The sequence below is a fragment of the Budorcas taxicolor genome, chromosome 25, assembly GCF_023091745.1.
Source record: "Budorcas taxicolor isolate Tak-1 chromosome 25, Takin1.1, whole genome shotgun sequence".
In the NCBI taxonomy this organism is placed as follows: Eukaryota; Metazoa; Chordata; class Mammalia; order Artiodactyla; family Bovidae; genus Budorcas; species Budorcas taxicolor.
Window position 1 is genome coordinate 46,367,542 of NC_068934.1, and position 72,089 is coordinate 46,439,630.

Sequence of the window (72,089 nt, forward strand, 5' to 3'; positions counted from 1 at the left end):
TTCTTTTAATTTCTTATGACAAAAATTTCTCACAACACAAATATTTACAACATATACACTGTTTTCAGTTCTTTACACTGAATTTCAAAGACGAACATTTTTATAGGTTACCACAGAACAAAAGCTGTGACTCATGTTTTTATTTCATAAACTATTATAAGTTAAAGTGAATAGTTTTTTTTTTAATATTCCTTGTAGCATTTTACAAGTGCAACAGAAAACTCGAAGACCCAAATTAAGAGAGCTGTAGTTCATTAGATAAATGTTGCTTGTTGTCGTCACATTGTTCACAGCAAATTTTTTGAAAAAATAAGCACCAATCATTCTTGCAAAGAACAATTTTATCTAAAAGGATTGAAAAGTGTTAAATACAAGGTCTTTTAATTTACATGACAAGCAATAAATACGCTGTATCGAAACTCATCCTGCACACTGCTATCCTTGTACATGTAATGTACTAAAAATTAGCTGTCACGCATGTAATTGTACTTTTTTTTTTTTTTAAAGAAACCAATTTGACTCCCACCCGATGGTCTGCTATTTAACCAAGGTCACAAACAGTACACCTGGGCCAGCAAACAGCGTGAAACTGACAAAACTCCAAGGGGGAAACACCTAGCAAATAAATCAAAAAGCCAAAGGTCATTGCTGGTGATATTAGCATATACTAGAAAACCTTAATATGCTGCTGCTATGATTTGTTTTAAATTATTGTTTAGTCATATATTAAAGAGCCAGTTGATGCTTTTAAAGTTAAAAAAAAAGAAACTGTGTAGCCACATTATTGGTTTCAATGTCCTGTGTGGAAAGTTGCTATCACTGTACAATTTTGCTTGAGCCTTTATTTTACAACAGGGCTTTACCTCTAACTCAGAATTGCACATAAGAAGGCTATTTAAAAAGTACAATAAAAATTTGCACAAATCAGACTTTTTTAAGAAGAGTCAGTACGCTGTACACTTTCTACAGTATTATGCTGATAAGTGAAGAGACAATAGAAGTGCTGCCACTAAAACGTCTTCAGTTGAGGAATAATTGACTGGAATTTTTTATTTCTTTAAAGTAGTTATCCCGGGTCACGTTAAGACCAAGAGCTTATTATGCGTTAAGCCTCAAAGACTGATCTTCTCTCCTCCTGGAAGAAATGTCAATATCTATAGAGTCTTTCCCAACTATGAGCCTCAACCGCTTGGCCGGAGGCAGAGGGATAAAATCGTCTTCAAAGTCATCGTCATACTCCTCGTCCTCGTCATCTCCCTCCGAAGAGGAGGAGTCGTCTGTGCTCTCCTCCTCATACTGACTGTAGTCATCCACTTCCATACGTGACTCCAGGAGGGACAGGGGATCACTACAGCACACCCCGTTTTCATGAAGCCCCTCTGTGTACGGCCCCCTACTTTCCTCGTCCCGCTTTAGCTGGATTTTTAATTTTGTGGAACTACTGCCTGATCCTGAGTTAAATCCATTGTTCAGCTTTGCTACATAGAGGTTATTATCATTTTCATGGTCTTTACTCAACTTGATGCTGATTTTTGAAGAATTCATCCCATCGCTCTCTTGGTCATTTGTCTTGCTGCTGCTGTCATGACGTCTGCGAAGAGTCAACTTGGGAATCCCAGAGTTATTTTCCAGGATTAACTGTGCATCATACCTCGTGATCCGCCTCTTTTTTTTACTTTTCGCAGTTCGGAAGCCGTCTTTTGTTTTGAAGCTCTCTGACGTCACCACGGAAGCACTGACAGGCGAAGGGGCCCAGTCGGCGTAGCCCGCAGGCACGCCCTCGCCGCTGTGCTCGCCCGAGTCGGGGTGGGCCCCCGCCACCTCTGGCCCCACGCCGGCCCTGCCTGGGGCCTCGTGCACGGGACTGGCTTCCTCGGTCTTTGCCAGCTGCCGCACCAGCTTCCCCGGCTGTGACTTCTTTTTGGGCGTGCTGCTGTCGCTCTTAGGACACCTGCCTTCCCCTTTCTGTGCAGCTTCGTGGCCCAGCTCTTCGTCCGGCGCCGCGGGAGCGGGCTGCTCGCCGCCATCGGGGCAAGGTTCTGTCAAGTCACTTCTATAGCCATCCAGCGTATTTGGTTCAAGCTTGATGTCGGAGGTCTCCTTCAAGGTCATCCTCGTCCTCATGGACCGCCTGGTTGTGTAGGTGCAGGGGCTGCCCTCCGCGTGCGAAGGGGCACCTCGCTCCGAGTTCTGTCTGTGCTCTCTCGCCGCGTGTCTGGTTAAGCACCCGCTGGCCACCGTGGCCTCCACTGGTCCCTCTGGCTCCTTCTCTTTTTTAATGGGCAAATTTTTGTACAGAACAACTTTAGGCTCTTTCAGTACCAAGTTTCCCATTTCGAGTTTTCTCGAAGCACTCTTCGGCTCCAGCCGTTTGCAATGATTTCTTAATTTTATCTTTGATAGTAAAGGCTTTGCAGGTTTTTTCAGTTTCTTTGGTACCCTGGAATTATTTATAGGAGTTAGCTTAGATGAGGTAGAGTTGGGAGGAGCTGGAATTCTTGACATAGACTGCCTTGTTAATGTTCTGCTCTTGCTGTTCTTTTTTACACCAACTGAAGATTTTCGGTTAGAAGCTGTAAAGTTAAAAGAGAAAATAAGGGTGAAAAACAGTCTTGGTAACCCAGTTATGTTCAACAAAACAATGCCAACACCCAGACGATTCGTTGTGAAGCGTTTCACTTCCACACACAGGTGGTACACAGGCCCCAATTGAGCTTCTGTCTGCTCACAAGCAATTCCTACAGTTTTCCTTTATGTTATCCCTCTAATTTCTGCCTCTAACTTAAGAAGCATCGATTCACGTTCCAGGTAAGTAAACTCAGGGTTAAAGAGTTCTTAGCACAGCAAGGACCTAGAAGGGTTAAAGAGTTCTTAGCACAGCAAGGACCTAGATTTCACTCTAAGCTTGTCAGGACACTAGTCCAAACTGAGGATTTCTTTTCCTGATTTAATATTTTACTACAGAAAATATGTGAAGTATAACCAGTATTTTTTTTTTTTTTTGTTCATAAATTCTTCTTAAACTCATCATTTAAAATGTTTCCAGAATCCATTATTCATTAACTCAAAGCATAGTACTTGACCAGTAATCCGGAACAGCAACACATGACTAAAGGGCTCCAGGAGACAAATTCCATCACAATGTCTTCAACTGAGAAAGAGATCCTAAAAACCACATGTAGAATGCCAGGCTGGATGAATCCCAGGCTGGAATCAAAAGACTGCCAGGAGAAATATCAACAACCGCAGATACACAGATGATACCACTCTAATAGCAGAAAGAGGGACTATAGAGCCTCTTGATGAGGGTGAACAGGAGAGTGAAAACACTGACTTAAGACTCAACATTCAAAAAACTAAGAACACGGCATCCGGTCCTATCACTTCACGGCAAATAGAAGGGAAAAAAAGTGGACACAGTGCCAGATTTTCTTTTCTTGGGCTCCAGAAACACTGTGGACGGCAGCTGCAGCCGTGAAATCAAAAGACTTGCTCCTTGGAAGGAAAGCTATGACAAACCTAGACAGCATATTAAAAAGCAGAGACACCGCTTTGCTGACAAAGGTTCGTATAGTCAAAGCTATGGTTTTTCCAGTGGTCATGTACTGATGTGAGAGTTGGGACTGTAAAGAAGAGTGAGTCCTGAAGGATTGGTGCTTTTGAACTGCGGTGTTGGAGAAGACTCTTGAGAGTCCCTTGGACAGCAAGGAGATCAAATTGGTCAATCCTAAAGGAAATCAACCTGGAACATTCACTGGAAGGACTGGTGCTGAAGCTGAAGCTCCAATACTTTGGCCACCTGATGCAAAGAGCTGACTCGCTGGGAAAGATTGAAAGCAAGAGAAGGGGATGACTGAGGATGATGGCTAGATAGTACCATTGACTCAGTGGACATGAAGATGAGCAAATCATGGAGGACAGAGGAGCCTGGTGTGCTGTAGTCCACGGGGTCTCAGAGTTGGACACAACTTAGCGACTGAACAAGAACCACATATTGTCACTCCCAGTAGCTATTTACCCCAAATTTCGCGCTATTGAAACTGTTCCCTTCAGGGCTGCGAGCACCTGCAGACTCTGAGGCTGCAAGGTTTAGCTCACCCCATCCCTCCAGTGACTGCCCGCTGCCGACTATTCTGAGAGAAGGAAGAGGGCACAGCTGGAGTCACACTCTGGGGACGGGGGCACCCAAATTCCTTCCTCTGGACAAGGATCCCAAAAGGCTGTAACAATCCCTGTGGGAACATGGGAACTAATGTGACAGCTGACGGGCTTCTCGAAAGGCTTACATGCGACTCAAGGCTGAGTTCCCTCCACGGTGGACCTCTGGCCTTGCCGCTGACTTCCGCCTTCCGTTTTTCTCTCTACTTACACACTGGATCTGTTATAGTGTTTTACAGGAGCCCTTTTCTCCATGACTTCGTCTGCTTCCCATCCCCCACCTGAAGGCCTCTTCCCATCAAGATACCTCTTTAAACCGCTCACTAGGGATGTTGAGGTGACCAAATACTCACCACCTCTTAGGAGAAAACAGAGAATGAAAACCAGTTTACTATGGGTAAGCCAAGTACATTTCCCAACAAGACCATCATTCATTCCATGCTGGGGGTCGCCCAGGGCAACTGCTGTTCCTTCTGCATGGCTGAGCAAGTTAGGTTACCATGAGCTCATTTTTATTGAGAGAGAAGCAAGAATGCCTAACAGAATTCCAAAAGTATCAGACCATCAAGAACAGAAGTCTCTGTACTAAGGAACTGGTTCATAAGTGGCTTTGGGATCTACAAACCAGCAGAATCCCAGGAACAATATCCCCTGACTGAACTAAGAACACACTTCTCCCTGCAGGCTGCCACCAGCGAAGCAATTTACTCTTGGAATAGTAGTAGCAGTAGTTTGGTGCCACTCAACTGGAGAACCATTGTATCATGAACTGGAAATACCCAGAACTTGCCAGAAATTATTTTAAAGTATAAGGATATCCAGGGAATCCTTTTGCTAAAGGCTTTCTTTATGCTTACAAGGCTTCCTACAAGGTGAGTGGAGGTGTGTTTATTGATGGAAACGCACCAGTGTTCTGGTGTTCATCCTTCTCAGTGTGGTTGCTGGGTGGCCTCTCTCCATGGCTCTTCGAGGACCATTCTGTGATCAAGCTTCACGGTTCTTGTTTCAGATCTACAGTCACCCCTCTGCAATGATTGCGTACTTCTTACATCCTTGACAATATTCCCCTGAAGTTTGGATCCATTTATCGCCCTCTCTCTCACAGCCTCCTTGCCATGAAAACCCATGAAGACTTTTCAGCGGGGGCCTTTGCTGTTTCTCTGCAGGAGACACCGCTAGCCACTCTTCTTCCTGAGCGGCTCCTCTCCTTGGCTGTTCACGAGAGCCGTCCCCTGGCTGTCTCTCTGTCCCTGGCAGTCTTCCTCCATCTGCCCTGTGGCCTGCACTCCACAGGCCTCTGCGTCCTAGGCCCCTTCAAAACTCAAGTCTCCCAGGGATAAGCGGCCCCTCCGTCCGGGCTGTCCACACTGACATGCTGGCAGTCCCCATACGGCGTTCTCTAGCCCAAATCCATCCTTAATTACAGATTCACGTCACCAGATGGCCCCTAGACCTTGATCTCTCTCTAAGGTGGTCTCCCAAGCCCCTCGCAAGCCAACATGCCCAAAGGGACCTCGCCACCGAGCCTCACGCTCCTCCTCCTGCTCTCCATCTGGTTCACTGCCAGCACCAGGCAGCCAGCTGCCTGCGCAGCAACGAGGAGGTTACCCCTGATGCCAGCCGCCCCGTCTCCAAGAGTGCACTCCTGCATTGTCGCCGGACCCACCTCCCTCTCCAATCCCAATGCCACCTGCCGTGACTCTGGCACCAGCTCCCGCCTGTCCCTGCCCCTACTGCTTCCCCAGCATTCCACTCCCCACCACACAGCCCAGGGTGATTCTCCTAGGACTTCTGGTCACCTCTGGGCTTGAAACCTTCCCGTAACCTAAGACCTAAGAATAAAGTCCAAAATTCTCAATTCTGGTCACATCCCTTCTATTCCAGCTTTGAGGACTAGACTCAAATCCTACACTGGGCTTCACGTCCTCATCTGGGGCGTTCGATCTGCTCTGAGTACGGTCCATTTGGCCAACTTCTCACCCCCTTTCAAGACTCAGCTCAGCAAACACCTCTCTCAGGAAGCCTTTCATGACTTTCTTGACAGGTTACCCTCCTACGATTCCTCATGGCACCTGAGGTTCTCCACACTCGGCACTTCCTTTTAAGCCCTGGATGAATCTCACTGTGTGGTGATTCTCAATCTGGGCTCTCCCCCTTGCACCCCGCCTTCCAGGAGGCTGTTAGCTGACTGCAGTGAACCACTGACAAAGCCCTTTAGTATGTTTGTGTTCTAAAGAGCACAACAGAGACATAGGCAATGCTACATCTTATTGCAGTGGAGTTCACTTACCTACTTATGTTATATATCGGTGTATTCTCATTTTGTTTGATAAGTATTATCTTATCAAAAGCCCAGCTCAAAGGTGTGCTCAAGTCAAAGGACAGAAATAGCACAGCTGGTAAGACAACTGTGAACAATGGGACTCAGTGCCCAGGGCTCTTCACCGTCCCAGAGGCGCCGCTACCCTCTCTTGCACAGAGAGTGCCAGCAACAGCAGGCTGAAGGAGAGGCGCTAAGAAAAGTCTATCAAGAGACTGAAGATCCTGACACAGCAGAGGCGGGCAGGGCGGTGGCTCCCCTGGCTTCAGCACTAACACACCGTGTGGTACCCTTCCCTTGTCGGGGACAAATCCCAACCGCATTAACCTAGACAGTGATTTGAGGTGGAGACACACACCCTTAGCCATTAGTATATACTAGGTACAGTGCAGGATGGCCAAATTAGTATGATCTGAATCCTAATAAGCATTCTTTGAAGTAAAAGCTATTACCCTAAGTGAAAACCAGGTTCACGTGGACTCACGTGCCAGTCAAGAGTGTCCATCTGGTATGCGGCAGAGATGGGGTTTGAACTGAGGCTTGTGGGTCGACGTTGACCACACTATCACATGGCCTCTAAGGCACACCACAGAGCTATCATGGGGCCAGTGCCAGCTACTAGTAAAGGACCCACGGTATGGCTACCGTGGTGACCTCAGGGTGTCCTCAAAATCATCAGGCAGCTCTGTGTGGGGCTCAAGAATGACAGCCAGAAACAAGCGCAGTGAAACAACGCCAGAGCACCCCAAAGGTTTGGCTGCATCTACGCTCTGCGCTGGAAGAGCCTCAAACACACACGGTGGGACCAAGGGAACAGGAGGCCACGCAGCTTGAGATGTTCACAACATGGGTCTAAGGACTTCAGTTCAAGGAATTTATCAGGCACCACAAGCAGGCTCCACCTCATGGGGCCACCATGGGCATGTCTGCCTGGAACAGGGTATTGGAAAGGATTAGGAAGCAGCCTGTAGGCCGCTTCATCCAGACTCACTAGAGATGTCTGTGGCGGGAGAGAGTGACAAGTGGCGGCCCAGCCCATCTCCAGGATGGGTGCTCCTCAGTCAAGCTGGATGAGATGGTTCCGCTGGGGGGAGTCCTCCGGGACTTGCACTCACATCCTGAGGCAGCACTGTGGGGAGTGGCCTAGCCACTGAGCCACAAGAGCCAAAAACCCCTGGATCTTCTATTAACAGCGTGTAGTTCAGGTCTGTGGACTGATTCTGTGAAAATGGATCTCTTGCCTCCTCTCTGGATGCTAAAGCAAACAGTCAAGTTGTGGTTCTTGAGAAGATTCCAAAACAGGAGCTGCATGGAAGAAAGAAGTAATTTTTTCTTCCAACTAGGCAGAAATGTCTCTGTAAGAAGAACATGTTCAAAGAAAGCAGCTCCTCTCTAGCTGTGAGCTGCTGGATTCTAAGCAAACCGCGGGATGAGACGGGGACCTCCAACCTGTACACTTGAGGTTCGCCCATGCCGCCCAGGAGGAAGGCTGGGCAGCTCTGGCCCTGCACCAGCTGCAGACTCAAAAGGTCCTCCTTTCAACAGGTAGAGGAGCATGGTCAGGACACAAACACCAAAAGAAATACAGCCGAAAAGAACACTTGGAAGAGCCTGAGAAATATTGCTACAAATATACTTAGTGAACAAGGTTCTCAGAGACGGCTGGAGGGAACCTCGAGCTCCTTCAGAGCCCCCGGCCACATCCAGTAACTGTCTCATGGCCCTCACATTTACTTACGCCAATCCTTGAATTACTCAAGACAGCCATTCTGTAGAAGGGTAATCTGAATAAAGGAAGCACCCTAATATGAGCAGTCACAGTAAAGGGCTAGTTCTAGTCTGTAATGCTCAGACTACTGCTCAAAGGATTACCTGCCCCCTCCAGCCTTTAGGAAGTGGAGCTCCTCAGGGTTACTGTGTACTGGTCCGGGTCTGGAGCTAAGGCCTAAAGTCCCTGACAGAAGGGCCTGAGCCTCACGCACTTCTCTATTTCTTTAACAAGAGCAGACTTTGAACACATATTTGGTTTATTAACAAATATTCCTGAGATGGTCACATAATATAACACTCAGCACCTTCCAAAATTTTCTTTCCATTTTGATCTTTTAAACTAAGTGGTGTACTGAGTTCAGTATCCGTATATCAGTAATAGAGTTAATGCATCAGAACACAAAACACCCCCACCAACGTCACAGAGCCATGTGGACAGTGTTGGGGCCATCCCTACTTGCGGATGGCGGCTCGCTCCTAAGTGTTATCATGTAGACAGTTATTAAAAGGGGCTTCAGAAGTCTCCAGTTTCACCAAGGAACCAGACTCAGGAAACAAAATGTTGATTATGCTGCATTTATTATTAAAACCAACAGTCAACAGTGAATGACAAACTAACTGCTCTTTTTGGTTCACTTTGGACACAAAGCCTGAAGAGGAACAGCACTGCCTTCCACACTAGAGGTCAGCCCTGGCTTCCGACTCCAGCAGCAGGCTGATTCGGAAACACATGGCAGTGACATTCTCCATCATGGGAGACACCGTCCCTTCTCTCTGGGACTTTCTGTAGTGGAGAGCACCCAGAGGTGGGCTGAAAACATCAGAAGACAGGAAGAGTCTAAAATAGTCAGACCTCAGAGGGTACTTACTACTCAGAAGTATGTACAGACATTTATAGTGCTAAAATAGGCATATTCTGGGGACTATCAAGTTAAAACTTTTAAATTTTATTCCTATCAGAGATAAGAAAGGGTGAAGAGCCTACTGCTTTAGCGGCCACTAGGGCAAACTGGTGTCACCCAGATGAAGACCAGCAGCGATCAGAATGCTTCCAGGATGTCAAAGCTCCACAAACATGGCGTGTTTTCTTATGCTCATTTGGGATTTCTTCTTTCTTTTCTCTTTATTCTTCATTCTCTTTTTCCAGTTTCCATTAGGTCTTGCCCCCACAAGCCACTGGGATCTTAAAGCTTGTCCCTTTCTCCTTTCCATCTCTCTTCCCACTTTTGGCAGTGGCTACAACTCATCACAGTACAGTGACATTCAAACTGCCACTCTACCACAACTCTGAGTCTGGGGACGGGTGGCTTGGCGAACTGGGTCAGCTCATTCTGAAAACGGCAAGCAGGCAGTAAAAAGGTGGAAGCCTTGAGGCCAGAAGCTACGAACCCCAAGTCCATCACCCCTGCTAACAGACTGGCCAGCGCGGGACACGCAAGTGCCCGTGGGCCGCGGCCCCGTCCTCTCTCTGTCTTCTTGCAGACCTAACACCACCGCTACAGAGAAACTCACACCGGGAAAGCTTTCTGTCAAACATATGACGACCCTGGAACACATGACGAAGAAATTTAATGTCCTGTTACCAAGTATTCACAGAAAGCAGACAATTTAGTACCATCTAAAATCTGGAGGCAGGATACAGACTGCTTTGTGCTTGAATCACTTCTAGAACCTTGCAGTGCTGGTGAAGTGCATGAATCCCAGGGTTGCTCTCAATGTTCAAAAGATCAAAACTACTAAAGCACGCTTTAGAAAGCAAACTCTGCAAAAATACTTAAAAAAATAAAAAATAAAAAAAGATACGCTTATGAAACCTCCCTTACTTACTTGTATTGTTTTTTTCCTGAGTGGTATCTGCATCAGTGTTTGAGCTCACAGATTGACTGTCTGAATTTTTGCTGCTGTCACCTAACTTTTTAAGCCTATTTAAACGTTTATCTGTTTCTCTGAGTCCGTATTTGCTATTGATAACAGGAGCAGGCGCAGGCAGTCCCACTCTGGATTTAAAAGCACCAGTTCCCCGTCTGAAAAAGAAACAGCACAGGTTACACACACAGCATACTCACTGCCGTCAGCCTGGTTGCTGAGAGCACCTGTCCACACCAGGTCGGCAGGTGAGATGAACTGATGAGGCTTAATCACTGCAAGCTGCCAAGTCTAGGACTCTCAAAATAAATATGGAGATAAAATTAATGCCCCAAAGCCCCAGACTTAAAACACTTTGCTATGACTATTGTCAATCACTTGAGAAGGTATTGGACCCTGCAGAATTTCAAGTGTAGGTAAAAATAACCCACCTGTTAATTATATCCTAGCTTTGTTCTGCATAATTTAACACTCCATTACTGAATATTGAGAATGAAGGAATTAAAAGGGAAACTAAAGAATTTCCATAAACTAAGTCATTGCTTAGAAGATAATGTTAGATACAAATAAATTCTGATGGAAATTTTATATTAGGAAGGCTAGGCTATCTTAGTGAAAATCTCATTTCTGGAGTAATGAAAACTGTAAAATTCCTCCTTTAAAGTTACTGGATGAACATCATTAAGTTAACAAAATGTTACTAAGTAAGAGACATTAAAAGACCTGTTTTTATCACTAGCTAAGAATGATTTGTAACCTGCTTTGATTATTCCTATTGTTGTTTAGTCGCTAAGCCATGTCCGACACTTTCGTGACCCCATGGACTGTAGCCCTCCAAGCTCCTCTGTCCATAAGATTCCTCAGGCACGAATACTGGAGTGGGTTGCCATTTCCTTCTCCAGGGGATCTGCCTGGCCCAGGGATCAAACCTACCATCTCCTGCATAGGCAGGTGGATTCTTTACTGCTGAGCTGAAGGGAAGCCCAAGATGGGCCATACTTACTAACAAAACAAATGATCATGGGTGGAATTATCTGGAAATTAATTTTTTAAAGTAAAATGACCATTCATCTGCTTCTCTACTTCCCTCATTTCTTCTTTTTAACTTATGACAGTGATATGTGCTGGCTGCAACTGGTGAGACCATCCCTGGCTCTGCCTCCCCAAAGCGGAAGTTCCCTGAGCTTCCCAGCCATCTCCATGCGCAGAGCCCCGGCACCTGTGTTAACCACCTGCCAGCACCTCATCTGCTGCTCTGCCGCGAGCTACACACCTAGACCCACTGCTGTTTCTCCTCAAGCAAAAAGAAACCCCAAATAGGTAACATTCCCCTCACATTCCTCTCAGCAAGCAGCTTTCCTCCTTTCCTCCCACCCCACCCCTCTTATCGCTGTACTGTGCACCAGCACTTCTGAACTCACCATGTTTTGAAAGCTGTACCTTTTACACAGACTAAACATACCATAATCTGTTTAGGCACTGGTGATGACTGGAACCTGCAGGTGCTCTGGTGTCTGCCTGCCACCAGGAACACTGCCGCTACACTGCTCTTGAAACCAAACCATGCTAACTAGTGCTGCTTCTTCCACAGGACAGATTCTTCCACATGGAATTGACTGCCAGATAAAAGGGTGCTATTATTTTGAACAAATATTGCCAGAATAAGTTCCCAAAAGGTTAAAGCACTTTACAGCCCTACTGACATTGTGTGAGGGCTGGTCTCTCCATATCCTCACCCACAGCACAGAGTATATTTCTCAATGTTACCAATTTGATGGTGAAAATGAATACCTAGCTATTGTTTCACTGATCTCGTTTATAGCTACCATTCTCTGTGTGGCATCCTCTATATCCCTCTTTCCTCCAGTGGAGCCTATCTTTTCTTTATGAGCTCTAGGAGCTTTCTGTCCTTGGGTTATTAACGTGGCCATATGTGTGCTTTTTCCTCCCTTCAAGTTTATCATTTATCTAACTTTTGCTTTTGACCATTCAATGTTCATACTCACCATTTCTTATACTAACTTCTTCCAGAAAATTCCACTACCAAGTTGAGACATATAAGTCTAAAATTCTTCTAATCATTTTACCTAGTTTTTAAATTTAAAATTTTAATCTATTTGGAATTTATCTTGTATATGGTATGAGAAGGGAGGTGAGCCTGGTTTTCTTTCAGACCCATGATGAATTATACCACCACCTTTTATCAAAGAAATCATCATTTCCCTACACATGGTATTAAGATCTCATGCACACTGAGCTCTGCTTCAGGACTCTGTTCATGTCCTCTTATCTATTTGTTCCTATCTGAGCCAGTATCATCAGGTTTTGAACACAATTATTTCACAGTAACTTTTAATACCTATTAAAGCAAACTGCCCCTAGTATACTGCAAAATGTGATCATCAGACATACTTTCACACACTAAAATACTTTGGTCCTTCATATTCTTCAATCCCTCACTAGATTTTATTCTTCAAATTCTCGAGAGTTACATTTGCAGCATTTACTTATGAAAAGTATTACTACTGTGTCAGGATGGTCACTGCCCAGAAGCACACACCCCAGGTATCGTTTGGACACTGCATCCGTGATGTCAGGGCCTTGTCAACACTGCACTCTCCTGTGTTCACCCTTCAGCAGCCAGCACACCACGTGTCCCTTCACAGTACTGCTCTCAGAGCTGGCACTGGGCTGGCCTCGTTTACCCTGCCTGGACAAGGTTTAACACGAGAACCATTCAGTAACTAGACGATAATAACTGAACGAGTTCCTTTGACTGGTCTCATTTTCTTGCCTAATTTCTCGAAAGGCAGAAACAATTTGTTCCTGAGGATTTCAAGAATATTCCCAGACAACCTTTAAATCAAACTCTCCAATAGTCTGATAAAAGCCGTGCCTACTGCTCCATATGAGGCCTTTCCATTTAAAAGTGATTTGCACATTTCTATTTATTCCTTGCACTAACCCCATCAAGTAAGCAGGATCAGCCCACCTGGCCTGTGAGAAACAGTCTCAGGGAGAGCTCAGCTGCCCAAGGAACATGGCGGCACATACGGTCCTGAGCCAGTGAAAGAGCTGCCTCGCGGCTGGTGTGGACTCCTGTGTATGCAGTTACATTTTGTAGGAAGACTCCTAAACATATTCAGCGTATCATTTACTCCATTCATTCATTCACCAAACAGTTATCAAGCACGTAGTTATTACTACGTGTCAGGTACTGTTTTGGATGCTAGCAACATAGCAATAAATGAAAAAGATAAAAATCTTTGCCTTCATGGAACTTACATTCTAATAGGAAAATGACCAGAAACCACAAAATACCTTAACACCTAACACCAGTGTGTGTTTTATATACTTATTGTGAGATAAATTTAATCCTCACAGCAACCCTATGATACCCTAGTGTTATCTCCATTTCACAGATGGTGTAATTAAGGCACAAAAGCAGCTAAGCTGCCCAAGACCACAGAGCTAGTAAACTGTAGAGTCCCAGGATCCCAACGTAGGGCGCTGATGTCAGGCCTCAGGTCGGGCTATGCCATGCTGTCTCTGCACAGTGGTTTAAAGCTTTGTTCGACTATAATTAAACGACTTTGTGGGTTAAAGGGTCTTTTTGTGGACTGGTCTAAGATTTAACCAATGTCTGAACCATTTTTTTTAATTTATAAAAAGATAAACTGTATCCCCCCACCCTCCCAACCCCTCCTGTCCTGCCATCCTTTCAAGTCAAGGGCCCAGGAGCTGGGAGAGAAACTGCAGGGGCTGTGCCATAGCTCCATGCCTCTGCTCTCACGACACGAGGGACCTCTGGCTGCCCAGAAAGGAGAGGGAGCCGAGCTCTGGGGAATCAGCACGTCTCCAAAGGCCGGGAGGCTGGCAGCTGGGTGTTCACAGTGAGAGAAACAGCACTACCCCCATCTGCTCCCGTGTGCGAAAAACACGAAGCTGCGAGAGCGCAGGCTCTGAGTCAGGCTGAGCTGGGTCTCTGCACCTGCAGTGTCCCACTCTACCATCCTCTCCCAGGACAGCCGAGGACTGAGTCCAGGAGAGTAAAGCACCCAGTACCTCACACAGCACGTAAAATGGGTTCAATAAATCTACGTGTGCTCACCTGAAGAATGTGTGTATATATATATACACACACGTATAACTGAATCACTGTGCTGTACAGCTGCAACTAACATGATACTGAGAATCAACTATACTTCAATTAAGAAACTAAAACAATAACAAAAACCAAATCCAGAAGTGCTCCCCGTGTGGCTATGCCAACCCAGACAAGCCTGTGAAGCTGCCTCTGTGAGCTCTACACACACGCTGCCACCAGGAGATGAGCAGTGTGGACAAGGAGTCCTGCTCAGTCAGATCTCGGGGGGTTTCCACAAGGACCCGTCTCGATGCGTCACAAAAGGAAGCAGCAGGACTCAGAAATTGTGAAGAGCACATATATCAAAACACAGGACTTCCAGAAGACACAGCTTGGGGTTTTTAAATGGTGATCAGTGGTGAGTCTCACCTGCCATTTTGGAGCAACCCCACCCTGGAACTGTATGTGTGTGTCTCCCACTCTCTGCTGAAGCATATTTGTATTCTGACTCACTCATAAGGGTAACAGCTGGGAACGATTTTAACATTTCAGAAGGCCAGGCACTGGTGCCCCTAAATAGTTCTGTCCTCTCTGGTTTCGCTCCTGTCTGCTGTCCTGGGTGTGATGCTACAGGACACAGAAGACTATCTCTGCCTCTAAATGATGAGAGGACGGCGCGCACTCATTCTCACAGTCATCAGGCATTAATCGATACTTTACCTTTCACAAGTGTAACACTCGCAGAATTCATTGTTTTCTCCAAAAAACCCATCTCCATAATAACAAGAAATTTCTTCTCCAGGTTCAATATCTCTTAGGGCCTTCACACATGCTGTATCTCGACCAGTTGACACAAACTGAAATAAAATGAACTCATTAAGAAACGCATACCTGAAGCAAAGACAAAATACTTGAGATAAAGTATTTTTTATGCTTACCTTACAGTTAGGTCTGCAATCTGAAAAATGTCCAAAAGATAAAGTCAATTAACTGTAGATAAGATCTGAAACACGAACAATTATAGAAATCTGAAATAAGCTTTCCACATAATTTCCCCAACTTTTGATAGAAGTTTTTGATCTCGAGTTAAACTACAGGAAGACTTATTTTCATAAGTTTGTGCAAAAAGAATTTCCATTTCCAACCCTCCTTTAAAGGAAGACAGATAAGGTTACTCTCAGTTATAGCAGTGCTACCCAACACTAGAGCTAACACCTCGGAAATAGAGCTTACCATGGTTTATAAACGCAGCAGGACCGAGCCAGAGCTGAGCACAGTTTTTCCTTGTGGAATACATGACACTGAAGTCGTTTTCTCCATGTCTAAGCAGCATGTTCTCCTCAATTTCTGAAAGTTCGGCAATACAACCCACCAGTAATTCTATTTTGTCATTTCGTTTCCTATTTAAAATATGTGATGGTAAAAATTACTAGTAATTATAAATAATAAGGCTTCTTTTAATAAAATAAGCCTGTCCAATAAATACCAGGAATTGAGAAGACCTAGCTGTGCGTGTTTTAACTGACTCACGTTGACCGCACCTGGATATCATCTCCTCTTCCCTGGAAGCCCCACAGCCTTGGGCAGCTGCCTGATCCCTACAAGAGACCAGGAGGTCCTGCAGGCATCGTGCTACCTACACCTCTGAAGCCCCTGTGCTCTGCAGGCAGGAAGGACTCAAAAAGCCGCTGCACTGAACTCAGCTTGCTGACCCTGGAGAAGGACACAGATGAGCAGCAGTAAGAGGTCGGGAGCACCCAGAGCTGGGGTACCGCCCTTTGGAGGGCACCAGCCAAGTGCAGTGCGAGCCCGACATGCACCAATCTAGGGGCTGTGGGAAGAAAGGCAAGTGGAACTGGTGAAAGTACTTTCAGTAGCATGTTTTAACCCAATACAACCCAAATGCTAGTTCAGCAGGTCAGCAGTATGAAATACGAATGAGAAACACAATATAAAATCTGACATGTTTATCACAGCTGCAGCACTTCTCAACTCATTAAGACCAGCCACATTTCAAAAGTCCAATAGCCACGCATGACTGGTGGCCACTGTCCTAGATGGTGCAGTCCAGAACCCAAGACCTCAAACCTCACACCCATCTGCCAGGCAGGGAGCCACGAAGAGCCCAGCAGCAGGCTGGGTACCATCCCACGGCAGAGAGACACGCTCACTCATGTACATACACACATTTTTTTCAAGAGGCCAGGAGTGAGGCTCTTTAACGTTCCATTTTCAGGTAACTGACCCTAACATTTTTGCTACAAAAAAATGTCGGGGGTCTTATAAGAGAGAGGCTACAGGTTTCTTCTGGGAGGTAAGGCAGGGAATAGGCATTCTTCTTTCTAATGAAGAAAGATATAACCACATACTCTCTTTCCTGTATGGCTTTCACTCCTCCTACCTGGGGTCAACTTCACTACATTTGTTTGAGCTGGCGCACACATGTATTTTTAGCAGGCAATGTGCTCGTCAGCTTCTACACATGAAATTCCTTGGACCATTAAAACGTCATACGTAGCCTTTCTTACAGGCCTGTGAAAGACTGATTCTGGAAGCTAGGTCATCTAACCCCACACCCCTAACCGTTCAGCAGTCCCTTAGCAGGCATCCGGACTTGTCAAGGGGAAAACACAAAGCCCTTGGCTTAGAAGTAGGACCTGGTTCAACTCAGAACTTCCAGCTTCACCACCGTCCCAAACCCAAGTCACTGGGCTGAGGCGCTGGCTCTGCACTGTCTCCTTTCGGGCAAGCTCGGGTTTTATTCCTTCCCACAGCTTTCTTAGCACAGGAATGGTAATTTGAGACAGAACTTTAAGCAAGATTATTTTATGGGTTTACACTAGTGTAATAGTTACCACTCTTTCGTTGCAACTATCTTGGCTCCATTTTGTTCTGAAGAGTATCTATTACAAGGCAATATTTCAAATCCACTGTCAGTTGCAAACATTCGCAAATAAATAAATACCTAAAATGGAAAAAAAATTTTGATACTTACTTCACACTAAATTATTTACCTTGCTAGACTCTCAGAATTATAAAAGCAAACCACCACCACCAATGAAAAAATTTAAGATTAAGTAACAAATATTGTTATTTTAAAATTTCACATCTTTGTATACTTGGTGACTTGGCTATGTTACTCTAATAAAAGTTCACAGAAGTTTCACTTCTAGACAACAAAGTTTTCTCTATGGATAGTCATAAGTTATCTAATGTATTATTAGACCTTCACATTAATTAGTTTTATGAAAACTGGATTTAAAATTTCAGTGTTCACTAAAATTTACATTTTAGTTTCCTTTAATCTTATCCAAACAGATAAACAGTATTAATTCTTTCAATAAACTCACATGTTCCTTGAATAATTTCTCCTGCATTTTGTTCTTGTTGAGAAAATAGTGCCGTGCCCATTCTCCTGAAGTCAGACATTTGAAGGCTTTCTCCAAGTGCTCATCTTTCTTAAAACGTTCAATTACTTCTTTGAGTTCTTCCTGCCTTCCTTTAATAGGCCGAAATCTGAAAGAAATCAAAACAACAACTTTAGTTATCTTCCATCATCCCTGGGCCACTGTTAGTTAAAAGATTTTGAGAAAAAAGTAACCTAAAAACAACAGCCAGACTTAACAAGAGAACAATAAGTAGTCTGGATAATGAGTACTAAAGTAATACTGATCACCAAGAAATATAACTTCCCTTCCTCAAACTGTACTTTAGTATTTTTATTTCACTGTTATCTCATTAACCAAGAGGTGACCAGGTGACTCAAATGAAAGCTAATGCAGGCTTTTAACTGTCACCTAATTCGGGAGGCACAAAATGAGATCTAGGACAGAGCTCATCTAATCGAGTTGGAAGGACAAGGATTTTTTAAAACATGCAGAAGCAAGCCAGAAGAGTGCAGGGCACTGAGCTTTAGAAGAAGGATGAAGTAAACAAACTTATGCCATAAACAAAAACACCCTCCATTTACAGTTAGAAAAACCCCAAACTAAGCATCCTGACAGGTCCTGAAACACACTTGGATGGATGTTCTACCAGCCACGTCAAAGGAGTCTGTGATAACTGCATTCCAAGAACAAAAAGCGTGCAAGGGTACAACTTGAGAGGTGGTGCTGTTGTGGTGGTGATGGAAGGAAAAACTGCTGGGGTAAAATTTCAGAAGGCATCTACGTAAAATCAGCTATGACGACTTCAGAACACTACATGGCCAGGCACGTCAAACACACGATACAATCATGGCCCAAGTAAAATTTAAGTTTTACTCATTTTAAAGCTATGTTCTCAATAAAATGTGCACTATGATTAAAAGTTCTTGGAGCTTAACTTCAAAATTTCTTCTCATGTTAATGTAGTTTATTTTTCAAAATAAAGCTTTTTAAAAAAATCAACAGCCAACAAAAAAAAGGAATTACAGACTGCTCTTCAAGTAAAATACATTAAGATTCAGTAAGATTTTAAGCCACAATATTTCACCAAGGATTATTTTTAGGTGCTGTGCATACAGGTGCTATGGTGAAAAATATAAGCTAGAAGACATGGCTACTGTTCTATGGAAACTTTTGCTGGGACTGAAAGATATATCCATGCATCAAACAGAAAAGCAAGGATCAATGTGCAAATACACATTAATGTGGTACAAACAACACTGCTGTGGCACTTCCAAGTGTGGAGATTATACCTAAAGCGTGGTTTGGGGCTGACACTGATATGGACAATGAAGAAAGTGGTGAACTGAGATTTCTAAAGAAAAAAACAGACTATCACTAGAGACAGGAAGGAATCAGGAAGAGGAAGGCAAAGGAGAGAAATTCTAAGCAGAGGACCTAAGCAGAAATTCTAAGGCTTGATTCAAAGAGATGACCAGGGCTGAGGGAGTCAGCTGGCGAGCAACAGGACAAGGAATGTTATAGAACAAGGAAGGGGGAAGATGCGAGGAAGAGAATACGTATAGTACAATTTACTGGGCAGGATCTTCAGAGGCCTTCAGGTGGGTGAGCACACTGACACCTCTAGAAACTCATGTGCCCCAGACTCCAGGGTTAGGAAGCTCTCGCGACTCCTAATACAAGGATCCAAAGGAGCTCTGGAGATAGCACATGAACAAACAGTGCCCAATTTTATTTCCCATTTCAATCAGTTAGCACACCAGCCCTCACAGACAGATGAGTGGAAGTCCTCTGGACAATTCAGAATGTCTTTAACTAGACTGTCAAGACTATGGTGTCAGGGATCACTAAAATACAGATTTGCAGAACTGTGATGGTATTCAAACTTCCACACTTACAGTATTAAACTACTCTTGAAGTGCGGCCATCACAAGTGATTTTGTCAACACTGGGTTTCACTAAGAAACCCAAACTAAACCCTTCTGGCTGCAACCCTGCACTATGGGATTATGTGCATATGAAGGACAGATAAGACCACTCAGCAGCTGTTAGCTGAGGCACACCACTCCAGGCAATACCAAATGACGGGGAACAGAAACTCACATTTTGCACAGTAAAGAGAAAAGTAAAAGTTCCCTGTGAGCAATAATACATGATGTTAAGTGATGGGGCCACAGCAATCTTTACATGTTCAATGTAGGACTGACCAATGGTGATACCTGTAAAGTAACTGCATGGCTGCACACATCAGAGTCAGGACTATATTCACCTCAAAATCTTAAGAACATGACAAAAAATAAGTCACAGACCTGGAACAGACACCAGCTACTCCTGCTCTCCACTTTCTGAAACCTTCTATCTAAAGACACCTGATCCTTTTGCTTACTCTTTGCTTGTGATGGAAACCCTGAATACTCATTGGAAGGACTGATGCTGAAGCTGAAACTCCAGCATTTTGGTCATCTGATGAGAACAACTGACCCACTGGAAAAGTCCCTGATGCTGGGAGAGATTGAGGGCAGAAGAGAAGAGGGCATCAGAGGATGAGAAGGCTGGATGGCATCACAATGCAATGGACATGAGCTTGGGCAAACTTCGGGAGATGGTGAGGGACAGGGAGCCCTGGAGTGCTGCAGCCCATGGGGTCACAAAGAGTTGGGCACAACTAAAGAAGAACAACACGACGCCAAACAATTAATATGCTACACACACACACACACACAGCAACCACCTGTTGAGTTACTAACGCTGTACCTTCCACACAACCTGTGACTTTCTTTTCTGCTTTCCTGACTTCTACTGCCTCAAACACAAACAAAACCCCCTAAACTATCCCTTGCTGCCCACTGCACAAGAATCTCTATTTTACTTAAAATGTAATTTACAGTCAAAACTTACTGTCATATCTGGCGTCTATAGGCATATGACAGTAAGTTTCGGCTGTAAATTGGTGGTTCAGACGGTAAAGCGTCTGTCTACAATGCGGGAGACCCGGGTTCGATCCCTGGGTCGGGAAGATCCGCTGGAGAAGGAAATGGCAATCCACTCCAGTACTACTGCCTGGAAAATCCCATGGACAGAGGAGCCTGGCAGGCTACAGTCCACGGGGTCGCAAAGAGTCGGACACGACTGAGCGACGTTCCTGTATAGGCATGAAATGATAGTGATGAAAAGGAGGAAGAAAATGCTACTGGGTGCAGACAGGAAGGGGAATAGACAGCTGTTTTCGATAACCACATAGAACATCAAAATCACCTGGCTGACAGTACAAGTTAAATCCCATTATAATAAAAACTGTGAGGAAATAAAAATTATTTAGTAACAAGGCTGTTACAACTATCAGGTCCAGAGCAAAAGGCATGGGGGATCTTGGAAAAAATTAATTTTCTATTATTGAATAGAAAAATATAAAAAAAAGAAAAGAAAAATATGCTCTGTCCTCTCCTTTATACAGTCATGCTAAATCTCCCATATAAACTGGATAAAGCTATTCTACACCATGGCTCCTAAAGGTAGAAGAAAATTCAGATGATCTAAAAAATTATGTCTGGCTCCACAAATGAGAAAAATAAGGCCCAATGAGGGCCAACTGCTGGAAGGAGGGGCCTGTTACCCAAGCTTTTCTTGGCCCTGCTCTCATCTGAAGCATGGGCGCCCTCTTGCGTGCCTTCACCATGAGAACGGGCTCTGACTTCTAGCTGAGCACCAGCACCAAGCCCCGCCCGAGACGGCACGCCTGCCACCCTGACAGCACAGCCGAAGGAGTGGAAGCAAGCTGTGTATGGGGCGGCAGGTGGGGCAAGGGAGACAGGTCTTTGGCGTTTCCAAATCAACACGCCCCTCCTCCCTCTTAATATGACATGTGCAACTTTCAATAAACCAAACATTTATTTTTCTCTTCCCACACTTCTCTGATCCCATGGCCGGTATAGGAAATTTAAAAATACGGCATTTACAATTATTTACTATTAAAAGGGGCAGGGGAAAAACATATGAATTCACACTCCCACACACCTGTTCCCCACTCTTTCCAGAGACTGACTTCCCAGGTTTTCCTGCTATTTGGTTTTTCTGTTTCCAAACCCAAGAGGCCACTGTGGCAATGAAGAAAAGCTGCAGGTGGGTATTAGCTGCACTACTGCCCTTCCAATGTAAACCAAGAGCTGACTGGAGGGAGGGAAAGAGGAGGGGCACAGAAAAAGGGAGCGAGGGAAGGAGGGAGGGAGAGAGAGAAACATGCTCAAATATTTAAGATAAAAAATAAACCCGTGAGGCAACATCGTGACCACATTCCCCCTCTCAAGAAAGTTTAACTGCAAACTGACAGTCCGAGATGCTGGGGGGCGAGGGGGAGTTCCGCTAGGACAGCTCTTCATTCCTTCTTGACCTGAAAGTAAACAACAACCAGAAACATACCTGGCTGAGTCCTGCAATCAGTGCTCAGCTAATCCCATGGAGTGCCTCCTGACCTTTGGATGAATGATTTCTCTTAAAATTACCCTGTTATGGAGTACAAGTGGTTTTTTAAATGTAGCTAATACTAAAGACCAAATTCTCAAAAGGTTTGCAAAATGTTCTACAAATCTTGTTTAGGCAGACACCTCCAATTACTTAACATAAAAGAACATTCTAATGGCTGAAACAAGTTAGTTTGTATCTTATTACTATTTGTAATGCTCTCTACCTACCTTACAGGGTTGTTGTGAGAAAAACTGTCAGATTTTGAAAAATGCCTTGAGCTCCTCGGAGGAAAGGCGCTATATAAATGCAAAAACAAACAATAAAAAACTATTTTGCATTTGTAATTTCTAAACAGACTTACAATAATAGATGTAGCAGAAATCCATAACATGCTGTGATATCTAACAACTTTAAGAAGCCACAGGTTGGCTCAAAATGATAAAAAAGGCCAGGAAGCTAAAATTCTTTCCTTCCCACAAAACATTTTATCCTTGATTATACTAAGTTAAGAGTTCAAAAACTTTCTTTATGCTTTCCAGTCAAACACTTGATATTAAAGTGACATTTAAAGTGGTTTATAAGTTCACATTCAACAGTGGATACAAATGATAAGACAGTGGATATCAAATATATAAATAATTAAAAAAAATTAGATGGTTAGTGTAGTGGAATTAGGTAAGTGAGGAGTGCACAGGCGGAAAGTCTGTGCCCTGCGAGGACTCTTCCTGTTTCTTCACAATGTGATGTCCCCTCAGTTCCTCAGGATACTGTGAAATCACTGGTCACACGGCCTGAACAATGGGGCATCACTGACAACACCTATTCCTGATTCACGACCTTCATCTCTCCACTAGCTTTTTAAAAATCATTAGAGGTATTACTAACAACTCAATTTTCTAGTTAAAAAGATGAATTTAAATTTTATAACTGACAAAAGTCAACTAAATCAAAACATTTCCTGATAAATTGAAATTACTGTTTTGCTTATGCTGTTTCTAGGCATTCATACCACAAGTCTGGATTGCCTTGTTAGTAAATACAGGGATATGCTAAGGTTAAAATATAACCAATTCATAACATATCCAGTTTGGGAAAATCTCAAATAATTAAACATCTACTGTTTCTGAACAGTATCACTGAAGGTACAACTGAAGTAAGTAGAAGGGAGGAAGAGGGCATAAAACCAGAAAAACTAAAATCAAATCACAGATCAATAAACATGAGAACAAAGCAGCCACTAATTATAAGTAACAGATAGCCTGGAGAGTTAAAATCCAAGTTCCAATCACATCCTCCAGTCACTTCTTTGCACCTCAAAGAAAGAGAAGTCCACAAAACACTAATGATTTCAGAAGTATATGTGATTATTCAAAGAAAACACTGCCAAGTTTCCCTACTGCCTATAACATAACTTTGAAAACCGTGTAAGTGGCATTCTGGCAAATTCTCACTCAGAAGATAAAGAACTAAGTGACAGCTTTATTTTCAAATAGTCCCACTAAGAATGAATGAAGGCCTCTACTGAGGCGGCGGCAGCACACCGTGCTTGACACAGCGGCACTGACCGCTCGCCGCACTGTAAGCGGTGACCCTGTCACTAGGCCAACGGAGTCTAACCGGGGGCAGCAGCATTAGCTACAGCATCAGAGGCTATTTTAGAGCTGTTTGAGTAGAACCAAATGAAGCACTGGAAAATATGAACCTGGGGTACTTGGATACAGTAAGATTTAAAGTTTTAATAATAATATCTGTGTGGTAATCCTAAACTTTACATTTTAGGACTACATGTCTTAAGATGAGTCCCAGAACTACTGATAAGGGAGTCTCTATCCACTTAGCACATGGCGACAAGGCTCAGCAGGCTCGATGGTTTGGGACTTTGCTTCCCAAGTGTAACTGGGAGTTTGTGACAAACGGAGATTCTCAGGCCCCACCTCAAAGCTACTGAATCAGAACCTGCATCTTAATAAGGTTCCCAAGTGACTCATATGTAAGCTGATTATAAGCAGCAGTTGTCCAGGACTTTTACAGAAAACATGAGTTATTTACTGTTACGGAAACCAGTAACAGGTAACTCTTCAGCCTTGGGGACAGTCAAAGCATGAGGGCTTCAGAATACATGGAGTTCTTTCCCAAGCCATTAAGACTTTTGTTGTAATTCTGATGGAAAACTTTGTAAAAGTGGTTTATGTGCTTCCATATTTCAGGATACAAGGCAAAATAAACATAATCTGTTTCTTGATGACTCCAGGCCGTAATTACAGGCCTTTGAGGTAATATTCTGAATGCCACTAGACTACTGGGTCAAACAGTGAGTGTATCACTTTTTCTTCCAGGCCAACCAGTGAGTTAAATACTACTAGGACTCTACTAGCAGGAGAATGAGCCCCGGCCTCTTATGTTCACTGGGAAATAAGTGATACGGACTCAGAATAATGCAAGCCAGATTTTAGTTAGGCACTAGGGCACCCAATTCTGCTGATTTTAGGAAATCTATGTGCCCCTCTGACGGCAGGGAACCAGTTAAATAATCTCAAGTCCATTCCAAATTTCACTTCATTTTAGTAAGTAAAGATACATGATGGCAGGAAATTACATGAAAATATCAAAGGCATGTTTTAACCGGAATTACTTCTTTGGGAATTTAGAATATAATTGATAAATGAATTATCTGGTTTTAATTGTTAACAGGGACAGAATTAAAGAGGAAGAAATGAACACATGACTTTCCTCTAACCACCTGTCCCCAACTAGTTACTGGTGACCATCCACCTGGTGATCCAGTCCCTCCAGGGCCGTCCCTGACATGGCAGCTACACAGCATCACGCTGGTATGACGCAGCCAAGAGTGAGCAAAGGTCCAGAATTTGCTCCACATTCTGAATGAACCCCCACTGTCCTGCTTTTCCACCAGATTTCAAAACCCTCTGGACATTAAGAGGCAACAAAAAGTTGTAAAGGTCTGACTTCAGTGCTTGGCAGCAGTTAATTATGAAATTATCAAAGGGTCTTTTTGGGAGCAAGATGATGTTTAAGACAATTAAAGAAATTTAAAGGGTGACAGATGTAAAGAGTTATGTAGTATTTTATATCTGTGGCATGCGATATTCAATAAAGCAGTTACAGATTTATTGATATTTTTTATCTGCATACTGAATATAAGCACGTCTTTACTTCTAATGACTAGCTGAGTCTCAAAGATAAAACATAATGGTAAAACTCCCTATATATAGTAACAATTATTTAAAAGAAGAAAAGTTTGTAATAAAATCATGAAAAAAACTGATGCCACCTAAGTAGGAAAAAATATCCACATTTTCAAGATTGTACAGGATGCATATAAGCTATTTCTTTCAGCTAAGATAATTCTCATCAACATCTAAAACAGAATATAAAGATATGCCTCCAACTTTATATTTTAATAGAACCATCTCAAGATAAAATAAGAACACAGAATTAAAACACACAGCTCTTGGAAGCTTTTGTTGCTCTTCTTGGCTCACACTTGGAAAATTCTTCTGCAACAAAAACTTTCCTTTAACGTCACTTTAAATTTTGACTTAAAATTAACCATCTATTTTCTCAAGTTCAACGACATCATCTGTTCCACTCAGAATAAAGACTTAAAATTACCTAGTATTCATTTTGTGTGTTTGAAAACCTAAATAGGGATCAAGAACCAAACTGGTTGCTAGGTCATCATTTTCACAGAGTTCCTTGGCAGACATTCCAGAAGATGGTACATATCGACTCTGTCCTTCAAAGCCTGAATTCCCATTACCTGTGAGAAGAAAAGAGAAAAAGTAACTTGCACTGAATACTACTTAGATCTACCTTAAAAACCTTTAGCCTCACTGCCCATTCAAGTTAGTAATTAAGAATTAAAACTGCTACTTCAATCAATTTTACCAATTAAAAACTGAGTACCCTTTGCAAAAATAGAAAAACCAAATGCAGTACATTAACTCAATTATTGAGAACATTTTCGTTAGATAATATTATCAAGTTTCCCAAGAACAGGGTCTAGATAGCTGTGATACCCTGGCTCAGATACCTTACTTGCCCATCCAGGGAAGAGCTGAGACACAGGAGACCGGCAGATGTTCGTCACAGTAGCAAGACAGCATCAAGGGCCACTGCAGACGGGGCTCGGGTCAGAAGGAAACAAGAGGAGCACAAGAGCCCGCTGCAAGAAGTGCCAGAACGGCAGATCTCAAAGGAGCCAGAAAGGAACATCACGGTGTTACACCTTCAGCTTCCTGCTTTCGGGCAGATGTGTGATTATCATCCCCACTATGCAGGAAATTGAGGCCCAGAGGTTAAGAAACTTGCCCATGGTTACAGAGCCAGGTAGCAGAAGAGGGGAGAGAGGTAGAGAGAGACTGAGAGGGCTATTTCTAACTAACCTGCTTGAAACAGATTTTGAAGGAACGGATAAAAATAGAGAAGTGACTGAAAAAGGTAACTAAAGTAAATGGGTTTAACTGTGTAAAAAAAACAATGTAAAGAGAGGAAAGGAAGACTAAACTTGTACGGCTGAAGCTTCCTCAGTGCTGATGTACATGTCACTGAGTTTTCATGGAGCCAGCACATGTAATTACAGAGGATACCAGCAGTGTAACTTTAAGCCTCTCAAAATTAAAAGGTGGAAGCATGAGAGACAAAGCGAGAGGTCTAACCATTTCATTCACTCTTCCAATAAGTAAATAAATAAATAAATACTTACATGTAAGTCCCTGGCAAAGAGTATTTGTTTTCAAGTCAAACTTTTGCATGTAGGTATGTGTACAACTATCAAAGTTGTTACATTTTCTATAACAGCTTTATTAAAATTTAATTCACATACAAGTCACCCATTTACAGTATACAATTCAGAATATGGTTTTACACATATTTACAGAATTGTATAACCATCACTGCAATCAATTCTGGAACATTTTCATCACCCCTAAAAGAAACCCCATACCTACTAGAAGTTACTGTCCATTTTTCCCCTCCCACACAACCTCCGGCAACCACTCATCTACCCTGTTTCTGTGGATTTGCCTAGCTCTGAAAATCTCCCATGGATGGAATCATATGACATGCTGTCTTCTGTGACTGACTTCCACGTTGTACCATGCATCAGTACTTCATTCCTTATTAAGGCCAAAGAATATTTCACTGTATGAATAGACCACATTTTGTTTTTCATTCATCAGCTGATGGAAACACAGGGGCTGTATCCATTTCTGGCTATGATGAATAAGGTTTCCATGAACATTCAAGTAAAGTTTCTGTGAGTACATATGTTTTCCAACTCTCTTAGGTACATATCCAGGGGTGGAAACTGCTGGGTCATGTGGTAACTCTATGCTGAACCTTTTGAGAAACTGCCAGACTGTTTTCCAAGTGGCTGCACCATTTCATGTTCCCAGAAACAGTGTATGAGGACTCTAAATTCACCACATCATCACCAGCACTCGTTACTATTTGTCCTTTTGATTTCAGACATCCTACTGATTGTGAAGGGGTACCCTATGGTTTTGATTTGAATTTCCCTGATGACTAATGATTTTGAGTATCTTTTCAGGTATTGGCTATTTGTATATCTTTGAAGAAATGTCTGTCTATTCAGATCCCTCGCCCATTTAACAATTTAAATTGTCTTTTATTATTTACTTGTAAGAATTCTTTTTAAAATTTATTTGGCTGTGCTGGGTCGCTGTTGCTGTGTGAGCTCTTCTCCAGCTGCAGGGTATGGGCTTCCCAGCGATGGCTTCTCTCGTGGCGCATACGGGCTTCGGTAGTGCCACACATGGGCTCGACGGTTGCAGTTCCTGGGCTCTTGAGCACAGGCTCAGTATTGTGGCACACCACTGTAGCTACCCCACCCCATGCATGTGGAAGCTTCCCAGGCCAGGGATCAAACTGTGTCTCTTACACTGGCAGATGGACTCTTTACCACTGAGCCACCAGGGAAGCCCACAAGAGTTCTTTATTCTGGATACTAGTCCTTTATCAGATATGTGATTTGGAAACATTTTCTCCTGTTCTGTAAGCTGTCTTTCCACGTTCTCGATGGTATTCCTTAAAGTCTGCAACTTCAGTGAAATTCACGTTATCCTTTTTCTTCTGATCCCTGTGCCTTTAGCGTCATATCCAAGAAACCACCGCCTAATCCAAAGTCATGGAAACTTACCCATGTGTTTTCTTCTGGGGGTTTTATAGTTTAAGCATTTAATCTAGGTCTTTGGTCCATTCTGAGTTAATGTTGCACATACGATCTGAGGTTCGATCTAACTTCATTCTTTTGCATGTGAGTATACAGTTTGGCCAGAACCAACTGCTAAAAAAACTATTCTTTCCTCACTTAATTTCATTCACTTCTGTCAAAAATCAATTGACTACAAACATGAGGGTCTTCTCTGGATTCTCAAATCTATTTCATGAATATACGTCTATCCACATGCTAGTATAATGCTATCTTGATTACTGCAGCTTTGTAGTAAGCTCTGAACTGAAAAGTATGAATCTTTCAAGTCTGAGTTTTTTGAAGACTCTTTTAGCTATTGTAGGCCCCTTGAATTTTCTTAAGAGATCTAGGATGGGCCTGTCAATTTCTACAGAGAAGCCAGTTGAGGTTTTGATAGAGATTACATTCAACCTGTGGGGCTTCCCTGGTAGCTCAGCTGGTAAAGAATCTGCCTGTAATGCAGGAGACTCTGGTTCGATTTCTGGGTTGGGAAGATCCCCTGGAGAAGGGATAGGCTACCCACTCCAGTATTCTTGGGCTTCCCTGGTGGCTCAGATAGTAAAGAATCCATCTACAATGCAGGAGACCTGGGTTCGATCCCTGGGTTGAGAAGACCCCCTAGAAGAGGGCATGGAAACCCACTCCAGTATTCTTGCCTGGAGAATCCCATGGACAGAGGAGCCTGCCCATGGGGTCCCAAAGAATCGGACACGACTGAGCGACTAAGCACAGCACACATTCAATCTGTAGATCATTTGGGGAGTATTACCATCTTAACAATATTAAGTCAATCAATGAATATGGGATGTCTTTCCATTTACTTACATCTTTAATTTCTTTTCAATAACGTTTTATAGTTGTCAGAGTGTAAGTTTTACACTTTATGTTAAATTTATTGCTGTTCCTTTCTGATGCCATTGTAAACGAAACTGTTACTTTTATTTTTGGATTCTTTATTGAAAGTGTATAGACAGATAATTGATTTTTGTACACTTGTATCCTGCAATTTTGCTGAACTCATTTATTCTAATATTTTAGAGGATTCCTTAGGACTTTCTATATACACAATCATGTCATCTTCAAATAGAGATTGTTTTACTTCTTTTCCAATGTAGATGCCTTTAAGTTCATTTTCTTGCTTAACTGCCGTAGTCAGAACTTCTAGTACAATGCTGAACAGAAGTGATGAGAACAGATAAATTTCTGTCTTGTTCCTGACCTCAGGAGAAACCATCCACCATTATACATGACATTAAGCATTATCAGGTTGAAGAATCCCTTTCTATTCCTAGTTTGCTGAGAGTTTTTATCCTGAAAGGATGTTGGATTTTGTCAAATGCTTCTTCTACATCTACTGGGATGATAGTATGGTTTTTGTCCTTTATTCTACTGATATGATTGATATCACATCAGTTGATTCTCAGACATTAAACCAACCTTGCATTCCTGGGACAAATCCCACTTGGGCATGCTACAGAACTCTCTTCATCTGTTGCTGGATCTGGCTGACTAGTATTTCACTGAGGATTTCTGCATCCATATTTATTAGAGACATTGGTCTGCAGGTCTCCTTTTCTCACGATGGCTCTGGTACAAGGATAATACTGGCCTTTTCTGTGCTGGTAGTGTTTTCTGTTTTTGATTTTAAATCTACTGATTCAATCTTCTTTACTTGCTTTATAGGTTTATTCAGATTTTGTATAAATTTCTTTCTAATTCAGTTTCAGTAATTTATTACTTTCTATAAATTTGTTCACTTAATCTTAGCTATTTTATTTCTTGGTATACAGTTGTTCACAGTATTCTAATTCTTTACATTTTGCTAAGGCAGTAGTAATACCTTTCAATCCCACAGCCTCCAGAAGAATTGTTCCTTTCAAATTGTTGTGTTAGAGAAGACTCTTGACAGTCCCTTGGACTATAGGGAGAGCAAACCAGTCATAAGGAGTTCAGTTCAGTTCAGTCATTCAGTCGTGTCCGACTCTTTGCGACCCCATGAATCGCAGCACGCCAGGCCTCCCTGTCCATCACCATCTCCTGGAGTTCACTCAGACTCACGTCCATTGAGTCCATGATGCCATCCAGCCATCTCATCCTGGGTCGTCCCCTTCTCCTCCTGCCCCCAATCTCTCCCAGCATCAGAGTCTTTTCCAATGAGTCAACTCTTCGCCTGAGGTGTCCAAAGTACTGGAGCTTCAGCTTTAGCATCATTCCTTCCAAAGAAATCCCAGGGCTGATCTCCTTCAGAATGGACTGGTTGGATCTCTTTGCAGTCCAAGGGACCCTCAAGAGTCTTCTCCAACACCACAGTTCAAACGCACCAATTCTTCAGTGCTCAGCCTTCTTCACAGTCCAACTCTCACATCCATACATGACCACAGGAAAAACCATAGCCTTGACTAGACGGACTTTAGTCGGCAAAGTAATGTCTCTGCTTCTGAATATACTATCTAGGTTGGTCATAACTTTTCTTCCAAGGAGTAAACGTCTTTTAATTTCATGGCTGCAGTCACCATCTGCAGTGATTTTGGAGCCCAAGAAAATAAAGTCTGACACTGTCTCTACTGTTTCCCCATCTATTTCCCATGAAGTGATGGGACCAGATGCCATGATCTTTGTTTTCTGAATGTTGAGCTTTAAGCCAACTTTTTCACTCTCCTCTTTCAGTTTCATCAAGAGGCTTTTTAGCTCTTCACTTTCTGCCATAAGGGTGGTGTCATCTGCATATCTGAGTTATTGATATTTCTCCCGGCAATCTTGATTCCAGCTTGTGTTTCTTCCAGTCCAGCGTTTCTCATGATGTACTCTGCACAGAAGTTAAATAAGCAGGGTGACAATATACAGCCTTGACACACTCCTTTTCCTATTTGGAACCAGTCTGTTGTTCCATGTCCAGTTCTAACTGCTGCTTCCTGACCTGCATACAGATTTCTCAAGAGGCAGGTCAGGTGGTCTGGTATTCCCATCTCTTTCAGAATTTTCCACAGTTTATTGTGATCCACACAGTCAAAGGCTTTGGCATAGTCAAGAAAGCAGAAATAAATGTTTTTCTGGAACTCTCTTGCTTTTTCCATGATCCAACGGATGTTGGCAATTTGATCTCTGGTTCCTCTGCCTGTTCTAAAACCAGCCTGAACATCAGGGAGTTCACGGTTCATGTACTGCTGAAGTCTGGCTTGGAGAATTTTGAGCATTACTTTACTAGCATGTGAGATGAGTGCAATTGTGCGGTAGTTTGAGCATTCTTTTGCATCGCCTTTCTTTGGGATTGGAATGAAAAACTGACCTTTTCCAGTCCTGTGGCCACTGCTGAGTTTTCCAAACTTGCTGGCATATTGAGTGCAGCACTTTCATAGCATCATCTTTCAGGATTTCAAACAGCTCAACTGGAATTCCATCACCTCCACTAGCTTTGTTCATAGTGATGCTTTCTAAGGCCCACTTGACTTCACATTCCAGGATGTCTGGCTCTAGATGAGTGATCACATCATCATGATTATCTGGGTCGTGAAGATCTTTTTTGTACAGTTCTTCCGTGTATTCTTGCCACCTCTTCTTAATATCTTCTGCTTCTGTTAGGTCCAGACCATTTCTGTCCTTTATCGAGCCAATCTTTGCATGAAATGTTCCCTTGGTATTTCTAATTTTCTTGAAGAGATCTCTAGTCTTTCCCATTCTGTTCTTTTCCTCTATTTCTTTGCATTGATCGCTGAAGAAGGCTTTCTTATGTCTTCTTGCTATTCTTTGGAACTGTGCATTCAGATGCTTGTATCTTTCCTTTTCTCCTTTGTTTTTCGCCTCTCTTCTTTTCACAGCTATTTGTAAGGCCTCCCCAGACAGCGATTTTGCTTTTTTGCATTTCTTTTCCATGGGGATGGTCTTGATCCCTGTCTCCTGTACAATGTCACAAACCTCATTCCATAGTTCATCAGGCACTCTATCTATCAGATTTAGACCCTTAAATCTATTTCTCACTTCCACTGTATAATCATAAGGGATTTGATTTAGGTCATACCTGAATGGTCTAACAGTTTTCCCTACTTTCTTCAATTTAAGTCTGAATTTGGCAATAAGGAGTTCATGATCTGAGCCACAGTCAGCTCCCGGTCTTGTTTTTGACTGTATAGAGCTTCTCCATCTTTGGCTGCAAAGAATATAATCAATCTGATTTCGGTGTTGACCATCTGGTGATGTCCGTGTGTAGAGTCTTCTCTCGTGTTGTTGGAAGAGGGTGTTTGCTATGACCAGTGCATTTTCTTGGCAAAACTCTATTAGTTTTTGGCTGAGCAGGCACAGGAGGGCCTAGAGGAGCTATCCCACGTTGAAGGTCAGGAACGGTGGCAGTAACGAGATACCCCTCATCCAAGGTAAGGAACAGTGGCTGTGCTTTGCTGGAGCAGCCGTGAAGAGATACCCCACGCCAAGGTAAGAGAAACCCAAGTAAGATAGTAAGTGTTGCAAGAGGGCATCAGAGGGCAGACACACTGAAACCATACTCACAGAAAACTAGTCAATCTAATCACACCAGGACCACAGCCTTGTCTAACTCAATGAAACCAAGCCATGCCTGCGGGGCAACCCAAGACGGGCGGGTCACGGTGGAGAGGCCTGACAGAACGTGGTCCACTGGAGAAGGGAATGGCAAGCCACTTCAGTATTCTTGCCTTGAGAACCCCATGAACAGTAGGAAAAGGCAAAATAATAGGATACCAAAAAGAGGAACTCCCCAGGTCATTAGGTGCCCAACATGCTACTGGAGATCAGTGGAGAAATAACTCCAGAAAGAATGAATGGATGGAGCCAAAGCAAAAACAATACCCAGTTGCGGATGTGACTGATGATAGAAGCAAGATCCGATGCTGTAAAGAGCAATGTTGCATAGGAACCTGGAATGTCAGGTCCATGAATCAAGGCAAACTGGAAGTGGTCAAACAAGAGATGGTAAGGGTGAACGTCTACATTTTAGAAATCAGCGAACTAAAATGGACTGGAATGGGTGAATTTAACTCAGATGACCATTATACCTACTACTGCGGGCAGGAATCCCTCAGACAAAATGGAGTAGCCATCATGGTCAACAAAAGAGTCCGAAATGCAGTACTTGGATGCAATCTCAAAAACAACAGAATGATCTCTGTTCGTCTCCAAGGCAAACCATTCAATATCACAGTTATCCAAGTCTGTGCCCCAACCAGTAACGCTGAAGAAACTGAAGTTGAATGGTTTTATGAAGACCTACAAGATCTTTTAGAACTAACACCCAAAAAAGATGTCCTTTTCATTATAGGGGACTGGAATGCAAAAAAAAAGTCATAAGGAAATCAACTCTAAATATTAATTGGAAGGATTGATGCTGAAGCTGAAGCTCCAATACTTTGGCCACTTGATGCGAAGAGCTGACTCACTGGAAAAGACCCTGACCCTGGGAAAGGTTGAGAGCAGGAGGAAAGGGTGGCAGCAGAGGATGCCATCACTGACTCAATGGACATGAGTCTGAGCAAAATCCACGAGACAGTGAAGGACAGGGAAGGCTGCTGTGCTACAGTCCGTGGAGTAGCAGAGAGCTGGACATGACTTAATAACTGAACAACAACAGTAACGTCCCTTCTGCTGTTGATTCTTCAGTCTTCTCTTTTTCTTAATCAATCCTGCTTAAAGGTTTGCCAATTCTTGTTGATCTTTTCAAAGAATGAACTTCTTGAGCTTTGTTCATTTTCTTTGATTTCTACTTTGTTAATTTCTACTCTATTTCCTTCCTTCTTCCTGCTTTGGGTTTAGTTTTGCTCTTTTTCTGGTGTTCTAAGGTAAAAGGTTAGATTATTGATTGATTCCTTCTTTTTAAAATACAGGTGTTCACAACTATAATTTCCCTCAGGCACTGCTTTCGCTGCATTCCGTAAGTTTTTGGTATGTTGTATCTTCATTTTCAATCGTCTCAAACTATTTACTTATTTCCCTTCTGATTTCTTCTCTAATCCACTGGTTATTTAGGAGTGAGTTAATTTCCACCTATTTGTGTACTTCCCAGGTTTCTGTTATTCATTTCTAATCTTACTCCACTCTGGTCAGAACATATATTGTATGATTTCAATCCTTTTAATCTACTGAGGCTTAAAGTATGGCCTAGCCTATGGTCTATCCTGAACGCTTCACGTCCACTTGAAAAGAATGTGTGTTCTGCTCCTGTTAAGTGGAGTGTTCTATAGAGGTATGTCAGGAATAGCTGGTTTAGAGTACTGTTTGAGTCTTCTTTCCTTCATCTTCTGCTTATCCGTTCTATGCATTATTGAAAGTGGGGAACTGAAGTCCCACATTATTGCCGAATCGTCTATTCCTCCCTTCGGCTCTGTGAGTGTTTGCTCCATGTATTCTGTGGTTCTGGTGTTAGATGAAGTCACTAAAGTCTTTAATCTAAGACGATGCATCTCCTCACCACTGACACTCTTTCTGCACCATTCTTGCCCAATAACATCCAGTGTAATGCTGTTCGTCCTCACAGGTTTACATTCATCCTGGGGCAATTTACTACTCCTAAAAGAGCTCTGAAACATGGATTAAATCTACACTTTCTTGAACTCTCAATATGTAGCCTCATTATCAACCCAAAGATATTGAGATAAAAAAGTAATTCATTGTCAACAGTCCTTCTCTATTAGGATATTCATCGTAAATAAACAGAAGAAACAGTGACAATTTTAACATGTAATGAGGGCTTTAACTGTAAATGAGGGCTGACTTTATCATTCATATCACTCTACAAGTTTTCAAAGAAATACATACTTATACTTACATCAAACATAAAAAAACAGTTTAAAATTAAAAGAAATTTAATAGCAGTCTTTTAACATTTTTAATAGAACAAAGCAACCATTCAGGTATAAATTCTACAAAATATAAAGTTATGGATACAAAAACAGTATATCAAGAATTAAATTTGAGTTGTACACAATGTTTGATGAGAATAAAAGTTGACACAACTCTGAAAGAGTAAAAGAACCATACTGTTAATTGAGAAGAGAATACACGTGGCAAACTGGAAAGAATTCCTGCCCATACCACAACTAAAAGAGCGACAGGTGAGGTGTACATACATCTGCTCGACCTCCTCTCGCCTGCGTTTCTGCCAGCCTTCACGCTGTCCTTCCCCGTGTGCTGTAATTTTGCTTGATGCTGCTGATGGTCGTTAGACAACTTGCCTCCATGTCTCCTGCCATTCACCACCATGTTCTTGGATTCTCCCAACCACTTCATACCCACAGGCAGCCTGACCCAGGTGCATTTAGTCACTCTCTTCAAATAGCTTAGAGAATAATGTCAACGTTCTCTCCTGACAGAAACAGAACATGAAAAACAGAGTAAAATGGGGAGGTAAGTACATAGAAGACCACGCTGCACAGACCCCTGAGCAACTTTCAGCGCAGTAAAAGACCACGCTGCACAGACCCCTGAGCAACTTTCAGCACATTAAAAGACCACGCTGCACAGACCCCTGAGCAACTTTCAGAGCAGTCAAAGTAGCTGCACAATCCGTGCTTCCACTCTTCACAGACTGTCCTGGCCCTCCCTCCTTCCATCACACTGAGGCCTACAGAGCCCCCAGACTCACTCCACCCTGCTCACTGCTTGTGCTAACAGCGACCGGTAACTAGTAAGTGTTCAATAAATAGATATCTCTCAGTTACCAATAAGAATCATCTTTGCTTCCCATTACTGTGATATCTAGGTATAGCTAGACATCAATAACTAGCTCAAACTACAAGTTTTGGAAAACTGTATTAACTCTGTGAATAAACTACAAGAAAAATTGCTTCTTCTCTTTTTGAGGAGCTGAAGAAAAGGCATCTAAGTTAAGCTTTCTCCACAAGAGTTTTGTTAGTCTGAAATCAGTATTAAGGGTATTTAAGAGACCAACATTCAAATATCAAAATACTGCTCATCATGAAATACCTGCCTTAGCTTTCTTTACATTGGCAACAAGAACTGAAATTATATTTGCTAGTACAGTGGTTTCCCTATCTGAATTTTAAATGGCTGAGTTTAGGGGCAAAATGACTAGGACAGTGAGTGATGCTTATCATATGTAAGAACCTCTGGAAAAGAAGGTATAATAGATGGTGTTTGCTGGGAGTGAAATAAGAGAGGATGTCCACGTCATCACCTCATTAAGTCAAACTAAAAAGGCTCAAGGAAAGGAAAATACAACAACAGAGCTAAGGGAATTTTCGGATTTCAGCACAACTCTTTCAACGTGCAGAGGGAACTGAGGCAGCACACCCAAGGCGCACCGCCAGCCTGCAGCAGTGTCCAGAGAGGAGCCCAGCACTGCTGCCGAAAGGTCTCTCACTCCAGCAAAGGGCATCTTCCCTCACTTTCCCCAAACACACAGAAAAGTACACGATAAATCATTCTGAAGAACTCCCAGAAATGTAGAGCTGGAGATAATTACTGATACCCAACACAAATATGAAATATTAATTTTTACTTGATCTCCAGTCTCTCTGACATCACAGGAATTCTGTGTGAACTCAGCGAGGTAGAATGTGTGTTAGAGCAACATGCTTAGATATAAGAAGGTAAAAATCAGCTGATCCATATCAAGAATACTTTTAAATTGTTCTCAAAGATATATTTTCTCTTAGTTCCTTCACTATTTAAATTCAATTAGTCTACAGCTCTTATTGTACTGATCTTTTGATTCTTCCTGTGGGCTTCACTAAACCTAGAAAAATGCCGCAGCTTAAATAGGTAAAGGCAAGTAAAATACTGATATACCAGTTACAAGCTAAATGTTTTCAAACTAATATACTTTATTAAATAAAACAGTATCTCCTAGCAATGATGGAATATCTTATACTTACACTTAGACAACTGGTCTTTTTGTCTAATTCCTACATGTTCCAGGAAGTCTTCCTTGACCTTCATCCCCAAATCCAGATAGACACCCTACTATAAAACTGGGTGAAAGCCCGTAAGTCACCTTATAGTGGAGGCCTGTCTGTCATCTCCAAAGCTAGTGGAGATGATGGAATTCCAGCTGAGTTATTTCAAATCCTAAAAGATGATGCTGTTAAAGAGCTGTACTCAATGTGCCAGCAGATTTAGAAAACTCAGCAGTGACCATAGGACCGGAAAAAGTCAGTTTTCATTCCAATCCCAAAGAAAGGCAATGCCACAGAAAGTTCCAACCACCTTAAAGTCACGCTCATCTCACATGCTGGCAAGGTAATGCTCAAAACCCTTCAAGCTAGGCTTTACCAGTAAGCGAGCCAAGAACTTACAGATGTACAAGCTGGATTTAGAAAAGGCAGAGGAAACAGAGATCAAATTGCCAACATCCGCCGGATCACAGAAAAAGCAAGGGAACTGCAGGAAAACATCTACTTCTGCATCACTGACACCCTGAAGCCTCTGACTGTATGGATCACAACTGGAAAATTCTTAAAAAGATGGGAAAACCAGACCAGCTTACCTACCTATTTCCTGAGAAACCAGTATGCAGGTCAAGAAGCAATAGTTAGAACCAGACATGGAACAATGGACTGCTTTCAAAACTGGGAAAGGAATATGTCAAGGCTCAACATGGCCTCCCTGCTTATTTAACTTCAATGCAGAGTACACTGTGTGAAATGCTGGGCTGGATGAATTACAAGCTGGAATCAAGACCGCCAGGAGAAATATCAATAATATTTGATATCAAATATCTCAGATACACACTGATGATAACACTCTAATGGCAGAAAGTAAAGAGAAATTAAAGAGCCTCTTGATGAGGGTGAAAGAGGAGAGTGAAAAAACAGGCTTAAAGCACAATATCCAAAAAACTAAGATCATGGCATCCGGTCGAATCACCTCATGGCAACGAGAAGGGGAACAAGTGGAAGCAAAGACAGATTTTATTTTCTTGGAATCCAAAATCACTGAGGACAGTAACTGCAGCCATGAAATTAAAAGACGCTTGCTCCTGGGGAAAAAAGCTATGACAAACCCACACACCATATTAAAAAGCAGACCTTCCACGACAAAGGTCTGTATAGTCAAAGTACACTTTTTCCACTAGTCATGTACAAATGTGAGAGTTCACGAATGTGAACTATCAAGAAGGCTGAGCACTGAAGAATTGATGCTTTTGAACTGTGGTGTTAGAGAAGACTCTTGAGAGTCCCCTGAACTGCAAGGAGATCAAACCAGTCAAGCCTAAAGGAAATCAACCCTGAATGTTCACCGGAGGAACTGATACTAAACCTAAAGCTCCAATACTCTGACCACCTGATGGGAAGAGCCAACTCATCAGAAGAGACTCTGATGCTGGGAAAGATTGAGGGCAGGGAGAGAAAGGGCCAACAGAGGATGACGGTTGGATGGCACTGCCGACTCAATGGACATTAATCTGAGCAGATTCCAGGAGACAATGAAGGACAGGGAAGCCTGGTGTGCTGCAGTCCATGGGGTTATGAACAACAACAACAGTCTGCCTCCTTAAGGGACTGAGGGTTCCTGAAGTCAGGAACGTACTTTTCTTTTCCTTAGCATAGCACAAAGTAGATCAAAGGTACTCAACTGATGAAAGAATAAATTAGGCTGTGATCTAAGCCACCTCACAGGAGCTGCCACGTCCGTATTTTTTGGACTGTAAGTTATAACCTCACCGCCAGCTCTCTTCTTCCTCAAGGTGCCTGTGCTGGCACTGGCAGCTGGAGCAGGGCTGGCACAGGCGGCACAGCTCTCATCACCAGCAACCTCCCGCGCACCTACCACAGTGCTTTCAGGTCCACCCCCGACTCTGCATCTCCAGAGAAAACAGTAAGGAAGTTCATCTCAAGAATGTCCACGTATATTGGTAACACAGGACCTACAGACAATGATGAAAGAATGTGTTTTTAAGCCTCTTTTAGGAGTCCTAATACTCCTCAATGATATAAAAGGTAACTATATGGAATAGAAAAGAGGAACATGGCTTTAGACAGAATTAAGAGACAAAAGAAAGAGCAAATCACCTCCCCAGAGAACCCTTCAGCCTCAACCAAGCTCCCAGTCAGAGGAAAAAAGCAGAAAACCTGGGACAACGCCCAGCAATCTGTGCTTTAATAAGCCCTCCAGGCGATTCTGATGCAACTCCAGGGTCTGAACTACTTTTCTAAGTTACTTGTTCATCTACTAGGGCAAAGGACAGATGTCAAATTTTTAGTGAAAATTAAAGAATAAAAAATTTTAATTTGAGGAAATTATACCTATCAACCCAATTTCTCCCAAGAATTCAGAAAGTTCACCAATAAATCATTTTAGTAGTACAATCTAACTCAGTTCATGGAGAACAGACTGAGATCCACTCTAACTTACACATAATTTCAATTAAGTGTAGGTTAATGACCAAAAAAAAGGAGCAAATGCATAATCTGGGGTGTCTCAAGTATATTGCAGTCAATTGGTACTGTTTTATTTGAACTGAAGGACCCAAAGCGCTCTGTCAATCAGAAGACGTGGCTGAATTCCACTGGATGAACACGCTGCAGGGACGTCTGGGTGGGCCCCGTACTCCAGCAGAGGCACCAACACTCTCCACTCGTCTGGGCAACAACAGCTATCGTTACAGCAAAAGACTTCAGCTCATGATGAATATTCTGTGAAAGCAGTTTTAGTAAAGCTAGCAGATTGGGAGCTATGTATAAAATTTTAGCTCAAAATAAACATATCCTCTACTAATCATCAGGTCATCGTCTGCTCTGCCCTCATGAGTACAGGATCTGCTCTTGTTGGCATGATCGTTCCCCCAGGACGATGAGCTGGAAGAACACTTTCATATTAAAGGTGGAGATGGAATTTGAAAACCTAACACAGGTAGGTATTTTCATAGGAGAAACAGGAGCTCAAGACACGGGGTGGCTCCCCCTCCCAACAGAGGAAGGGTGCAGTCTCTCTGGCCTGGAACCCAGCTGGCTCACATGGAAATACTACCATGGTCTTGACTTGGTTGACAGTATCTGAGCTGTATTTAGAAGTTAAAATCACCTCAAATTTATCTCAAAATTGGCAGAAAAAAAATTTTAAGAAAGGAGTACTGGCTATTCCTTAAATGGCCTAACAAGTTACAAATCACTCTGTTGATTTCCCAATTAAAAAATCATGAAAATTATTACATCTACTACACTCCAGTCACTGAGGACGCAGCAAACAAGGCTTCTGCCCTCATCTGTGCTTAAATTCTAATGAAGAAAGCTCCGGAAAATGACAAATTAGCAAATAAACGCCAGCATCTTGGAGAACATAAAACCATTTCTAAGTGGCAGGGGGTGTTTTAGGTGGAACCCAGGTGGGGCAGGGAAAAGCACCGGGGAGCACTGGAGAGCGAGCACAGGCAAAGGGCAGGTACAAAGCTCTGGGGGAGGAAGGCCCAGCAGAGCCCCGTGCAGCTGCAGCAAAGGAGGCGGTCAGAGGGCAGGAGGCAGGCCAGGCAGGTTCCCAGAAAAAAGTGTCGACAGGGGGCCTCCAAACCCTGGCTGAGACCTAGGCATTAACTCTCAGTGAGAAAACAGTAGGGATGGGAGCTGAGTGGTAAAGGCCTCTGCTGGCTGCTCTTATGAAGAAGAGCAGCACTAATTAAGCAACTAATAATCTGGGAGGACGAGAGAAAAAGCAGTTAAGAGACCACAGCAATAAATGAGAAGAGAGATGGATACTGGTGGCCCGCAGTAGCAGAGCGGGGGAGAAGGGGTTGAGTTCAGGGGTCCTTTCAGAAGGTTTTGCTGACAAACAGGATTTGCTAACACTGTGTGGAAGAAAGAGGTCTCAGATATGCTTGCAAATGGAAGAAGGGACTCAGAAGTTATGGAGGTGACTGGGGGGCTGTTTTTCCCCACCCCTCTGCCCTGGGAACATGTTCCTGTGAGTCGGGGGTCTGTGGGAGGTGAGCCTAGGGGCTGAGGGGCCGGGGCACTGATGACCTTCGTGGACGGCGTGAAACAGGTGCTGCCCGTGTTCACTGCATGTAAGCCATCACCTGCAGAGACTTAAACACCCTGCTGGAACCTCCCCCAGCCACGCCCCAACCCGCGCTTTTAAAGTCTCTTCAGGTGATTCCTAGAGAAGGAAATGGCAACCCACTCCAGTATTCTTGCCCGGAAATCCCATGGATGGAGGAGCCTGGTGGGCTACAGTCCACGGGGTTGCAAAGAGTCGGACACAACTGAGCGACTTCACTTCAAGACCACAGGAAGGTCAGGTTTTGGTAGGGGCTAGGGGGGAAGGAGTTTGGCTTGGTTGTGTTTGAGGTATCTGTTAAAAAGAGTCCAAGCAGAGAGGTCTAGGCAGCCGGACCTGGAGGTCAGGTCCAGGCTGGATGTACACACTTGGGAACTGGGGACTAGTGAGAGGTCAAACCACAGGACCAAGTGAAATCTCCTAGGGAGGAAGTACAGAGGAAAGAAGTCAAGGGCCAAGGGGGCCCAGGTATTTAGAGCTCCAGATGATGGAACAGCAGCTGAGGACACCAGGAGGAGCAAAGAGTAAGCAAGGAGGTGAAGCAAGAGTGAATCAGGGACCCGCGTTTCAGGAAGGAGGCCTGGCTGGGCACAGGCTGCGGGGCTCATCAGGCAGATCTCTGAGGGTCCGGGCCGCTGTGAGCCTCTTTTGGAAAGGACAAAGAACCTCTGAAATGGACATGATGTCTTGAAACATGAGCTCATGGGGAAAGAACTAGATGGCAGAAAGGAATATAAAGAATCATGAGTAAAGAGAGTCCTAAGGTCTTTTCATTTGTTTAAAATAAGAGAAAGAAAGTCTAAATTTCAGGTACCAGAAAAGATATCTGTAACATTGAGAGGGTGGGAATAGGTCAATTTGAGACCAGCATGCTTTGAGAGTTTCTAAGGATCTTTGTTCTGTTGTTTTTAAATGAACAGATTTACTAGTTATCAGGAAGGGACTAAAATCACCAGTATGCTGATGGAAAGAATTCCAAAGTGTCTGTACAAGGCTTTGCCCCGTTTTTACAGGTGTCACAAAAGTGACACAACCGGGCAGCTGTCAGTGTGCTCTGGGACGGGACACCTTCCCTTACCCCTACCCGCCCCTGGGGTTTCTTCTTGTCGTTCTTCAGGCTCCTCTGTCCATGGGATTTCCCAGCAAGAATAATGGAGTGGCTTGCTTTCCTCCTCCAGGGGATCTTCCCCAACCAGGGACTGAACTCGAATCTCCTGCATTGGCAGGTGGGTTCTTTACCACTAAGTCACCAGGGAAGCTCACAGGGGCGTTTACCTGACACTGAAGCAACAGGAAGGGGCTCACTGGACCAGTGCTGGTGGGGAAAGATGCCCGTGCTTCAGATTCTACTGTCAAATGTAAAGGGCTTCCCTTGTAGCTCAGCTGGTCAAGAATCCACCCGCAGTGCAGGAGCTGCTGCTGCTGCTAAGTCGCTTCAGTCGTGTCCGACTCTGTGCAACCCCACAGACGGCAGCCCACCACGCTCCGCTGTCCCCGGGATTCTCCAGGCAAGAGTACTGGAGTGGGGTGCCATTGCCTTCTCCGCAGTGCAGGAGACCGGGGTTCAATCCCTGGGTTGGGAAGAGCCCCTGGAGAAGGGAAAGTATTCTGACCTGGAGAATTCAAATGTAAAGAAAAGGGCACACCACTCATGATGATACAAAACACACCAGAAAACTGCTAAAACAAGAGATGCATTTAAAGAGGAAAGCATATAAAGAATTATTCAGAGTTGTGTTTAAAGAGGAAAGTTTGATCACATTTTAATACCACTAAGGTAAAAAGCACACGCGCACACACACACCCCCCCATCATGAATTCCAAATCACCAACAGACAGCAATGGCTGTTTTGGGGGAACAGGATTAATATAAAAAAGACTTTTCCCCTAAACATTTACAGTGAACCTATTTCTTTATAATTGGAAAAAAACAAACAGCCCACTCCGCCTAATACTTGAAATTCAAGTTTTCAAAGAAAGCACCGAGTTGCTTCATAGACAGTGTGTCCAGTGAGGGACCCTCAGCAAATGCCAACATGCTTCCAGACTCCCACTGTGAGAGTGTCCTTTATGCACACTCACAAGGACCAAAACTGTTCGTGCCTTTGAACTCAGCTGCTCATCTCCAATTTGAAAACTCTAGTTTCAGTTCTTTTTCACTTAAAACTTTTGGACAGGAATTCTTCATTGAGTATCCTAAATACAAATCAGGATTTTAAAAAATCTGTTATAAAAATGAAAACATCAATTCTGAAAGACTACCAAAAATTTTGACACAATTCTGGTAACATCAGCAATAACTCTCTAACCAGTTTCTAACTGAACTTGTCTGAAGGTAGTTTATCTTAGAGAAATTATCCACTGACAAGGAAACAATTTCCCAAGTGGCTGAAACGAAAACGTTGACACGTTTTTAAAAGCAGGCTCTAGCTTGCTAGAGGACTTTTGAAAATCTTTATTGAGAAAAAGCAGAACAAACATTTTTCAAGTGATTCAGTTACAATTTGCTAAGAAAACAATTCAATACACCAAACAGTTAACAGTCTTACTTTGGAGAAAGAGATTACGAACAATTTTTTGACTGTTATGTGACATATTCTTCAAAAGGTCTGACTTTTCAAAATGAGCACACACTACTTTTGTGATAAAGAATAAGCATAAAAAGGAAAATAAAACCTCTCACAAAAATCCTTCTGCATCATCCATGTGTATGTAAGTTAAAGCCAATTTCTAAAACTGCACTCACAGCAATTAAAACCAGACTTCTAGGCAGATAGGAAGTGAAAAAATGTCACTGAAATCCTACAAGTTTTCAATGCTTGTGGACTCTGATGCTCACACGGTCACAACGCCAGACTTCCAGGAGCTTTAGATTTCAAATAAGCACAAGAAGACAAACACAAATAAAAGGCATAGAAATGAAAGAAAGCACGGTCCAAAGATGAAACAGCAAACAGACACGCACCCCAAAAGAACAAAGAGCACGCCCCGGCTCTGCCGTCAGCGCGCCCAGCAGACTGCCCGATAGGTGCTTTCGCGTTTCTCCTTCACGGTGCTTCTCACAACCGTACTCACTTCCTCATGCGGTCCTTGATGACGCCTGCCTCTCCCACGCGGCGCACCCAAGGTGAGGCACACCTTCACATCACTGGAACCCGTCACAAGGCCCAGCACGGCACAGGCCCACACGTACCGTACCCCCTTTCCAGTCGCAACCCTAACTGCTACATATAGCTCATCCGTTCTTTCAAGTCTGAAATGACAACAGGACTCTATAACATACGGACCCAAGAACTCCTGCCAGTCTTTGTCAACGGCCATTCCAAACTCACTCACATCCAACATGTAGCTGAGGTTCCACAGAATCCTCCAGTAATGATTCACGCAATGAGACCAGCTGAAGCCTCGCAAAGCCACCAGAAGCATCTGGGGTCACTACTACTCCACTGTTCAGACTTCAATGCAGTTGGTCAGGGTAACTGTGCATTGCCAATTTGTTAGAAAACTACCAGGAAAGCTGCCACACCTGTAACCTTAAAACTTGCTCCTGTAAACACTGCCAGAAAAAAAATCTCAAGAATTCAGATGACTTGTCAGAGTTCAACCAGTGGTAGTGCTAGAAATCTCAGGGATGATTATTCTCTTAAATTCAGCAGCAAGCCCTCACCTAGGGCAGGGCGCTGCTCCAAATCCGGAGTTGTCACGCAGATGCCGTGCTCACCGGGCATCTAACACCAAACTTCAGAGCAAAGAACGGGTCTTTACACTTGTAAAAGAGCTATTAAAAAAGTATCATTTCTGCTTTTCTCTTCCAGCTTTTGTACAAACTCATATGCATCTTGCTTCAGTCAACTCAACAGCTTTCTCAAGCAGTCTCAGGAGGCGAAACCCCACTCAGACCAGCAAGAGGATGGTGCCTGAAGACAGCAGTTCCCCACCAATGCACAATAATACTCCAGCCACCCGGTCAGGATAAAAGGATAGCTAGAGATGGCGTCACTAATCCTGCTAGTGGAGTCAAAGTCGCTCAGTCGTGTTCGACTCTTTGTGACCCCATGGACTGTAGCCCACCAGGCTCCTCTGTCCATGGGACTCTCTGGGCAAAAACACTGGAGTGGGTAGCCGTTCCCTTCTCCAGGGGATCTTCCCGACCCAGGAATGGAACCAGGTTACTGGCTGCAATAACTTCTCGAAAGGAGGCTGGAAAATGGTTGCCAAAGATAGCTATCATGTCTTAATCTGGAACCTGTGAATGTTAGTTTACAAGCAAAGAGGTCTTTGGAGATATGATTAAATCAGATTTTTGAGATGAAAGAGATTATCCTGGTGGGCCGTAAATGTCATCACAAGTGATCTTAAAAGGGAAGGGCCGAGGGAGATTTGACACCACATACACTTTGACAAGACGACGAAAAGACCGGAGAGAGGCAGCCAGAAGCAAAGGAGCGCACGGGCACCGGACACTGGGGGAGGCCAAGAACAAGGCTCTCTGAGAGCTTCTGGAGGGAGCCCCGCCCAGCCCCTAACTCCGGTCCACTGGAGCTGCGAGAGAAGGTGAGTCTGCTGTCACAAGCCACCACCTCTGTGGTATTTTACAGCACACCCAGGAAAGCAATATGGAGACCGTGAAAAGGTAAGCCGAAGTGTACATACATTCCAGCTAGACTCCAGAAAGGCATGAAATTCCAACACATCAGAGGAGATGTTAAGCACCTTTAAACAGGTGTTAAAATACATTTTTAAGAATCATTTCCCCCTTCAACTGCAGGTATCAACATAGCTAGAGAGAGAGCTGTATGGATTGTGAAGATACAACTGGTGCCTCAACTAAACATCGAATTACTCATGCACTGTTAACCAAGACCTTCCTTAGAAGCATCATACTGAACGTTACATATTCATATATGTTTACAACAAGAGGTGAAAATTAAAACCGTTAAATTTTTCATTTAGCAGACCATTTTAAACAGCAAAAGAGCCACCACTGGTAGGTCTACAATCAGATGTTTACAACACTTACACTTATTCAGGCACTGATCTACAGCTGAGCATGTAAAACTCCTCATTACAGAAAATACTGCTTCAAAGCACCTTATTTACGTACACCATAAGTACGCCAGTATGTACACAACAAAGGATTCTACGTAAGAAAGATTTGTGCCTCCAACTCAGCTATCTCTAAAATAAAGGTTTTAGCTGATGTGGTTGCCGAGGGAAGTTCTGCCCCAATCTCCTTCCCTATTTCTCCACATTTGCTCCACCTGCTCACCTAGGAGTGTCCATAAACAAAATCAAGGACGCTTCCTTTGTTACCCTCCTCTCTGGGACCCAAACCGCATCTTACTCTTCTATCAACACATGACACCTAGTGGCAAGACCCTGTAAGCACAGTCCACAGTTCCCGAGAAGCTCTGAGGGAAGTAGAACAAAGAATCATCAATTCTTATGGGCAAAGACAAGGGTGAGAAAAATAAAAAACGTGAATCCCGGGCTGAATCCGAGTCTTGGCCCAAGACTGAGTCTGCCGGGTGGCAGACTGGGCAGAGGGCAGCGCACACCCCGGAGCGGGCTGTGGCTCGGGAGGGCGCAGAGCACCCGGGGCCCACCCTGGCTCCATTCATTACTCTCCAGCAATGTGACCATGGAGAAGTCACTCAACCTCGCTAATGTCTCATTAGTAAAAGGAAGAGAAGTCCGGCACAAGGATTAAATGAGCAGAAACTGCTAATACAATAAAGGTCTCCAGGTATCTCCTCTTTTCATGTAACTAAGGAAGAAACAGAGAAGACCAGGCATGCTGATATACATTCACAAAACTTTCAAGCATCAAATAAAAGTTCCCCATTCCTCATCCTACCATAATCCCCACAAGAAAAAAATAAAAATCACACCACCTCATCCATTAGAAAAAGTACAAAGATTCAAGAAAATAAAAAGGAGCAAGGTGCTCATTTATGATACAGTTGAGATCAGCTCTGCTTTTCCTACTGCTCCTGAAGAGGAGGAGTGTGACTTCCGGCACCAATGTATTATTAAACATCACTGAATATACCTCACATGTTAAAAGTCAGAGGAACTAGATATTTTGATACAACAGAATAAACATACTTTGTTGTATATCTGATAAAACATTATCTTTCTTACTATAATTCCATTTCTTAAAACAATAATAGTTCCTCCATCCACTTGCTGTTGTTTAGTCACTAAGTTGTGTCCAACTCTTTGGGACCCCATGGACTGTGGCCAGCCGGACTCTCTGTCCATGGGATTTCCTAGGCAAGAATGCTGGAGTGGGTTGCCATTTCCTTCTCCGGGGGATCTTCCCAACCCAGGGGTCAAATCCTGTCTCTTGTGTTGGCAGGTGGATTCTTTACCACTGAACCACCAGGGAAGCCCTCCCTTTCACCTAGTGCTTCCTAAATTAACTTTATCATGTAACTGTCATGCCCCGTAAAGTAGGTACTTTATTTCCCCCCCCAGTTATACAGATGAAAGACTAGAGAATATGCTCAACTATACTCACAGAAGTATCCCACTAGTGGAAAGGCATGTGACTGGGGGCAGAGAGACCACTTAAAAGAATTAAATGCAATGAAGAGTAGCAGTAGATGGGAAGAGAGGAAAGGTTTCACGTTTCAAATACAAGCTTGGCAAGACTTAGTGAGAAATCAGATACGGGTGCTGAGGGACAGAAAGGAACTCACGTCAGAGGTCTCTAGTTGGGACACAAGTTTTAGCTGGGGAGACTGCAAGATGGCCATTAACTGCATTAGGGACTGAAGAAGGAACACATTTGCAGGAAAGATGAGAAAGTCTGGACTTGCTAAATTTGAGGGAGGGGCAGTACCCAGCATTCTAAGGTGCTGAAACTCAGGAGAGAAGCGGCTGTGAACAGAGTAATCAATGGCGCCGCACTCCTGTTTTCTGGTCTGAAGGGATCCCATGCACACAGGGGCCTGGCGGGCCACAGTCCACGGGGCCGCAGAGAGCTGGACGCGGCCGGGTGGCAGCGCGACAGGAGCCTGCAGCTTGGCGAGCAATTCAACGCTGTCTACGCCACAGACTTGCCACTTCTTGACCAAGTAATACGCTACCAACACATGACACCAAAAAGAAGACTTTCTGAGCTTTATCATGGCCACTGAAATAAAAGTGGAGTGAAGAGAAAAGAAAAGAAGCCAGAAGCACACACTGGCATCCTGAGAGGCAGACAGGCCGTGCACAGGAGCACCCAACTCATAGTGTTTGGGGGTGCGGGCTACTCAGTGCGCACCGGTGCCCGACACACAGCTGAGCGAGCGTCCGCTCAGACATGAGCGGGGAGCTGAGCGCCACAGGGGCCACCTGGCTGCTCGCACTATGATCCAACAACTGTGCCAATAACTTCATATATATCGTATCATTTATCCCTATCACAGTACCTTCAATATACAATAGGTCTTTAATATTCACAAACATAAAATAGCAAATTACACAACACAATTTGTAACATAAAACATTAAAAATATACAATAGCTTATACGACTATTATCACCCTCATTTCACAAATAAGAGGAAGCCTTAAGAGAATGAGAAAAAAACAAAAGGTCACATTAAAAGACTACATATACACTCTTGACCATACAAGAAAGCAATGTAAGCCTGACTCAAAGTTTTAAACATATTTTGCCTCACAGGTGATGAGGAAGACCCTAAAACAAAACAGACATGGCTCCTGGTTTCACAGAGCTCAGAGTGCAGTATGAGATGAGAGACAAGCAGGTATGGAACGGTAAGTTCTGGTAAGAGCGATAAAGGAGACAAGCAGGATACAGGAGAGACTAATGTGGGGCAAACCTCCAACTGGAGGATCACGAAGGAGACACCAAACAGCGCGAATACAGAGGCCCAATCACCTCTCTGGATCAAAGACTCCGGTGTCTGTTTACACCCAGAAACAAATGTTTTCTGAGGCAACTGGCTTGGTCTAAATCCTCCTCTGAATGAGGTGTCTTTCTGTCTCTTTTTTGAGGGGAAAGGAGAAGCGGGTTTGTATCTGGCCTCTCTAGCTCCAGCGTCTACCGGCTGAAGGATCAGCCCCCTTTACTCTTCAGCAGGTGGGTGGGGGGAGGGGGTTCCATCTTCCTAACAGTAAGTTGGTTTTCTTGCCAAATATACATATCCCTTCACAACATGCAACATAAGGGCTTTTCCTGAAAATACTCTTCAGAGGTTAAACTGTATCAGATATTCCAACCTTGTTAAAAATGAGACAGACAAAATGACTCATTCTGCAGACCGAGAATCAACTCAATCCAGTATTCACCAAGAAGCTACCCGGAGCCACTAGGCACTGTTCGTGGTGCTGGAATACTGCTTGCATCCAGGAAACACTAGAGGGCGCATGAGAGTTTCAGCTCTCGGGAAACTGCACTAGGCAACTACGGAGCGGGGGACCTTTGCAAAACCAAAGGGAAGCCTGAGAAAGCCAGGTATCTGATGAGCAGACAGAAGAGAGCAGAACAGAAGCAGAATGACCTTCACCTGAAGGGCTCTTCTGCCTTAGACCCGAGAGGCAATCCTAGTGTCACAGAAATCTACAGACCTGGTGCTCCTATAAAGACGCCCAAGTCAGCTGTTTGTTTCAATCTGGGGAACCTAACAAGGGTTCCCCAGATTGGCAACACTATGAGCTAGGTGAGACAGGTATTATCACTACAAATGAGATGGCTGAAGCTCAGAATGAAGTTGCCTTCCTCAAGTCAAGGTGCCTTAAACAGTAAGCCTGGGTCTAGAACTCGAGCGTCCTGGCTTAAGTCCGGGAGGACTACTTCCAGACTGGAGTCACATGTGCATCACCCACAAAGAGGCTTATCACTTGCTCTTTTCTCTGTGTGCTCTCATAATACAGAAAATAGGACATCCTGCAGAAATGCAATTGACAAATAGGAGCCACAGAGAGGTGGGAGCCATACAGACCTTAAGAATCAAACTTCTGGGATCCCCGTCTCCAAATTCTAAAACCCGACTGACTGTAAGCTGTGCGTGCCCTTGCTGGGCCATGTCCGACTCTTTGCAACCCCATGGACTGTAGCTCACCAGGCTCCTCATGGGATTTTCCTGGCAAGAATACTGGAATGGGTTGCCACTTCCTTGTCTAGGGGATCTTCCTGACCCAGGAATTGAACCTGCATCTCCTGCATTGCAGGAGGATTCTTTACCACTGGGCCACCAGGGAAGCCTGATTGTAAGCTGTACCATCAAATTAATAATATTTCAAAACAAGGAGGAAAGACTATGTAAACCTATTGGAGAGATGGCAAAGTGACTAAGTTAGCTCTTAGAAGTGAGAAAATGGGTGGTGATTAAGTGTAAAAGAGCATACTTTAGAATTGCAAGTGGTGTCAGAGATTAATGTTAAGCTGTTTTACAGATGAAGAAACTAAGGCCTGGCTCCATCAATGCTTTAAACAAGGAGGAGCAGACTGGGACACAGGTATCGACTCTTACTCCAGCGGCCCTTCATCCAGCCCCGGGACTGTCTGTCTAGCTATACTATGAAATCATGCACATCCTCAGAGAAGACCGTGCAGTGCTTGCGTCTGCGTCCGTCTCACGCAGCCGCTGCCAGCCCCCAATGTGGCTGGCACGGGAGACAGAGGCAGCGAGTGACCAAAGTCCTCCAGCGGCCCCAGGAGCCCTTCAACCCAATGGGAGGAAAATCATGAAGCAAAACATAATTCAGAGCATCAATGACTATGGAAATCAGTGACTTTTTTTCCATTCTGTGAGAATATTTTAGAATTAACGCAAACAGTTCTGCTTCCATCACCAACTATATAAAGACAATATATCCACTGCCTCTGAGCAACATGGGGATCAAAACAAAAGTGTTTTTATTTTTAAACTAGACATTAATGTGGGTTTAGAAAAACAAAGTAATGAGTCTTTCCTGTACAGATGGATTCTCTCTATTCCACACCTTTAAAATAGTAAAGTCCTGTAAAGCAAGTTAAATAAGATGTGCGTGACTAAAATTTGAGGACGTGTCTGTTGAATAAAACAAGATACATTTGTAAGTGAAAAGTTACTCAGACTTTCTGTAATCTGATTTGGACAAAGACAAACTCCAGTCACATTAGTAGAAAAATACAGAGTTAAGATATTGGTTAAATATGACCATTTCCTCTCAACCAACACTTCTAATCTGCTGCTGCTAAGTCACTTCAGGTGTGTCCGACTCTGTGCGACCCCACAGACGGCAGCCCACCAGGCTCCCCCTGTCCCTGGGATTCTCCAGGCAAGAACACTGGAGTGGGTTGCCATTTCCTTCTCCAACGCATGAAAGTGAAAAGTGAAAGTGAAGTCGCTCAGTCGTGTCCGACCCTTAGCGACCCCATGGACTGCAGCCTACCAGGCTCCTCCATCCATGGGATTTTCCAGGCAAGAGTACTGGAGTGGGGTGCCATTGCCTTCTCCGTCTAATCTTCTAGGAAACACGAAATTACGGGGAAAGGGCTTATAGTAAGAACTCAAATAAAACCAGATTTGTAAAGGGTTTTGTTTTTGGAGGGGGGTTGGGGGGAAAGGAATGTAGAGTTGATAGAATTTAAAGAAAGTTGTGAAACTTGCCTAAGCCCAGTGGAACTCCTCACTTGTTCACTAGGACCCTTCCTTGTACAGCTTGTTCCATGGAGCTCGGTCATGAAACCACAGGGTTCAATTCACATTTCATACTTAAGAGCTTCAGAGTATGTTTTTTAAGATTTAAAAGTTGACAGTCTATCCAAGAAAAAAGTTACTTTTCAAATCACTGTGTTTAATGGTTAGAACTCCTGATACTTGCAATTTAAAGTGCACTGGCTAGCTTTACACAGTAGTAAATTTAAGTGTGTGCTTTTTATTGCAATTAAAACCATATCCTACACCAAGACACATCAGCAAATACATTTTCCCTCCAAATAAAAAGTAACTAAAAATCAGGCCGAAAAACTGAGTTACATCTTTACACATAAAACTTCTACTGCACAGAGCTCCACCTGAGACACAGCTATCCACGCTCTCTTCATTTCCTTAGTGTGTCTGTGGAACTAAGATACACACTGGAACAAAGACACATGGTCCCTATCTTTAACAATGTGGAAAACTTAGCAATTAGAGTGTTCCAGGGCTGACAGAGACCTGTAGCTCCTGCCCACCAAAGAAGGATTTTATGAGAGGAGAGAAAGTAAAGCTTATACATGGCAGGCAGCACAGGATAACGGAATCGACTGCATTTGTCTGAAAGGATTTGCTTTCCTAAGCCGTGTGAAGGGCATTCCTGTGGACAGGGAGCTGCTACCATGCTATACACACAAATGGCTTTGCAACACAATCAGGCCACACGCTAATGTCCCACAAGGCCACAAACTGACCCTCTAACAGAAACCAGACTCAATCCCAGATACATAGGACCCAAGGGAAAACGTGTAAACCAACATGCCCCACCCACAAAGCTCAAAGCTCAAAGACACAAACAACCTGCAGCCACTTCCTTCACATGCGTGTTCCGCTAGACCCCCACACTGCCCACTGCTATTTGCTTCCGGTGTGGAGAGTTCAAAACAAGCACTTCAGCGTGCACAAGAAGACGAATGAAAACACAGGCAAGACAGCACTTGGAAATGGCTTTGAGTTTAGTTTCAAAATTTATGGGTAAAAAATGAAGCGTAAATATCCCCATTACTCCTTTCGGTCTCAAACTATGTGGTTTTGTTGACGACAACAACGTTGTAATAATAGTAGAATGCATGTATTTTGAAGAACTACATATAAATCACCAAGCTCTATTAATAAATTACTATTTTTCATCAAGTGTCTATTGAGCACCTGCTCTGAGCAGAGAAGATAACTCAATAAGCTACCAAAAAGATGGGATGGGCAGGTAGATAACCAAATTCAATGTAACAACTGCTCAGGGAACACACAGGAGGTGTGCCTTCTAAGCTGAGAGCTGTCTCGGCACCTGTGTTAAGAGCTCTGTGTGGTGTGAAAGAGTTACCCAGAAGGTCACACTCTCATGAGGCCCTTCTGAGGAGTGTCATTCCGGGGTCTGGAGTGCAGGAGTGCTGGGCAAGACATGATCAAAAGACAGCAGAAGGGGAAATGGCTGGGGCTCGAGCTCGGACGTCAGAAGACAATGCTGAGTGATTAGAAACTGGAAAAAGGGCCTGAGTTCCCACATGAGCTGGGATCAAAGCGTTTGTGGACTTTAATCTTGGACTCTAGAGAGCCCCACAGTGACAGGACCACACCTGTGGTGAAGGGGTAAACATTTGGCTACAAAGTAAACTTGTGTCTATACTAAGTAACTCTTCAAATTCCTGGTAGGTACAAATTATCTGTGATGATTTCGGGCAAAACTGATTCCCCCTTCCTTCTTCAAAATGCTTCAGTTCAGTTCAGTTGCTCAGTTCTGTCCAACTCTTTGCCCATGAATCACAAAGCCTCCCTGTCCATCACCAACTACCGGAGTTCACGAAAACTCACTTCCATCGAGTCGGTGATGCCCTCCAGCCATCTCATCGACCGTCGTCCCCTTCTCCTCCTGCCCTTAATCCCTCCCAGCATCAGGGTCTTTTCCAATGAGTCAACTCTTCGCATGAGGTGGCCAAAGTACTGGCGTTTCAGCTTTAACATCAGTCCTTCCAATGAACACCCAGGACTGATCTCCTTTAGGATGGACTGGACCTCCTTGCAGTCCAAGGGACTCTCAAGAGTCTTCTCCAATACCACAGTTCAAAAGCATCAATTCTTCGGCGCTCAGCTTTCTTCACAGTCCAACTCTCAAATCCATACAACCATAGCGTTGACTAGACGGACCTTTGTTGGCAAAGTAATGTCTCTGCTTTTGAATACGCTATCTAGGTTGGTCATAACTTTCCTTCCAAGGAGTAAGCGTCTTTTAATTTCATGGCTGCAATCACCATTTGCAGTGATTTTGGAGCCCCAAAGATAAAGTCAATGCTTACACTTGGACAATTAATCACCAAAAGTTACAGGCGTGTTCTTACTATTAAAGACCAAAGGGGGAAGGAAAAAAAGCGCTTCAGCTGGCAACTGTTTCCATTAATGATCTTATTAAGCCATGCTCCACTGTACTTTATATCGAAACGCTTTACGTCTGAAAAAGGTCCTGATGAAAAGTAGCACAATCACAATCAATCAATTCCTCTGCGTCCTACTCTAAATAAAGATTCTCCCCCCCCTCCACCCTCCACCCGCCGCCGGAGAGAATTTCGTTTGGCAAGTTCTGAAAAACTTAATTTCAAAGAACACACGTTCGCCTCCTCGGTATTCTTTAAAAAGTTTCCCCTACTCAATGGGTCGGAAGCCAGAGCTCCAAAACTGGGTCAAACGAACCCAAACCGACAAAGAGTGACTTTCTCTGGGTCCCAAGTGCTTCTATACCGTCCCAGCAAGTCGGGTCCGGTTGTAACCTTCTTCACGTTTCCCCCACTCGCACAGTTGGGGCTGACGCGGCTCATCATCTCCGGGGATGCAGGGGACCGTATCCTCGGGACCCGAGACGCCGACAGACCGAGGGGGACCGGGCCGAAGCGCACGGGGCGGGGGGAGCCCGGGGCCAGGGAAGCCAGCCCGGGCCAAGGTGCCGGGGCCGCCGTCAGGAGAAGGCACGGACGACGGGCCCAGGAGGAGACCAGGAGTGAGGCTCCAGCCCAAACAAAAACAACCCGAAGTTGAGCGCGGCGGAGACAGCAGATTGGGCGAGACCGTTCACGGCTGCCCATTGGAGAAGAGGGAAAACAGAGTCCCCCAATCGCGAGCGGCGGGGCTGCTCCCCTCGTGCGGCCGCGGGCCGGCCCGGCGCTGCCCGGCGGCCGCTACCGCTCCCTTCCGGCCGCGGCGCCCACTGCAGGGCCCGCGCCCCCCGCTCGCCGCCGCGCCCCTCCCCCCGCCGGCCCCACCGCCCCCGCGGCCCCGGCTCCGGCCCCCCCAGCCCCGGCCCGGCGCCCCCCGCGCTCCTGCCGGCCCGCCCCCAGCCCGCCGCCCGCGGCCGGCGCCCCGCCGCCCCCCGCACGCCCGCGCCGGCGTCCGCCCCCCTGCTCACCGCCGGGCGCTACCCGTTCCTCCTCGGGGCGCGTCGAGGCCCCGCCGCCCCGCCGCTGCGCCGCTGGGGGGGGGCCCCCGCTCTGCCCAGCGACACTTCCTCGTCCCCCAAGAAAATTAATCACCAAAAATAATTCCACAGAAAAATGGGAAGAGTAGAATCCAAGATGGCGGCCCCCGCCGCAGCACCACCCGCTCCATCCGCTGTCGGGAAATGAGTCCCAGCCGCGGCCGGAGCCCCCCGCCCCCACCGCGCCGCGCCCCCCCGCGCCCCCGCGCCGCGGGCCTCACCTCGCCTCGCGCGCGGCCTCAGGGAATCCCGGAGGCAGCCGCTGGCCTGGCGACTCCGCGCCCCGGGTCCTGGCGCCGCGCGTGCCGTCTCCGGTGCCCGGGCGCCCTCACCTCATAGCCCCGGAGCCTCACCGTCCGCGCCGCAGACGCGTCGCCGCCCCCGGTGAGCCGCTCGGACGCCGCCCGGGAACGGTGGAAGGACACGAAAAGGAGTACCCTCGGCCGAGCGGAGGGACACCACTTCAGCTCGTGCCTCTTCGGCCGCCTCTGTTGCTTTTACGGGACTGGGGGTTGGGTGGGGGTGGGGGAGGCGGAGAAACCCGAGAAAGAAATGAGTTCCCCCGCCGGCTGCTTCCCGCGGCGGAGGAACAAAAAAGCGAATTTTGAGAGGACGAGGCCCGTCGTCGCTTCGCTTCGCTCGCAGCGGAGGGATTCGTATTGAGCGGTCGGAAAGGATCCCTCCGCCTCTCGCTGCCCTTTAAATCGCGGCTGGAGGCGGCGTCGCCGCGCGCCCCTCGGGCGCTACCTGGGCCTTAGGCCTCTCCGTGCGCTCGGGGTCTCACGAGGCTGCCTTCCAACCCTCAGTCCCTGGCGTAGCGGCACCCACCGGGGACCGCTTCTGAGTCAGGACGGGGGTCAGCCGTGGGGGACGGGCAGGCTTCTCGCCCGCTGCGCCTCCCGGGTGCGCCGAGACGAGGTGGCCCCCGGGGAGGCGAGCCTCTTTGTTGTGGGAGTGGGTGTCCTTGGGAGCAGATAACACCCTTCAAGACCGTGTGGGCAGCCCGAGTTCCACCGCCTCGGGTGGGAGGAAGCGGGACGTGAGCCTGCATCAACCCGGCCACTAGCTTCCTAGCGTCAGCCGGCCATTTCTTGAGCACCTACTGTGCGTCGGGTTTTCGGAGAAACGGGTTTTTCCGATTCACTCCCTCGTTGGGCAGTGCCGGTACCCAAGCATGCGGGCCCCCTCCTGGGTCTCAGGCTGGTCGGGAAGTTGTTGAGAGGCTCCCACGGGCCGGGCGCGCTGCCTCGCCCTCTGGATCCTGCCTGCGAGGTTGATGACAATGGCGCAAACTAGCAATCCTGAGAGGAGCATCTTTTCCTGGATACCAGGCACCGTTCTCAAGCTTTGGTGCCCTATCTGGTTTACAACGACTCCCAGGAGGTGGGGACCGTTTTTTCCCACTTTATACGTAGGGAGACTGAGGCATCGAGAGGTGAGGCGATCTCCAAAGTCAGTCAGGGCTTGAAGCAGAGCCCTTATCCTGATAAAAAGCGCTGAGGCCAAGAAGCTGAGGTTGCCACAAGCGGGCAGATGGCACGGTATTGGTGCCTAAACGTCTCCGCCACCCGGAAGAGTGGATATGGGTATGGAAGGAAAAGGGAGTGGTTGAGAAAGGTGAGCCCGAGAAGTGCAGAAGCCCTGGGGCTGGAGTGGGGGAGGAGGTGGTAAAGAGCCCAGCTCGGTCCTGCAGAGAGGAGGCAGGCTGAGCAGGCGGGTCCTTCTATTCCAGGAAGAGCCCCGGGCCTTCCTTGGTTTTCTGCCATTCCCAGGGCATGGCACAGAGTAGGCATGCCAGAAAAGCGGCTTCCGTGGACAGTGTCGATGACCGCAAAGTCTGTGGTCCACCAAACAACCACCACCAACACGACTGCTTACTTGATTCTCTCCCTCTTGACCTTGAGTGGCAGACATAGCGCTTATTATCCCCTTTCACAGATGCGAAATTGAGGCACAGTGATTGGCTGAGGACAGGAATCTAACAGAGGTGGAGGCGTGACTAGATCTTAAACACCAGCGCTCCTCCCACTGCCCTCACCTTGCCTCCTGGGGAAGCCCATTGGGCGGGGATGGGGCTGTGCGGGGTCTCACCACCCCTCCGGTGAAGCCGATCGGCTCAGGGCCCTGCACGCGCTGCTCTTTCACTCTGAAAGCCTTCGGGCGTCTCTGACATCAGAAGCTGCCTTGCCACGTTCCTCGCTGCTAGCACAACTAATGAATGATGGCTTCAGTTTCATTAGCTTCTGATTTATGGCTAAACTTTCCAATTATTTTCGTGGTGCCTGGCTCCAAATCCTCAAATCGCATCCCACCGAGACTGCCGTTGCCACCTTGTCTCCTCCCTGGGTGCCCAGGGAGGGAGAAGCCCAGGGGGCACCACAGTCCTGTGTGGGTCCCCCTGGGTCTCGGTGCCCAGGCCTCAAGTCCAGCCATGCCCGGGCAGCCCTTCACAGCCCCGAACATCCCTGTCTTCCCCACTCGAAGCTTTCCAGAGTCCATCCCGACGGCGCCTCCTGTGGCTGACACCCAAATCCGGACCCTGACAAGTCCCCAGACTCCCAAGACGCTGGCTCCATTCGCTTCCGGCCCAGCGCCAGGCCAAGTTTTCCGGGCGGTGACTTGCAGGGAGCAGGGGAGGCAGATGGGTGACCCCAGACACAAGTCCCTCCGGCTCCCTACTTCTGAGCCTGTCTCCACCCCCCACCCCCTCTCTGTCCCCCCTGTGCTGCTGGCTGCTCTTCCAGCCTGCGCTGCGAGGCCCTCAGGGTGGGCTGGAGCTCTCTGAGCTGGCCAGAGGCCACAGCCCAGAGTAGCTTTGCTTGGGGGAGACTGGAAATTCGACTTCCCCACAGTGAGCGTGGCCAGCTGGAGGCTGCCTCCTGCCAGCTGGCAGAGGAGGGGGGTGGGGGACAGGAAGTAGTGTGGCCAGGCACCTGCCCAGCCCCCCACGTGACAGGAGCCACCGGCATTTACACCGTGAAGCCTCTGGATGCCCCGAGTGGAGGTGCTAAGCCACAGAGGCGGTGGGGCCCCACCAGTCCTGGACAGACGGAAAGATATTAACAACTCTAAAGAAAGACTGAGTTGGCGGAAGGAGCCTGGGCCAGCCCCGGAAGCCCAGGAGTGCCAGCCCAGCCCGCAGCTGACCTGGGCGCCGCACCCCTGCCACGGGATCTGTTCCAATCCCCCCAGACGGGCCCAGGGGGCACTGCAGAGACCCAGCTGGATCCCACCAAACCTGCATCCCTCTCCCACATCCCTTCTTCATATACCAGATTCACGCAGCCACTGGCTGGCAAAGATTTGCTTGCTGGGATCCTGTGCCCGCAGGGAGGGCCCACAGGTCCTGCTGAGCCCAGAATACCGGTCTGGGTGGCAGGTGGCTTCTCAATGTAAAGCGACACCTTGGCTTTCAGACTCTGCTCTCCTGTCTCCCCTTTACCCCTGCCGACCCCACCCCTGCCCGGAAGGCAGGGCTGCTTTGATGGGAGCAGGTGCCAGAGTGGGTGGCGGGAAGAGGGCGGAGGACATACCCAGGGAGATTCCAATGATCCGTCTGGGCGGCTGCGGGCTCCTCAGCCACCTGCGTGCGCATCGCAGCGCCCCGCGCATCGTGCTTGCCCCTCCGCTACCCAGTCCTGCTCTGGTAGAGGAGAAAAGGCCAAGTGACCCGCCCAAGGCCAAGTCAGCAGCAGCAAGACTCCAGGGCAGCTGTGATTAGGGCCTTGGCATGTCTGACCTGGGTCTGAATCTCAGTTCCACAACCTAGCAGCCAAGCGATTTGGGCCCAATGAGGCAGCGTGTCTACACGCCTGTTCTCTCGCCTGTGCAAAGGTGCCAGTCCTGATCCTGCCCAAGGAGTCCCCTCTGTAGCTTCAAAACCGCTTATGTACCAAAGATGCCCGCCTTCCTGTCCCCACCTACATGTTTCTAAACTTCTGACGCCACCACTTAGGTGTTTCACAGGCATTTCGCATAAAGTGAGGTTAAAACTGAAAACACATGCACGCCAAATTCCACTTCCCAGAGAGAGACCGTTCCCGTTTTCTCAGGCCCAGTGCCCAGCTTCTATTTTCTCTTAATGGCCTTTGTGTTTGGTTTGGTTGGTTTTCTCCTTAGCACATACCACCGTCCAGCATCCTGTGTGTCCATTAGTCGCTCTGTCGTGTCTGGCTGTTTATGACCCCATGGATTGTAGCCTGTCTATGGAATTTCCCAGGCAAGAATACTGGAGTGGGTTGCCATTTCCTCCTCCAAAGGGATCTTCCTGACTCAGGGATCAATCCCAAGGTTCCTGCATTGCAGGCAGGTTCCTTACCATCTGAGCCACCAGGGGAACCTCCCTGGCGTCCTGTGTCTTTCACTTATTCATTGCATCTAATGACTGCCTCTTTCCTCCAGGCTGTGAGTTATTTAAGGATGGGGGGCTTTGTCTGCCTTTTTCACTGCTCTATCCTCAACATCTAGAACAGCGCCTTGGGCCCTGGTGTGGAGGCTTAATTCACGAAAGGCGATGCTAACCTTCCGGTGTTGCTACAGGGATAAAAGGAGTTGTAAGCGAGTTTCTAACCACTCTCCTGTTTCCGAGGCTCAAGCTCCAGTCGAGGAGGTTTCTCCATCACCCACCCCTACACGCGCATAGACTTCCCTGCCTTTCAAGCTCAGGAGTGCCCTGGGCTTCGTGCCTGCCTAAGACAACCCATAGGGTCCCAGAAACAGCCCCATGATGAGGGCTGGTATTCTTTCCAGTTCCCACCAGCACCAGAAAGGAACCCAGACATAAAATAGCCACCCCTGTCCTCTCAGACACACCTGGGATAAACACAGAGAGGATCAGTGGCTGCTGAAAAACTGGTTTTCTCAAGGGCAGGGAGAGCGTCCTCTTATTATTAGTCAATACTTTCAAACTTACAAGAAGGTTTCAAGCATAGCACAAAAACTTCACTTTCCTAAACTGTAAGTTGCTGCCGTGATGCTCCAAGACTTCTGAACAGAGTTGGGTGTGTTTTCCAGCTAGAGGGCCCCCACAGAACCAGGTGATAACGATTGAGACATTTACACGGATGGGTGGGTGCTGTTTCATCGCCGCACCGGACTCAAGTTTTCCCAATGACCCTGGTAATGTCCTTTATAGCAAGGGAGCTTGCCCAGAGCTCCCAGTTACCAAGGTTGTGGTGCTTCAGCTTCCTCCACCTGGAGCAGCTCCTCACCCTTCCCTTTAATTGCGTGGTTTGGGCAGTCATGAAGGTTAGATTATTGTGTAGACTGTCCCTCGCTTTAGCTTTTTTTCTGACAGCTCTCTGTGATTAGATTAAGGTCAGGTACCTTGGGTGGGAATGTTGGAGTGAGGCTGTTTCTGTCACTGCATCCTCTCAGGTGGCAAAGCATTTCAATTTGACCCACAACTGATGATGCTCACTTGGGTCCCTTGATTAAGGGGTGTGTGCCAGGCTTCTCCACGGGAAAGTCACTTGTGGAGAGCCTGAAGAGTCTTTGTAATAAGTACTCTGTGGAGATGAACTTTTGGAGGATATAAACATCTGATTCTCATCAAACTTTCAATGTATTAATATATATTGTATCAGTATGGATTGATGGGCTCCTGTTCAGTTCAGTTCAGTCACTCAGTCGTGTCTGACTCTTTGCGACCCCATGGACTGCAGCACACCCGGCCTCCCTGTCCATCACCAACTCCCAGAGTTTACCCAAATTCATGTCCATCGAGTCTGTGAAGCCATCCAACCATCTCATCCTCTGTCATCCCCTTCTTCTCCTGCCCTCAATCTTTCCCAGCATCAGGGTCTTTTCAAATGAGTCAGCTCTTCGCATCAGGTGGCCAAAAGATTGGAGCCTCAGCTTCAACATCCGTCCTTCCAATGAACACCCAGGACTGATCTCCTTTAGGATGGACTGGTTGGATCTCCTTGCAGTCCAAGAGACTCTCAAGAGTCTTCTCCAACACATAGTTGCAACCTATCAAGAGTCTTCTCCGACATGTAATTATAATCTATGTTCCCGTTTCTTCCCCTGTCTCTCTTCTCTCTCCCTCCAAAGATATTTATGGCAGCTTTATTTATAAAAGCCCCGAACTGGAAACAATGCAAATGCTAACCAACAAAAGAATGGATAAAGTGTGGTCTAGCTATGTGATGAAATACTAATCAGAGATCATAATGAATGAGCCACAACAAGGATGAATTTCAAAACCGTTATGCTGAGATAAAAGAAGCTAGAAACCATAGAGCTACAAACCAATATGTAAATTGCTTAGTTTCACACAAGTGATGTCCTAGGAGAGAAAGAAACTCATCTATGGGAATAGGAATCTGAAGCATCGTTTGCCTCCTGGCAGGTGGTATTGACTAGGTAGGGACACAGAGAACTTTCTGATATCATGGAAACATCCTATATCCAAGGCTGGCTACCTGGGTATGTACAGTTTAAGTGTGAGTTCTGTACAAATTACTGAAGGTCAGTTATACCCTCAAACAAGAGAGGAACAACCTGGGAAAAGAGTGAACTGAACTGGCCTACTGCTCGATGAAGCCCTCTCCAGTTTTTCCAAGACTTGTGGTTGAGCAAACTTTGCAAAACAGTTGTTCCTTGGCTCTTCCACAACCATTGCTTCTAGGAATGACCCAGGTTCAAAGTGCACAATCCAGGTTCCAGGTGCAGGTGAGGAACCTGAAGATTCCTCCTCTGCCATCTGCCCTGTTAGAGCTGGCTCTTGCTGGGTGATGCTTAAAGGGGTGGTTGGGGGCGGGGGGGTGGTGCTGCTCTTTCTTCCACCACCAGGAGAGTTTCCAGGCTGCCGGCCCTCGGGCCACCCTCAGATGCTGTCAGACCTGCCCAGAACTGGGAGCCTCCAGCCAGTTTTAAGTCGACCCTGGTCTTCTCGGGCTAAGACATACGAGCTGCACTCGGAGTCAGTTCTCTGCTCCATGACCACATTGGAGAGTCCCTTCTCATATTCCATAGGTCTACTTTGGGCTGTTGGCTTGTCCCCTGGTGAATCCCTGAGGGTGGTGTTTCCTGACTCAAAGGTAGAGTTGATTTCCAGCCTGGGTGGTCAGGCCGACAAGATGACTGGGGCCCCGGCCCTGGCATTCGGTGTGGAGACCCTAGCTTCAGAGCTGGGGGCCCCAATGTGTTCAAGAAGGCCTTAGGATGGCGGAGGGAACACTCACCAAGGGGGAAATGAGGGGCTTCGACTGTCTCTCTGTGGGATCATTCCTGCTGTTTAATCAAAGACTAAAAACATGACAATCTACCCCCACACCTCAAAGACTAAAAACATGACAATCTACCCCCACACCTCTGTGAACAACATAAAGCATGGGCCACAAAGACTCAGAATCTTCATTTCCTTTGACCCTACTGTCCACAGACACACAATCCGCACGCAGGACCCCAGGCCTTGCCCCTGCATGCCCAGGCCTAGGGGTGGGGGGGACCTTCAGGAGACTGGACATTCTGGCAACCTTGGGCTATGGTGGAGCCCAGTTTGGGACAGCGAGTTTCAGAGACTGCTGAGAATTTGCTGGAGAGATGGAAATTTCCAGGAGAAGACCCAGTGGACCTATAGATGCTGCCAAGGGTGAAGGCAAAGGAGCCCCCAGATCGCAGAAGCAGGACAGGCATGGTCCCTCCCACACACAGGAGGCCACACCCCCGCGATCCAAGCCCCCTGCACCCTGCATCCAGCCTCTGGAGGGAGACCTGGATATGGGGATCTCCTTCTAGCCTGACCCCAGCTCAAGCTCTTCACAGGGTCCGTCTCTTTACAAAGGGCTTTAAATCAAGCAGAGCAGAGTCATTCAACCTGGAAAGGACTCGGCCCAGAGGCAGGGGACCGTCTTCCCATTTGTGTAAGTTTCCCGTGGCTTAAAACAACAGGAAATTATTCTCTCCCAGTTTGGAGGTCAGAAGTCCCAAATCAAGGTGTGGGCAAGGCTGCGATCCCTTTGAGGGTTCCGGGAAGGATCCTTCCTGCCTCTACCAACTCTGGGGGCTCCAGGCGTCCCTGGGCTCGTGGCCTTGTCCCTTCAGCCTCTGCCCTCGTCCTCCCGTATCCTCTCCTCTGTGTCAAATCCCTCTGTCCTTTCTCTTAAGACATTTTTCGCTGGATTTAGACCCATCCAGGTAATCCATTGGAAAGGGGGCGACAGAAGATGAGATGGTGGGATGGCATCACTAACTCAATGGACATGAGTCTGAGCAAGCTCTGGAAGATAGTGAAGGACAGGGAAGCCTGGCGTGCTGCAATCCATGGGGTTTCAAGTAGTCGGACACAACTTAGCGATTGAACAACAATAAAGTCAGCCCAGGTGGGGACCAAGCTCTGATCCTTCCTGCTTGTTCCAGAGTCTGCCTGGCTTTGCTTAACCGGTTCTAACTTGAGCAGGGGAGATGTTGTCCTGCACCTGCCCTCCCGGCCCAGGACGTGGGGCTCCCAGCTCACCCAGGTCCTCGGTTCCTCCAGGCGTGAAGCAAGCCTAGCACCATTTTCTGATTTCTCCATTCCCTTGCTGGGGGCAGCGGCCAAACTGGAGTTCCTCCCTTTGGCAAGTGGAATGGAGTCTCACACCCAACAAGAGCAGCCCCAGCAGAGGGCCGATGGTGGCTGAAGCAGCGGCCCCTCCCCTGAATCCCACGATGGGTACCCAAAGCTATGAGGCTGGCCCTAGCATCTGATCCAACATTCCTTGAGCATCCCTTCTCCACACCAAAACTTGAGCCCTTGTCTATGGCTAGGTACCAGTGGGAGACAAACCACACGGAAGTCTGAACAGGGGAGGTTTATATGGAGCTTTTATACAAATCGCAGATTTCTGGTAACCCTGTGTCCAGCAAGCCTACTGGTGCCATTCTTCCAACAGTTTCTGCTCACTCTGTGTCCCTGCGTCACATTTTGGCATTTATGGCCGTACCGCAAAACTTTTGGTACATTTGTTAACAGTAATCTGTGATCAGTGGCCTTTGATATGACTATGTTCATCATTTCAGCATTGTTTAGCAATAAAGCATTTTTTAATCGAGGTATGTACAGTCTTTTAAGATAATGATATTTCATACTTAGAAGAGTATAGAATCATGTAAACATAAATTTTATATGCACCAGGAAGCCAAAAACTCATGTGAGTTGCTTTGTTGTGGTACAGCAAGTCCCCTACACACGAGCCTTTAAGTTGCGAACTTTGAAAGACGTGTACAAAAAGAAAAAGAAAGAAAGACGTGTACATAGGTTCCATCAGCGCCAGGTGTGACCGACACTGCAGCTCGCCCTCCGTCTCCTGTCGCTGACCATCCTTCAGCTCTGCCATCTCCCACCTCCTCTCCCTCCCCCAGTCAGTCTCCTGGCCTCTTCACTCGATGCCAGCTTCTGTATGCCAGCTGTTGTACTGTTCCACTGTGCTTTTCAAGGTGCTATCCTGTAAGATTAGAAGTGTTTTTAGTGTTTGTTTTTTATATATGAATTATTTGTGTATTATAAACTTATTACAGCACGGTTCTATATGGATTTCCCTGGCGGCTTAGACAGTAAAGAATCCATCTGCAATGCAGGAGACCTGGGTTGGCTCCCTGGGTCGGCAAGATCCTCTGGAGGAGGGTATGGCAACACACTCCAATAGTCTTGCCTGGAGAATATTATGGTTGCAGGAGCCTGGTGGGCTACAGTCCAGGGGGTCACAAAGAGTCGGACACGACTGATGTGACTCAGAACACATGCACACGTCCCAGGGATGACGCAGGTAAAGCCATGGGCACAGGGCGGTGACTGGGACACCGGTGGTTACCCCCATCCTGTCTGGGCGCTGAGGCAGCTGACCTCAGCCTCTGACCCCTCCTGACCCCTGCCTCTCCATTCCACCTGGGAACAGAGCTTCTTCCAACGCTAGAATATAACTTAAGGGCTTGTTCAATTAAAATAATAAAGCCATTCATCCGTGTTCATAGCAGTATCATTCACAACACCCAAAATGTGGAAGCAACCCAAGTGTCCACGGATGGATGAATCAATGGGGAAAACATGGTCCCTCCATGCAGTGGCATATTCTCCAGCCTTAGCAAAGAAGGGAATTCTTTTTTTAGAGCTAATATTTTATTATAACTCTGAAGGACCATAAGCCTTAAAAACTGTGGATCACTGCATTGTATACCTGCAACTTACATAATATGGGACATGAACTATACTTTGATAAAAATAATTAAAAAGATGACAAGCGGAACACCATCCTTCCAGATACAGTGGAGATTATCAGACCTTCCCAGAAAACACTCCCCGGTACCCGACTCATGTTCAACTGGGGTTAGGATGCAGGCACAGTACGAGGTCTACGTTGAGCTCATGTAACCTCATCAGCAGCCAGTGACTGCGGTTGAAAAATGCTCCTTATAAGCCCAGGTTTTGATTAATTCAACTATGTATTGTATACCTTGTGTTGTTTAGCCACCAAGTCCCGTCTGACTCTTCTGCGACCCCGTGGACCCCTGCCTGTCTCCTCTGTCCGTGGTTTTCCCAGACAAGAATACTGGAGCTGGTTGCCATTTGCTTCTCCTACCAAAGGGAACTTTGACACTGGATATAATGTGGGTGAACCTTGAATTATGCTAAGTAAAATAAGCCAGTCACAAAAGGACAAATACTGCGTGATTCCACTTACAAGAGGTACCTGCTGCTGCTGCTGCTAAGTCACTTCAGTCATGTCCGACTCAGTGTGACCCCATAGACGGGAACCCACCAGGCTCTGCTATCCCTGGGATTCTCCAGGCAAGAACACTGGAGTGGGTCGCCATTTCCTTCTCCAATGCATGAAAGTGAAAAGTGAAAGGGAAGTCGCTCAGTCCTTTCCGACTCTTCCCGACCCCATGGACCGCAGCCCACCAGGCTCCTCTGTCCATGGGATTTTCCAGGCAGGAGTACTGGAGTTGGGTGCCATTGCCTTCTCCAACAAGAGGTACCTAGAGTAGTCAAAAGCGTAAGGACAGGAAGTACTAACAGGATGGTGGTTTACCAGGGCTTGCGGGGGGTCGGGGGAGAGGGGAGTGAGTGTTTAGTGGGGACGGAGTTCCAGCTTGGGAGGATGAAGAGGTTCAGAGGTGGATGGTGGTGATGGTGGCCTAACAGCATGGATGCACTGCGTTCTGTTCCCTGTATTTCACTTTGGTTAAAGAAACACTGCCACCCTCAGGAACTCCGCTCAATGCTGTGCGGCAGCCTGGATGGCAGGGGAGTTTGAGGGAGAAGGGATACATGTGTATGCATGGCTGAGTCCCTTTGCTGTCTGCCTGAAACTGTCACAACATTGTTAATCGGTGATACTCTGATATAAAATATAAACTTTCAGTTCAGTTCAGTCACTCAGTCGTGTCCGATTCTCTGTGACCCCATGGACTGCAGCACGCCAAGCCTCCCTGTCCATCACCAACTCCTGGAGTTTACTCAAACTCATGTCCATCATGTCAGTGATGCCATCCAACAATCTCATCCTCTGTCTTCCCCTTCTCCTCCTGCCTTCAATCTTTTTCAGCATCAAAGTCTTTTCCAATGAGTTGGTTCTTCCCATCAGGTGGCCAAAGTATTAGAGTTTCAGCTTCAGCATCAGTCCTTCCAATGAATATTCAGGACGAATTTCCTTTAGGATGGACTGGTTGGATCTCCTTGCAGTCCAAGGGACTCTCAAGAGTCTTCTCCAACACCACAGTTTAAAAGCATCGATTCTTCGGTCCTCAGCTTTCTTGATAGTCCAACTCTCACATCCATACATGACTGCTGGTAAAACCATAGCTTTTACTAGATGGACCTTTGTTGGCAAAGTAATGTCTCTGCTTTTTAATATGCTGTCTAGGCTGGTCATAGCTTTTTCCCAAGGAGCAATTAATTTAATTGTTTAAATGAAAAGCAAACAACAGAGCCCTGTTTACTGAATTTCTGTTTTGTGCTACATTCTGTTTTGTGCTATGTACTGGGCAAGGCTCTAGTAGTGACCACTGTGACCCTAGCTTACAGATGAGAAAACTGAAGGGCTCAGAGTGACCTGCCTGAGGTCACATAGTCTTAGCGGCAGAGCTGCGACCGCAAGTGCGCCCTGATCTGGAGCGTGGCCCTTCCCTGGTCATGCTAGTCATTCCAAGTCCCGGCGCTGCAGTCAGTGTGGGGACTGTGAATTCTACCTCCTCTGGCAGAAGGACACTCTGACCACCAGATCCAGGGCCTCGCTTTTCGGCACGTTCTGCCCTCTGGCCGTAGAAGACGGGGTGCTATATAGCTTTTGTGGGGCCTCTTGGCTCACACATGCCCCAAGGTCAGTCCTCGGCTGCAGGGCTGATGGTCCCCTCCTCCAGGGCTCTGCCTCGGTCCAGCCCCACCGATCGCTTCTGCTGTCCTGGGAGTTCCTTTGGCATCCGTGTCACTCAGCTTCTCAGGCCGGTGCCCCCTTCCACCTGGGCCCAGTCCCCCCAACATGTGAGTCTCAGCCTGAGGGCTTACAGTGGGCCCGAGACACCACCAGCCCACGCCCCTCAGCAGTGGGCACCTGGTGACCTTCTGGTTGGCAAAGGGTCCCATCCTGAGGGGCCACTTTCTAGGACCGTGTCTGGTACCAGCTGTCTCAGGCTTGGTCCCCCAGATACAGCCTCAGATAAAAACACGTGAAAGCATGCAGTTTATTGGTGGTTGTTGTTCAGCTGCTGAGTCGTGTCAGACTGGCTGCAACCCCATGGACTGTAGCACGCCAGGCTTCCCTGTCCTTCACCATCTCCTGGAGCTTGCTCAAATTCATGTCCATCAAGTCGGTGATGCCATCCAACCATCTCATCCTCTGTCATCCCCTTCTCCTGCCCTCAATCTCTCCCAGCATCAGGGTCTTTCCCAATGAGTTGGCTCTTCGCATCAGGTGGCTAACGTATTGGAGCTTCAGCTTCAGCATCAGTCCTTCCAGTGAGTATGCAGGGTTGACTTCTGTTTAAAGAGACCTTATTTAATATTGCTAATTCATTGACACCAGCCCCACAGCCAGCAGCACGACAGTGCATGCGTGAAGGAAGCTCATATAACACATGTGATTTCTCTGTGACGCACAGACAGTTCTTCAGCACTATGCCTGGTGGTCATTTTAAATAGCAAAGTCACCAAGAAAAAGCACAAAGATGACAGCATCAGGCACTAAATAGATGGTGAAAAGGACAGTTATTTACAGTATGAGAGCAGGAACAAAGAGGAGGGGCATCACCAAGTCTGACTTCAGTTCTAGCAACTCAATATTGTCACCTGTCTGCATGTGTGTGTGTCCATGAGTGAGCACAAAAGCACCCCAAGTATCAATTTTAGGGTTGCAAATACATTTTAGCTTGAGGTTAATTTGCAAATACAGAATCCACTAATAATGAATATCAACTACATGAACATATTGTGGACCTTTCAAAATAAGGTAACCAGTTATTTTACCAGCAAACAAGTTTATGTGGGAATAGCAGAGGAATTGCAATTTGGGGTGAGCTGCTGCTGCTGCTAAGTCACCTCAGTCGTGTCCGACTCTGTGCGACCCCATGGACTGCAGCCCACCAGGCTCCTCGGTTCATGGGATTTTCCAGGCAAGAGTACTGGAGTGGGTCGCCATGCCCTCCTCCAGGGGATCTTCCCAACCCAGGAATCGAACCGGGGGGCTCCTGCATTGCAGGCAGATTCTTTACCATCTGAACCACCAGGGAAGCCCCATAGAACCAATAGCTAGTTTCAAGTTTGGGGTTATTATCAATAGAACTACTATGAACATTTGCGTACAAGTCTTTTTGTGGACAAATATTTTCATATCTACAGGGTAAATCTCCGGGAGTAGAAGTGGTGGGGTCAAGCATAGGTGTATGTTTAACTACAAGACCCTGCCAGATAAATCTTTTCCGAAGTGGCTGCACCATTTCACGTTTCCACCAGGAAAGCGTGACAGTTCTGTTTGCTCCACATCCTCACCAACATTTGACCTGTTGGTCTTCTTCAGTGTAGTCATTCCAAGGACTGTGTGCTAGTACCCCACTGCGGCTAGAATTTGCATTTCTCTGAAGACCAGTGATGCTGAGTGTTTTTTCACATGCTTATTGTCCACTTGTATATCTTCCTTTAGCAAAGTGTCTTTTCCAATCTTTTGCCAATTTTTAAACTGATTTTTTGTCTTATTATTGAATTATAAGCATTTTAAGTTTATTTGGGATGCAAGTCATATACATATATATTATGAACAACTTTAATAAATTCGATAAGTGATGGAAAATGGGCATATTTCTTTTTTCTTTATTATTATTTTTAAAATGTATTTTTAACTGAAGGATAATTGCTTTACAATATTGTGTTGGTTTCTGCCAGACGTCAACATGAGTCAGCCATAGGTATACATATGTCCCTTCCCTCTTAAACCTCCCTCCCACTTCCCACCCCATAAAATGAGCATATTTCTTAAAAAAACAAAAATACTACCACTGATTAAAGAAGAAATTACATTTTGATCTGCCCACTATCTGAGTAAAAGAATTCATTATGAAAACCCTTCACAGACACACAAACACACACACACAAACCGTCTCCAAGTCCAGATGGTTTCACTGGACAGTTCTAGTGGACATTTAAGGAAGAAATCGTATGAGTCCTACATGTCTTACTCAGAAAATAGAAGAGGCAAGTTCCCAACATTCTGCGTCATTAGGGAATTGCAAGCTAAAACAATTAACAAGATATCGCCTACACTGACCAGAATGGCTAAAATCCTAAACATCGATGATGCCAAATTCTATACAAATACGAAGCAGCAGGAACTCTCGGCCACTGCTGGTGGGAACGCACAGGGGCGCAGCCACTTTGCAAGACACATCGGTGGCCTCCGACGAAACTAGACGCAGTCTCACCACACGGGCCAGCATCTGTGCTCCCTGGTTCTTACCCAAGGTGAGAATGTTTGTCCACATAAAAACCTGCACATAATTGTTTATAGCAGCATTATTCATGATCACCTCAAAAGGAAGTGACCCAGATGTCCCTCATGAGATGACAGGATAAGGAAACCATGGTCCATCCACTCAATGGAATATTATTCAGCCATAAAAACGAGGTGTGATGAACCTAGAATTATTATACTAAGTGAAATAAATCAGACAGAGAAAGACAAACATCCTATGGCATCGCTTATATGTGAAATCTAAACTACGATACAAACGAACTTATTAACAAAACAGAAACAGACTCACAGACATGGAAAACAAACATGCAACACGCGCGGTTGTCAAGGGGATAAATTAGGACTTCAGGATTAGCAGATACAAACTACTGTATATAAAGTAGACAGACAACAAGGCCCTATTGTATAGCACAGGGACGTATATTCAGTGTCTTATAATAAGCCGTAATGGAAAAGTATATGAAACAGAATATATATATATACACACATATGTGTATATCACTTTGCTGTCTGCCAGAAACTAACACAACATTGTAAATCAACTGTACTTCAATAAAAAAAAATTTTAAGCACCAAAAATGAGCAATCCAGCCACAGAAAGATATGGAAGAAACTTAAACACATATTACTTAGTGAAAGAAGCCAATGAGAAAAGGCTACATACCAAACGACTCCAACTAGACGACACTCTATGTGATGAGATGGTTGGATGGCATCATCAACTCAACGGACATGAGTCTGAGCAAGCTCTGGGAGATCCTGAAGGACAGGGAGGCCCAGCGTGCTGCAGCCCACGGGGTGGCAAAGATTCAGACACGACTGAGTAACTGAAAACAACATATGACTCTTTGGAAAAGAGAAAATTATAACCACAGTGAAAAGATCAGCGGGGACAGGGATTTAGGGCTGGGGTGGAGAATGGTGAATAGATAGAACCCAGAGGACTTCCAGGGCAGTGAAACTGTCGGGTGTTGCACCATATTGGTGGCTACACAGAACCATGCATCATAAAGAGTGAACCTGTTGTAAATGATGCGCTTCAATTAACGATGTATCGATACTGGCTCGTGGAGCGTGACCATCGTATGACAGCACACGTGACGCTGATAATAGGGGAAGCCAGAGAGGAAGGGGGAGGGGCGTGTATGGGAACCCTACACACATGCTTAATTTTTCTGTAGACCTAAATCTGCCCTAAAAAAATTCAGATTTAATTTTAAAAGAAAACTGAACAGAGGATAGGAATCTGCCAACTGGAAATGTCATTTGCACTCCGCTGGTCTCCTGGAATTTAGGGTCACGTAAGTTTGGCAGCCCCTGGCTGGCTACCCAATGCCATGTTACAGGGCAAATGGAACAAGCCGGTTTACAGAGAGGAGCAAGCAACTCTTCGGAGAAAGATGGAGGGTCCAAGACAAGAGGCAGAGCTGGGAGAACAGCCACTTGTGTTGAGTGTCTTCCTGGTTTCCTATTCCAAGCTCTGGGGCGGCCAAGCATCCCTTGCCACCTGTGGGTTCCATCCGGGCTCTGTGAAATGGGAGAGTGGGTACCTACCTCCAAGGGGGACTGCGAAGGCTTGGAGGGAGTCCATGTAAGTGCTCAGTGAACGTTAGTCCTGATTCAGCCATCATCGCTTTACCTTTCCACCCTGCTGCCTCACACACACACACACACACACACACACCACAGCACGTGGGATCTTAGTTCCCTGGCCAGGCATCCAACCCG

General features: G+C 45.8%; 1 protein-coding gene across 2 annotated transcripts; it reads right to left on the reverse strand.

Moving 5' to 3' along the window:
* Window positions 1-634: 634 nt before the first annotated feature.
* KMT5B (lysine methyltransferase 5B) lies at window positions 635-55,722 on the reverse strand. Of its 2 annotated transcripts, none has more exons than XM_052661839.1 (11): window positions 55,638-55,722; window positions 35,375-35,610; window positions 25,682-25,829; window positions 22,276-22,344; window positions 17,552-17,717; window positions 17,057-17,166; window positions 15,435-15,601; window positions 15,140-15,159; window positions 14,922-15,058; window positions 10,076-10,272; window positions 635-2,573 (listed from the first exon to the last, which is right to left on the reverse strand). In XM_052661839.1, exons 2-11 carry the CDS (start codon window positions 35,532-35,534, stop codon window positions 1,099-1,101), a joined length of 2,649 nt encoding a protein of 882 aa, XP_052517799.1. In that variant the 5' UTR covers window positions 35,535-35,610; window positions 55,638-55,722; the 3' UTR covers window positions 635-1,098. The 2 variants fall into 2 exon arrangements, with proteins under 2 accessions (XP_052517799.1, XP_052517798.1); XM_052661838.1 differs by lacking the exon at window positions 55,638-55,722 and adding an exon at window positions 55,348-55,472.
* Between the last annotated feature and the right edge of the window lie 16,367 nt (window positions 55,723-72,089).

What these genes read in the sequence shown, in the direction of transcription:
- KMT5B (XM_052661839.1), bottom strand. Translation starts at nt 35,534, where the DNA reads ATGAAGTGGTTGGGAGAATCCAAGAACATGGTGGTGAATGGCAGGAGA. An exon ending in CGAGAGGAGGTCGAGCAGAT is followed by an intron (nt 25,830 to 35,374) that starts GTATGTACACCT and finishes TTCTTCTCACAG; the next exon opens with GTAATGGGAATTCAGGCTTT. An exon ending in TCAGGAAAAAAACAATACAA is followed by an intron (nt 2,574 to 10,075) that starts GTAAGTAAGGGA and finishes TTAACTTTACAG; the next exon opens with CTTCTAACCGAAAATCTTCA.